This window comes from Danio rerio, chromosome 13 (genome assembly GCF_052040795.2).
Source record: "Danio rerio strain M-AB ecotype USA chromosome 13, GRCz13ab, whole genome shotgun sequence".
Taxonomy (NCBI): domain Eukaryota; kingdom Metazoa; phylum Chordata; class Actinopteri; order Cypriniformes; family Danionidae; genus Danio; species Danio rerio.
The window spans coordinates 21,917,405-21,989,493 of record NC_141033.1 but is presented as its reverse complement, the minus strand read 5'-3'; the positions used below and the strand labels follow the sequence as shown (position 1 = coordinate 21,989,493).

Sequence of the window (72,089 nt, the reverse complement as noted above, 5' to 3'; positions counted from 1 at the left end):
AGAGCAAATCCATCAATGCGCAGCTTCACAAGCCCTAAACCAAGCAAGCCAGTGGTGACAGTGGCGAGAAACAAACTTCACCAATTGACTAAAGCGAAGGAAAAAAAAAAACGCAAGAGAAACCAGGCTCAGTTGGGCTACCAGCAATGGGTGTGTTTCTTACTATGTTTCTTTTTAAATTTAGTAAGTTCCTAATTGCTATGTTTCCATCCACATATTTTATGCTCATTTTGAACTATTGCATTAAAGATGCTTCATGGAAATTTTAAAAATATGACACAAACTTTTGTGTAACAAAAAACTTATGTGCACAACTGAGTATGGATAAACTCTCAGATAAAGCAAAATGTACATAAACTATGATGGAAACATTTACTGAATAAAGCATGTGCATCAAATAAAGGGATTTTGTATTGAACAGATTATGTGATAACAAAAATGAACACAATAAGATGGCTTTAATGGATAAACTAGCAGACTGACCAGATTGTAAAACATCTGAAATGTTGTTTTGGTCATTCTAAAAGCACATAGCTAAAGTCTGTCATCAAAGTGGTTCAGTATTATTACCTCCAGAACTGGTTGAGCAGCTCCCAAAGAGTGGTCTCACACCTCCAAAACACTTCTTTGGACGGAAACATAGTTAATGTTTATTTGTACAGTTATTTGTTTAATTTATTCAACATTAATCATAAGGTAAACACAAAGCAACAGTTTCCATCTGGAGCTCTTTCACGTGACTCGACACTTAAAAACACTCGCTCCAACAGGTTTACGTGGCTTTTGGTCCCGCACATACTGGTCACAGTTAACAAGCCAACCAAATACAAAGCTTGCGCTACGTGTTGTTGTGTCATGTGTGTCAGCCACAACGAGAACTATGTGTCTTTGCGATGGCTGCACCAGACCATACATTTGCGCTTGACGCAGCAGTATAAATCAGCCTTTATCCCGCTAACACAGGCAGTTTTTATTTCAAATAAATCTCTATCATTTAATATATAATAACCCTTTAACAAACAGTATAATTCTTCTTCACAATAATAATAAGAACCAATACTTATGATTTAAACTATAAAATAACGTATAACTACCGATAAGAGGTGACAAGCACTGAGAACATAACTCTTCATTAAGCAATTGAAGAAGAAAGAAAGTGTGTGCCATGCTACTTTTTGACTTCAGTTTCCATGGTGACTCATGGTTTTGGTGTTCTGTTAAGAACGTCTTGTGAGTAATCAGCATTGGGTTAATCAACCCAGACTTCAGGGATTAGCAGATGGTAAGATTACATTGCTTTTGGAATACACACCTGAACTTGAATGTTGTTAGATTTATCCTGTCAGGATAATTCATTAACATACATGAACAGTTTAAACAAGTGACAGACTTTTTACCTTTTTTTTTTACAAAGATAAAAGAATGGCTGCATGAGATTTGCTTGTTTTGTTGTTTCTGGATTGTCAGAATAATGATTAAAGGCTCCACCTTTATTCTGAAAATGCACCAACTCATTTGTATTTAAAAAATGTATTTTTACAAAAAAAAAAGTAAGTTTTTGCTTACATCTAAATAACACTTCAGATACTTTAGAAATTGTGGACACCAGAGATTTATTTGACATCTTATGCAAAAAGGCATAAAATGTGATTTTTAAAGCTGCAGGGCATACGTTTGGCCTCTTTGTAGCCATATCTGTTTGAAACATGCAATTGCAGTTATTAAATAAGTTATTAAATAAGGGATAATGTATAACCAGCTGGTTGTTCTCGCGTAATAAAACACGACATGCTTATCAGCAGTCAACACAAAGCAGTGGGCTGTGGTAAAAGACCAAAAGGCTTTATACTGCAAGCAAATTTGTTTTTGGCAAATAGCTGGATGCAGCCTACTAGTGGTCAAGATGATTCCTAGAACCAGGATGACTGTGTGTTTTTAGCTTAAGCAGTTTTTATCTTTAGCAATAATATACTGTACCTTAGAATGTCGTGATTGACCAATTAAAATCAAGTATTCCACAGAGCCATGTAATAATTACAGTTAGCATTTAGGGTGACCCAAACTGTTTCAAGACATGCATGAGAGGGGTGCAGCTGCAAGCTGAACTGCATGTAATGCTTTTAATGTACATGCTTAGCTCCGCCCTTACCCTACCCCTGACAATGATGTCGTTAGCATGTTTAAGTCTGCATCCAGATACTATTGCTGAAAACACTGATATCATGAGCTTTCCATCAAATGAAATAATAAATTATATACTATTATAACTAGCTATTTTTTAATCATAAACTGCTTACTAACTGTCTTTGAAATGGCTTAAACCTAATTGAATTCTCAAGCACTGCTAAAAGTAAAAACGTTACAAGTAGCCATTTATTTAATTACAACGGGATAAGCAAGTTTAATTTTAATTTTTAATTTTAGCTTCTAAAATATAGTATTAATGCAAAAATTCCAGGATAAGAAGTGGACACAATCATTGTACTTCAACATTTGAAGGCTGCATTTCTCTTCTGTATTGTTTGATGACACCACATTACTGCTGTCTCTTCATCTTGGATTTCTTGATTCACCTCTTAAGGTCATAAACCTCAATATGTCAGTCAAACTCGTCTAAGGAGCATAATGTCATCTTGGTAACCTTTAGTGTTGAGATATGATTTTTAATATATATATATAATGCAATCACCTCTCTGATGAAAGATGCCCTTTGTTCAGCCAGCAAATATACCAATAATATTTGGCTAATGATACAAAGTATTTTTTCTCAATGTTTTTTTTTTTTTTTTTTTGCATTTATTGCTATTGCTTGAAATATTGTAATATTACAAAAATAAAAGGTTAATTGTTAAAAATTGTTGCTGCATTTGATTTTTTGAGCCAGTTCAGCTTATTTTTTTATTAAACTGATCATTAAGGTCTACATTAACATTAAGTTGAATCTCATATAAAAGTTTAGAAGTTGCCTCTTCCTCTCATTGTGTATGGCTTTAATCTATGTCTGGTCATTTCTGACATGGCTGCGTGAGATTTTCCAGTTTTGTTGATTCTGAATTGTCAGAATAGCATGTTACAGAGAGTAGCCTACAGAAAAATACTACAAATACAGTACATTTATATCTAAAGTCCAATTTTGAGCCTCAAGTTCGTTGTCTATTCTGTGACACCAAACAACTTCCCAAGCAAAAGATGTGTCCATCAGTTATACTCTTAACTTCACAAAATATTACATGAGCTTACTTAGTCATGTCTCATCAGCTCTTTTACTTCTTATTTATAAGTTTATGATAGTGCTCTGTGTATATGCTATCAGAATATTATGTGTAAATCAACCTAGTTTTTTCTAGATGAGATTTCTGTTTGTCATTCTGACAGCTTATAGTGGACAAATTCATCCACTGCTTCTTCTTCTTCTTTTAGGATTTATTGGTCTATGGCAAATAACATCTAGTGCTTTACCGCCATCATCTGGAAGGGAGTGTTGAACAGGATGTCTGATTTATTACCCAATTTAAAAATTCCTTAAGAATCAAGGCACTGGTAGCCGGTAATTGTGCTTATCAACCACAAGGGGAGCCCTTCATCTTTATTTCTATAGCACTTTTACAATGTAGATTGTGTCAAAGCAGTTTAAGTTCTAGTAAATTGAAGCTGTGTCAGTCCAGTTTTCAGAGAGGAAGTTCAGTTTAGTTCAGTTTAGTGTGTTTTTTTACTGCTAAAAGTCTAAACACTGAAGAGCAAATCCATCGATGTACAGCTCCACAAATAGCAAGCAAGTGGCAACAGTGACGAGAAACAAAACTTCAACAACTGATGAAAATGAAGGCAAAAAAGTTACATAGTGCTGCTCTAATAATTCTGCAAACATCAGAGCAAACGTCCATCTTTAGAATTATTTTGTGTAGTTACTTACAAAACACTCAAGCACCAAACGCAAGATAGCATGACAATGTTTGTTACTGTGTGTGTGTGTGTGTGTGTGTGTGTGTGTTCTCTTCAACTCTGAAGTGCAACTTTCTACAGTGGGAAAAAGACATGAAGTGGTGCCTCAGTTTTTTAGAAATTATAAGTTTTATTATTTATATGATGGTTAAGTTTATCAGGAAGCTTTATTTGCATACTATATGTTTTTGCATTTAATTAAATTTGATGCAAACTTAGCTTTGTTTGAAACATGCAAATGCAATTAATTTGCATAATTATCATTTTACATGGGTTATCAAATCAAGACTTTTCACCAGAAGATGTGGCCTGAACAAGTAACATCTACCACTGTTCTTACCCACTGAGAATTAATAGAAGAAATTCTAATAAAAATATTTAGATTAAATCTAACATTAGCTTAGCTAATGTCACTAACATGAAAATTATGATTGGAATTATACTTCATTTTCAAATTGTTATTGTAAAGAACATTGCATATTAACTTTCAATTTCTCTTAAGTCCAGTTGTCTTGCCTTTAAAATTAATGATATTATATGCAACTCCACTTTGATATATATAAAAAATATATTATATATTAAAAAGATGACTTGTAGGCTACGCTCAGGATAAGATTAAGAATGGTAAGTGCACAAAAAAACATCAAACATGCAGTTGAAAGCGCAACATCTGGAGAGTGCATTAGCGGTGTGGTGATATAGAAGTGATTTTTTGGTAAGGTCACTAACACGTCCTGCGGGATGAAGAGTGATGGTGACAGTAAAGCAGTGCTGCGACTCTCTGACCCGCCGGTGCCTGCACTCCTGGGACACCTGAGAACACTTTTAACAATAATCATTATATTAAAAACACGGAAAGATCTAGACACTTTCACTTCAGCTTACAGTGCGTTTAGTGTCTTAGTGAAGACTCATAAAATGCTCAGTATACAGAAACGCACAGTAGCAATAAAGTGACTACTTTTGTGAGACCTTTCTAATATTTGCATACATCATCACAATTTGATTAGATTTTTCATACATAAAATCTCTTTTCTTTTCTTTTTTTTCTTTTCTTTTCTTTTCTTTTCTTTTCTTTTCTGCTTTGGAATAAAACAATAATCGAAAGGTATTTGTTAGTTTTTAAACTCCCAATTCAGATACCTCACAATTGCAAGTTAGTATTTCAAGAGTAAATGCAATATGAAAATGTTTAGTTAAAACTTTTTTTTTCCCTGTTTCGGCGATGGAACAACAATAAAAAGTTTAATTGTAATGTTTTTTCCCAAATTGCATATGAGTTCTGGAATAGCAGAATGCAAACTTTTTTTTTTTTTTTTTTTTTGTGAAACAAAATGTAAACTCTGAGAAAAATGACAAAATTGCTAATCCTTTTTTTTTTTCACCCCTGCTTGAAAAAAAAAATGTAAAGGTAATTGCAAAAGGAAATTATAAGCCATGAAATGCTAATGCAGATTTACTATTATATAAAAAATGAAACTGTGAGGTACTGTGTTTTTATTTTAAAACTTTTATGCTGAAAAAAGTAAATCAAATGATAAGTTTTCCTTTTTAGGTAATTTATTTACAACTTAAAATATACATACCTAAAATACTGTGCATAAATTCAACAGTTCTGTTTAAATAAGTTCAGAGAAGCAGAGTAATTTTAAATATTTCTAATTTTTGTTATACACAAATAAACATAGTTCAATAAAAAAAAAAATCAAATAAAACAGAGACAAACGTTAACAAAACATTTGTTAGACAGTATTAGAAACAGGACAGGAAGTAAAACAACAATAACGGTAAATAAGACAAGGATCAAAACATGGCAGGACAAACAGAGAAAAATGCTTTGTAGTGTTTCACATGTGAATCATGCTTTCCTGTTTCTTTTTTTAATTGAGCTATGTTTGTTTGTTGTGATTATGTATTATTTCTTAGTATTTCCACAAGAATTTTTTTTGTTCACTCAACTTCAGACATTTTGGGACAGTGCAACAGATGTTTTCAAAAGTTGAGTACACGACATCACCAATAGTGTAGTGGTTAGTGTGTAGACACATGGTGCTCCGGTGATCTTTGTGACTCGAGTTCGATTCCCACCTTGAAGTATCATGTCGATCCTTCTCCTTCCTTTCACTACCCACGCTTTCCTGTCTATACTCTTTACCGTCCTATTAATTAAAGGTTGGGGAAAAAAAAGTTGAGAAAAGAAATAAGAATAATTTTTTTTGTTTTTTTCACTCAACTTCAGGCATTCTAGTTCTGCAGAAAAAAAATGTTCAATTGGCACAACAGTTTTGTTAAGAGAAGTTCACCTCTCCATAAAACTAATAATCTTATGTTAGCCCAACTAAATGTTTTTTGTATTGCTGTCAAATAATTTTAGCTCAGTGCAGCTGATGTTTTCTAAAGTTGAGTAAACAAGAGTGAAAGGAAAATAGGGAATCCTATTTTCCTTTTTCTGCATATTTGTATACACATAAATATGCAGAATAACTTTCAGACAAAATAATTGGAAAGTAATTTAAATATACATTTATTGATTATTTTCTGTTGCAGCTGGAAGGGCATCTGCTGCGTAAAACATATGCTGGATAAGTTGGCAGTTCATTCCACTGTGGCAACCCCCGATTGATAAAGGGACTAAGCCGAAAAGAAAATGAGTGATTATTTCTTGTATACAATTTGCATACAAAATAAGTACAAAATAAAAACACAATTTTAATGATGTAGTCACTTATTTAAAATAAATAAATAAATAAATAAATAAATAAATAAATAAATAAATATTTGTTTGATTCCACCAAATAATTTAAATAAATTATTTAATAAGCAAACAGTTTTCTTCAGAATTGCAAATCATAAACGACTGCATTCCAAAAATGTGGGATTAAAAATAAAAAAGTTTTTTAAATGCAGAGAAATAAATAGCCTTTTCTTTTCTCCTTAATTCTCTTTTCTTTTCTCTTCTTTTGTTTTCTTTTCCACGCACATGCACACACCAGATGGATCCGCAGAACCTGATTTATGAGTACATGGCTTTTGCAGGTACTTGCAACACCATTTGTGGTATTAAGCAACCATAAATAGCTGTGACTCCGCCAGAGGCTTTGTACAGTACTAGTCTTGTAACTGTATTGCGGACACCAGTCTACAAACATTTGAAGATGATTTCTAGACGAAAGCGTGTCGAGACCTCTAGATGACTTCATCACAGCTGCAGAGAGTGCATGTGTGTGTGTGTGTGTGTGTGTGTACAGTAGTTTAGTGCTGCGGTCTGGGATTAAATAAGTGTATGCTGGTTTAGCTGAAGGAGAACTAGTCAACAACACTGCTGTCTGCTCTCTTACTTCTGACTGAACAAGGTAACCATGAAAATATTAGATACACAAATGCATTTGTTTTGCTTATTGTTGTAATCGCATGTTATCTTGTGCTACAGGCTATAAGGGGAAAACTGTGGAATAATGATTTTAGATATTGAGAACAAAAATTGTGACATGCCTTTCTCAAAGCTGTGTGTTAGCCTGACTTTTATTGAATAACAATAATATATTAATAAACACAACATGAATTAATGTGTGTGTATGTCATGGTTTATTCATTGTTAGTTTTTGAGGCTTCTGATCATCTTTTTGTTGAAGTAGCATTAACATATAAAAAGACTATTCGTATATATATTAAGTAATTCTTATCTATGTAAATGATTAAAATGTATTTTAGAGTTATAAAATTTTGACAGCGTAAATTAAATGACTTGATAACTTAAAAAGTAAAATGTTGAAAGCGTATTTTCATATTAGATAAATCTGAAGCAAATTTCACAAATATATAATCTATTTGTACTTATGGAAAGAAATTATAGCCCAGACAAAATGTGTTTCTTTCTTTTTTCTTTTTCTTAAATTAAATTTTATTTAAATGTATTAAAGTTAAAATTTATATGTCAAGAGAATGATGCATAATTTAATATAGAAGTATGTTGTTTGTTTTTATTTGTAATAATTTTATACTTATATACAACATAATAAATGCAAGTAGTGTACGTATATGCAAGCATTCAGAATCAATTGTGCTATTGTTTACTGCACTGTTTACTTTTTTATAAATGCATGTTGAGAATATACACAAAAAATGTTGCAGCTAGTTCAAACAACTTATTATTATTTATTTATTTATTTATTTATGTATGTATGTATGTATGTATGTATGTATGTATGTATGTATGTATGTATGTATGTATGTATGTATGTATGTATGTATTTATTTATTTATTTATTTATTTATTTATTTATTTATTTTCTTTGACGTCTAAATTGTTTTATATTTAACCAAGATATATTTGAAGTTAACTTAATTGGTTTGTGTTAAGACAACATGAAGGAAATGTGTGGAACCCAGCATTTATTTTTTATTTTTTACAGTGTAATCATTATTAAAAATCACAAATCATTATAATTATACAAAATATCATATGTATAATATGCAAACAATTCGCAGTTGATATGAAAAATCTCAAAATGGAAACCTGCTTCAATTTGTCAAAGCTAAACAATAACAAAGCATAAATCATTTTGTTGTTTTAATAATGCAATTAAACACACCACAACTATATAAGCTATGTGTTACTGTGCTATAACACACAATACATCTATAATATAAGTATACTATGCATGATTGAAAACATCAGGCTGACAAATGGGTCATCATACTTTAAAAAGTAATACTTTAAAAAAAATAAATAAATAATACGTCATCAAACGATTCCTGCTTTAAATAATTTTGGTATATACTTTATAAACTATTGTTACCCCAAAGGATATTTCAATGTTATTTAATCACTGAAAAATTGTTATTTTTATCAATAAAATCATTTTTGTTCAGAAAAAAATTGTTATTTGACATTTTTACTATTTTAATGCTTAAAAATATTTATTCATGATTCAAACAGAGAGTGCTACTTTCCAAGATAGCTTTCTTTATACTTTTTATTGTTTGATCCACCCTTATATTTTTTTTATTTCTCATCATATTCTCTATAATAGTTGCTTTCAAAACACACAAATCTACAAGACTATAAAAGAGATGAAAACAGTACTGATTCAGTTGTGTGGTGGGGTGCATGAACACACCAGTCGTGGTGTATCGCTGATGTGCGGCGCAGGTCAACACAACCTTTATCGGCCGAACAGATCCTCTGGGAGAAAGAAGACCTTCGCCTCAGTCTTGACCTTTGGCACCTGTGCACACAAAGGACATCAATTTAGCTAAATGTTACCAATAAAGCCAGATGCATCTAGTTATCTCACATTCTTACAAAAGAGCACTGCAATGACATTAGCAGCTTAGATAATATTCAGCGGAAAGTTATCATTCAGTTTTACATGCACAGATCAACAAATGAAGGCTGTGTGTAAAAGGTTTTATATACTTTCACAGTTTTATGTGCTGGATAAACTATAATTATGTTTGTATGTTTATTTAAAGCACAAATTGCTGAAGGTTTTTTGCAATGAACATTTAATAATAATAATAATAATAATAATAATAATAATAATAATAATAATAATAATAGCAACAACATCAACAATAATATTAATAATAATAATAATAATAATAATAATAATAATAATAATAGCAACAACATCAACAATAATATTAATAATAATAATAATAATAATAATAATAATAACACCAACAATAATAATAGCAACAACAACAACAACAACAACAAGAATAATAATAGCAATAATAACAACAACAACAACAACAACAACAACAACAATAATAATAATAATTATAATAATAATAATAATAATAATAATAATAACATCAACAATAATAATAGCAACAACAACAACAACAATAATAATAGCAATAATAACAACAACAACAACAACAACAACAACAACAACAACAACAACAATAACAATAACAACAACATCATCAACAACAACAACAACAACAACAACAACAACAATAATAATAATAATAATAATAATAATAATAATAATAATAATAATAATAATAATAATTCATTAATTTCCTTTGGCTTAGTCCCTTTTGAGATTAATCCACTTCTCAGATTTACATATCAATTACATCAAGTTTGCACATTTTGCTTAATAATATTATATTATACAATAAGTTGAAGATGACTCAGATGACATTTTGAAATTATTATTTGTTTTCAGACTTTTTATATGTAAATTATGTGAAATTATAAATTTATAACATATATGTACACTGTAAAATGATTTGTTCACTCAACTTAAATTAGTTAAGTCATCTTGTTGCACGGACTCAGTAGAGTTGTCTTGACTTAATTCACTAAGTTTTCTCAACTTAAAATGTTTAGTTGACAGAGACAAATAATTGACCCAACATCATATTTCAAGTTAACTGGACTTGCAAAGTTTAGTTTTAATAGATAAACTTACATTATCAAATTAGCAGACCGTGCCAAGTTTAGTTTAAATACATTAACTTACATTTTCAAATTCACTGAATTTAATCTAGGAGATTTTCTCAATTAGAAACAGAACAAACCACAAAATACAATACACAATTTTATTAAAGATTTTTGCTCTTAATTTAGCAATCACACAAAGTATTTACACATTGTCTTTACAATGTATTTTTCTTATAAAGTATTTTTACAAATCAATTGTAAAGTGAAATTGATCTCAACAAGAGAAAAAAACAACTGGAAATCTCTAAAATATACAACTAACATAGACTCTTGGAAAGAAATGACACCATAACGTCACCAGAAATCGAAAAATCTTTTTTTTCAATGTAATTTTTAAGTGAGTGTTGTTGTGCACTGCAGATATCTGCTCCAGTATTCATCAACAGTTTCTGATTTCCAGGAGTCATCCCTCCTGTTCAGCTTCTTCAGAATCTGTGTGCTGTATAAAAAAAATGGCAAACAATAAAAAAATCTTTCAATTTCTTTCTTTACATTACGAAATCTAAAACACTAAATCTGAAAGACATAAACACATCATGTACACCAAATCTTATCTACCTACTAATCATTACTTGCATCTGCTTTTAGTGTCTAGTGACAACTGGCTGATTGGTTGTTGTGAAACTTGCAGCTCCACTTAATTTATCAACACCAAATGCCCCGCATTGCTTGGAGTCATTCTATGAAGAAAAGAAAAAAATAAAGCCAAAACAGATTTATTAATGTGCACAATCAAGACCCCAGTAATCACTAAATCTTTGAAATTTACTGAAATCTTTCAAAATGATTTGTTTACTGCTGATTAAATATTAGTTTACTGTATGCATATGGCAAGATATATTTGGTAAAATCTCAACTATAGTAAGTCTGACTTTCTCTGGGATTGTGCTGTAACTTTTAGAAGGAGAACATTTGGCATTTATGTGTTTTGTTTAAAAGTTAAAAGTTTGGAAACATTTGTAAAAACATTTTCTTAAATATTTCTCTACTGTAAACATACAAAAAGAGATGTTTAATAAAATGTCACCTGTTGTAAGTCATCATGGTCTCTGGGAATATGCTGCAACCTTTAGAATGAGAAAATCACATTTGGGTAAATTATTGTAAATGTTTGTTTTAAAATATTTGACAACTGTATGAATTAGGAATGGAAATACTGGTAAAAGTACATTTAAATGAATTACTTATTTTTTTTCTCAAAATGGCAACACGGTGGCACAGTAGGTCGTGCTGTCGCCTCACAGCAAGAAGTTTGCTGGTTTGAGTCTCGGCTGGGTCAGTTGGCGTTTCTGTGTGGAGTTTGCATGTTCTCCCCGTGTTTACGTGGGTTTCCTTCGGGTGCTTCCAAAAACATGCGGTACAGGTGAATTGGGTGGGCTAAATTATTTGTAGTGTATGAGTGTGAATGAGTGTGTATGGATGTTTCCCGGAGATGGGTTGCGACTGGAAGGGCATCCGCTTTGTAAAACATATGCTGGATAAGATTGCGGTTCATTCCGCTGTGGCGACCCCAGATTAATAAAGGAACTAAGCTGAAAAGAAAATGGATGAATGAATGATTTTTCAAAATATTGTATATAAATGGAAGATCTGTTAAAATCTATATGAAATACTTGTAGTATTTAAGTCAGGGAATTAGACATTTATACACATATTGAGATATTGCAAGTTCAAACCTAAGAAACTTTACTGAGCTTTATACATGTTGCCAAACTCCACATTTTAGCAATGGTCTAATCTGCTCTAGAAACATTTATACGGGGAACAATACATTGACAATCAGTTGTGTCATTTTACAAGTTATAACACTCATTTGAAAAAGCATTATTTACCAAATATGATGATTGAACAATAAAGAAATGTAAACAATATCCCATGTGTCTGACTTCTTCTTGTGTTTAACTGACAGTTGGCAAACTGACTTAATGGTGCATATTCCACCTGCTGGATTGGATGTATGAGGCACAACTTAAAGGTTGCTGGTTCAGCATGTTTTTAATTTGAGTCGGCACACTCTCTTACAGACAAGTTGATACAGTGAAAACTTCATGTTGAAAAAACTAAAATGTTGAATCGTTTTTTTTGTTTTTTTTGTTTACAGTGCTTACACTGTTATTTACCAACATTAACTTGCCATATTCAAAGCTTGGTGTCTAGAGGGCAAAATTTGCCAGTCAGTGTGTGGGTCCTGCATACATAAGTTATGTAGGTTTCCCAAATGTGACAATAAATAGAACATATCGGGGTACTTACTCATTATTTGCAGTTAACAAAGTCCATCTTTAGACTTTTCCTTGCTCCTGGAATGGTCAGCACCACATGCTACAACATGACGCATTCTGATAGAACTTATGTTTTGTTGTCATATAAACACGTTATTTTAGGTTTTCCATTTCCCTTCAAGTTTAGGTTACATTTCATACTGTTGAGTATTGAGGCACTGCAAGATGATAGGACATAATTTGACTTTTTCACCTGACTACAAATCCTTTTTTTAGATTGTACTCATTTCTCATTTGTATTATATTATTATTATGGTTATGATTATGATGATGATGATGATGATGATTATTATTATTATTATTATTATTATTATTATTATTATTATTATTATTATTATTATTATTATTATTATTATTATTATTATTGTTGTTTTCCCTGTACTGGGTTGCAGCTGAAAGGGCATCCACTGTGTAAAAAATGTGCTGGATAAGTTAGTGGTTCATTCTGCTGTGGCGACCCCTGATGACTAAAGAGACTAAGCCGAAGGTAAATAAATAAATGAATAATAATAATAATAATAATAATAATAATAATAATAATAATAATAATAATAATAATTGTGTGTATATTATTGTGTGTGTGTGTGTGTGTGTGTCTGTGTGTGTGTGTGTGTGTGTGTGTGTGTGTGTGTGTGTGTGTGTGTGTGTGTGTGTGTGTGTGTGTGTGTGTGTGTGTGTGTGTGCTTCTCCTTCTTATTGAATAATGTTATATTAATAAGCAAAATATGCAAACATAATGCAATTGATATGCAAATCTCAGAAGAAGGGATTATTATTAATCCTAAACAAAAATAAATCATACATGTTTCTGTATGTATTGATTTAAACACCACAATGTGCCCAAAACCTAGTGTATTGTTCAGTGAATTGATGTACAAATGCTTTCTCAATTACCATGTTTACTGATTACCGTAACTGCATTGTGTTTAATAGTTGTCTGAAATAAAATGGCTTTAATAGCACTATTGAAATAATCCTGTCCATGTGCATTCAGTAATAAATAACTGCAGACATTTCCACAAATATCTCCAGGAGTTTGATTGATTTGTTTAACCAGATTGAGAAAAGCCTGGTCTTGTGCTGCATTTTTTGCTTATTCGGCGAGGCTTTTCAATGTGGGTGTTTTTGCTTTGTGCGTGTGATTAACCGCATGGAGTTTGATTTATATATGTGCAATGTGTTTATTTAATTTATTCTAATATGCTGCTCAATATGAGCTATTTTCAAGCATCTTAAATAGATAAGGCTTTATCTGTGAGGGAAGACATGAAAACAGCACGCCGTTTAGTGCAGAGTTGAGCTTCCCAGTGACTGCTAATAGGCTTTTTTTTTTCTTTTTTTTTTTTTGAGCGCTTTAGCACTTTGAAGCCGGGGAGACTTAATGATCCCACCGACTGTATTTCCATGCAGGGTATAAAGCTGTTTCTCACACATTTTTTGAACTCATCATTACTTTAGATGTATAGCCTCTTTTCCCGTAACACTTCTCCTGCATGTAATACAGCTTAAATATGTCCCTGGTATGCAAATAACACAGGCTCTTATACTCCTACATGGAAAAATGCAATGCTGCAACGGCTTCTTTTCTCCATTTCTCCTACTTCAGGCTATATGGAGAAAAACTGTGGAATAATAATTTCAAATTCTGAGAGCGAAAAATGTTTGAATGCCTTCCTCAGCATTGGCAGCTGTGTGTTTTGCTCATCCTTTAACAAATTTTTTAAAAAAGGATGTGGGAAAATAAAGAAACAACTTGCAAATTGTCAGTTTCTCTGGATTTATGATTCATGGTTGTTTTTTGTTTTGTTTTGTTTTTTTTTGGTGAAAAGTCGTGTTTTATTGTTCTGCATACAATTGATGGAATTTCTTCTAAATTTAAAATATGTTCCTATTTAGAGCACTGATTGGCATTTGGTCAAAATAATAAAAGAGCCATGCTTCTTTATGTTCATTTTTAGACAACAAAATAACAATGTTTTAACCTTCAGAAGAGTTTAGAATGAACATTTTTGTGAAATAATATGCAATTTGACCAATTTATGCTATAAGAAATATCAGAGTTACAATATTTTAGTTTGAATAGAAAAGAAGCAGATATGTTAGGTAAATATGTTATCAGACTGTTTCATCGATAAATAAAAAAAATAGCATTTTACATTTAACCATGAGCATTTATTCAAATCCACTACAACCAGTTATTTTTTTCTAAATGCTGTATGTCTTCAGTACAGTGAGGATTTTGGGTGACGAAATGTAAACTTCTTAAAACATTAGCTTCATTTTAACATTAACATCTGGCATGACGTTTACAGTATATTAAAAACTAAACCTGAACTTACAGCATCTTGACAAATGATATAATATGTACATATCAATAATCATTTTCAAGTGTGAACTCAAAAAGCAGAGCAGCATTTACAGTTGCTTTGGTATATTTCTCAGATCAGAATTGAAATTTGTAAAGCAATAAGTGCATTTATCAAAACTAAATTTCAGGGTCAATAAATGTGTCAGTGCCATCAGAATGAGAAGTCTTTGTGTCATTGTGTGTGGATAAGACAGTCAAATTACTTAGTCATGTTGTCAACTGTACTCTGGAGGGGTGTTCTGATGTAAACTATGCTCTTACGGTAATTTGTTCACAGATCATGTCATTGCAGAAAGGAAATGACAGCACTGCATAGCACACAGAAAAAAAAAAAACTAGAAATGTAAACATAGGACAATCTCCTGTGACATACACCTTTATTAGAAAATGTCAAGATTCATCTGGGAGAAATGTACTAATTGTAGACAGATTTAGAACCAACAGTCTAATGGAAAAGTATGATAAATGCATTACTTATAAATAGGGGTGACGTAGTGGCACAATATGTAGTGCTGTCGCTTCACAGCGAGAGGGTCACTAGTTCAAGCCTCAGCTGGGTCAGTTGGCATTTCTGTGTAGAGTTTGCATGTTCTCCCCGCGTATGCTCCGATTTCCCCCACAAGTCCAAAAACATGTGGTATAGGTGAATTGGGTAAGCTAAAATTGTCCATAGTGTATGTATGTGAATGAGTGTGTATGGATGCTTCCCAGTGATGGATTGCAGCTGGAATGGTTTTCACTGCGTAAAACATATGCTGGATTTGTTGGCGGTTCATTCCGCTGTGGCGACCCTTAGATTAATAAAGGGACTTAGCCAAAAAGAAAATAAATGAATGAATGAACATATACAAATAGAGTAGGTATATACTGTTTCTGACCCTATAGACTACAAAAACAAGTCTTAAATTGCACAAATGATATTGGTCAAAATGATACATTTTACTTTTATTTCATGAAAAATCATGAACATAAAGTAAAACATTAAAACCAAATTTCTGCTTTAAAGATGATTTTCTCAATATTATTTATCTGCCCGATTGTATCAAATATTTTTTTTCTATGCTAACAAACCATGGAAAGCTTATTTATTCAGACTGAAAGACAAGTTTTCCGGAGTAACATATAATGTCAATTTTTTTAGTTCTGCTTAAGGTTCTTGAAAAAAAAATTATCAAAAAAATTATATTAAAAAAAATTATATTATATAAAAATATGTAAAAACTACATCAGGCCCACATACTGCATGGAATGATGGCACTTGGGCAGTCCGCTCGTGTTTGCCTGGCCTACACCTTGCACTTGTTGAGTGTGGCAAAGTACAAAAATCCCAGCATGCATCGCAGTTTGAATACATTCTATAACTATTGATGCTCCAGTTTCCAGTATTTGCTTTTGATTCTGCTGTTTATGTTGACGTTGTTGATTTTTTCACTTTTAATATCCTTTTTGTGATGTTTGTGCGTTTTGATCATTTTGTTAATTGTCATCGAAGTTGAGGTTGATACGCTGATTATTGATGTGTCTGTGAGTTGAACCATAGAATATTTTTAGCTTATAAACCTTTATAATTCTGTGGCATGTGCAAGCATGTTATTACGTTACTTTTAATAATGAATTAAACATTGGTTAACATCAGAAAATTATATTATTTAATCACAGGTTGTGCCTCACTTAATCTTATTTAGTTTTTTGTTTGTTTGTTTTGTTGTTTTTTTTTACTTGGCTTGTTTGCTGTAATGAATAAACTTTTCAAGCAAAGTGTTTTAAAAGTTACAGCAGCCCAAAATAAATGTTATATTAAGAGTTTCAGGGCTATGAGCCCAACTAAAGCAAACACTTTTCTCCATGATGGTGACTTTAGTCTATGTGGTCCACATATGTTTTAAGATAACTGGGCCACATTTGCCATATCTTCTCTTGGCCACTTTAGGCTTACAGCCACATTAACCAGAACTAACTGTGCTGAATATTTGCCAAAGGTGGCCCACATTTGTTTTAGGATAATTGGGCCACATTTGCCATATCTTCTTTGGGCCACTATAGGCTCACAGCCGCAATAGCCAGAGCTTGCTGTGCCAAATATTTGCCAAAAGTGGCCCACATATGTCTTAAGATAACTGGGCCACATTTGCACTTACATTTGTGGCCACTTTAGTTTTAGACCCAGATTACCCTTAAATGACTATGCCACATTTTTGCCAACTGTGACCCACATTTGTCCTCCATCATTTGGGCCAAATTTATCTTTACCTTAAATGGCCCATTAATGAATTCGAATTTTTGGCCCCCTTTTGGCTTTGTACAGGTGGGCCAGTTTAGGCTCACATTCCTTTTTTTCGGGCCGAAGGAAGACCACCAGTGCCGCATAACTGCCTAAAGTGGCCCACATTTGTATGCTGTCTGGGTATAGTTATAGCCCAATAAAAAAAAAACAAAAAACAAAAAAACTTGAATTAATATTTCACATCTCATTTAATCACCCAATTATTTTGTAATGTATTCAATAATATTCTATTGACAGTAAAAGAGAAAAAGTTGTAACAGAAAAGAGTTCAAATGCATAAATCTCTGAGTGCCTAAAATTTTCATCTAAATTTTCAGTTATTTCACTTTAAAGGCAATGAAAAGAATACATTTTTCCCATAAAAGTGAAATTACTAACCCTACACACAGGAGCCTGAGAAAAATGCTCAGTTTACAAGAAAATTTAAGATGGCACTTGGAGGTTTTTGCTTATCATGTGTATATTCAAAAAATATGAAAAACAACCACATGCTATCTTAAAATCTCCTACATTATGAAGGCAGAGATGATGCATTGTACAATTCCAGCAGAATTTATGGTTTGTGAAAACGTCTCAGTCAGTTTCTGTCTGATCTAAAGTTGCCCAGCATGTGTCATCAAATGTCTGAAATACTGACATCCTAAACAGCAACAGAGAGATTTTACAGGGAGATAAACTCACATCATTGCTCTTCTGTTGACGGAGATATCTTTGACATAGACCGAACATGTCTGCTATCATCAGTCGTGTTGATGGGTTTGAGGATTTTACAGTTACTTACTGTAATAACTTACTACAGATAGATAGATAGATAGATAGATAGATAGATAGATAGATAGATAGATAGATAGATAGATAGATAGATAGATAGATAGATAGATAGATAGATAGATAGATAGATAGATAGATAGATAGATAGATAGATAGATAGATAGATAGATAGATAGATAGATAGATAGCAGCATTACAACAGAACCCTAAAATGTATTTAGTATGATAAAACAGTGCTACTTCTTCCCCACATGACAAAGACTGTAAGAATCAGAAGCAGTCATAATAATAAAAGCTCTGTCTCTTTTGTGTCATTTCACATTTGTATCTCATCAGCAAGTGCTTAAGCACTCTCTCTTCGACAGCTTTCAGCCTTACTTTGCTTCATAATGTTTTAAATACTTTTGCTCACCCATGAACATGATTTCTGCAGTAGTCCCATAATGAAAACCACAAATGCCATGATACCACACTCATTCACAGTGTCATCAATCTCATCTTTGTTTGTTGTGAATACGCGCTCTCTAGTGACTAAAATTACATAATGTTCTTTTAATTTTATAAAGTAAATAAACAATATTTGATTATATTACTTTGGCCTTACTACTTCAAAGTTTTAAGTGTTAAATTCATTGTCACTTTCTTCTTCATTATCTGTACATTTACTAGCAAATTGTGAAAAATGTATAGCATAAATCCTACACTAGTTTCATTGAAAGCATGATAGATGATAAATATAATGTTCTTCAAATATGAATACTGCTAAACCACTCTTTACAAAGACAGATGCTTGTTATTTTAAAAATAGCTGTCAATATAACCTATAATTATATGGACATATCTCTATTTTTTGTTGTTACTTTCAGAAAGTCCCTGCATACTTCAACAGAACACCTTCAAAGCTTTTCTCCTTCATCTATTTCCCAACTTATTTGTAGAAGCGCATTAGCATGTGTCTGAACTATGGCACTGCATACCTCCCCATCACTCTAATATATACATACACAAGGGGGGAGAAGGAGCCGCGGGGCACACACATGTGGGTCTTTTCTCTCTCTCTCTCTCTCTCTCTCTCTCTTTCTCACCATTGGGGCACAGGGGACTTCTCTTAAACTCCAGCAGGAGGGACACCTGTTCTTTTGCCCCCTGAAGACATGAGCTCAGTATTGCTCTGTCAATCTCTCAGCATCCTGGCTGCTGAACACATGGCAGAGGTGAACCATTCACTTACTCATTTAGAATGGAAAGACTGGGGGGAAGAAACAGAGACGTTTAGACTTGATTTTACAATCGAAAACATACTGTAATCCCAGTAGTGGATGGAGGATGCTAATTAATATAAAAGAAGCACAGATATGCTGATAAAATATTACTCCTGTAATTAAGTAGTCATTTTCAATTTGAACATTTTCAAACTGAAGTGGAAGTATAAATATTAAGTATAAGTATAAAAGTGCTCATTCACTCTTTAATTTTCCTTCGGTTTATTCTTCACTGAAAAAAAAAAGATTCAAAGATGGTTTCTTGCCATTAAGTGGTTGTAAACAATTTATTTGGGCTGAATTTAAACAAAGTGGAACATTAATCAATGTATTATAATTGTTGAAATTCAACACTTATAAATAGTTTGCAACAATTTTGCAGACATCGCAAATTTTGCTGACGTTTGCCAGCAGCTAACTCTCTGCAACTCTCACATGGTTGCCCTCTGAAACTAAGCAGGGCTGTGCCCGATCAGCAGTGGTGTAAAGTAACCAATTACAAATACTCAAATTATAGTAATTAAATAGTTTTTCTCAGAAATTGTAATTTACTAAGTAGTTTTAAAAATGTGAACTTTTATTTTTCCTTGAGTACATGTTTAGTGCAGTATCGTTACTTTTACTCTACTACTTTTATTCCACCTGGAGTCACTACTTTATTTTTTCTTGTTTGTGGGAATTAGAAAAATCAGTCCTGTAATTCCTGTCCAATTAAATCACACATAGAAGGTAAATTGCATCATGGTGAACTACCTCAAGACATGTGCACTTTACATTGCAGCAAATTGTTTGGAAGCACTAAAAGTGTCCAAGAAGATGTTCAAAATCACACATTGACCCAGAGAATGTTTAGATCAGGGATGCCCAAACACAGTCCTGGATGGCCGATGTCCTGCAGATTTTAGCTCCAACTTGCCTCAACATGATTTTTCTAGAAAGCCTAGTATGAGATTGATTAGCTAGCCCAGGTTTGTCTAATTGGGATTGGATCTAAACTTTGCAGGACACCGGCCCTCCAGGACCGAGTATGGGCACCCCTGGTTTAGATGCATGTCACTGATGAGACAATGATGTATATTTACAGTATGATGACCGAAATGGCCTTAAACACAAGACGTCAACATGCCGTCAGATTGAAATTGTACCCTAACGTCGTGGAGACGCTGCATTTTGTTTGGAAATGAAAATCGGGTTCACATCAGAACTCAACGTCAGCCCGATGTCAATGTCCAACATCTAACCTAAAACCAACCAAATATCAACATCTAGTGATGTTAAAGCTTGACGTTGTGTTGATGTTACCACTATGACATCAATCAGACGTTTAATTTTGCTTCCCATACCTGATAAATAAATGTCAGTGACATCAGTAGGATGTTGGTTTAAGATGTTGGCTCGACATTGGATTTTAGTCACTTTCTAACTATTGAAAATCAACAAAATTTCAAAGTCATTTGATGTCATTATTGGATATCAAAATAATGTTGTCCTTAGATGCTGGATAGACATTGAATTTTGGTCACCTAACATCACAGCCTAAATCTAACCTAATATTAATCTTATGACATTGTGTGCCTGCTGGGCAATAACTAAGTGCACTATAGAATTTAACGTTTACACACATACATCCACAAATTACATGTAAATACATAAACTTTAAACACCATAATACTCACTACTCACTACTCATGAGTACTTTTGAAAGGGTTACTTTTTACTCCTACTTTGAGTTATATTTACAACAGGTACTTTTACTCTACTCACACTACATTTTTAGGCAAGTAATGGCACTTTTACTTAAGTTTGCTTTTTCAGTACTCTTTCCACCACAGCAGGTCAGTACCTGGATGCGAGACCACATGGGATAGCTAGGTCACTGCCAGAAATGGTGTTAGTGGGGCCAGCAGGGGGTGCTCAACATGCAGTCTGCATTGGTTCTAAAGCCCCAGTATAGTGAAGGGGACTTTATACTGCTCAGTGAGCGCCATCTTTTGAATGAGACGTTAAACCAATGTCAACACTCTCTGTGGTTGTTAAAAATCCCCAGGTGGCCATCAAAAAAGAGTAGGGGTTTAACCCCGGCATCCTGGCCAAATTTGTCCACTGGCCTTTGTCCATCAAGGCCTACTAACAATCTCCATATCATAATTGGTTTCATCACTCTGTCAACTCTCCACCAGTCAGCTGGTGTGTGGTGTGCGGTCTGGTGCAATATGGTTGCTGTTATGTCATCCAGGTGGATGATGTACACTGGTGGTGGATGAGGAGATTCTCCCTGAAGTGTAAAGCACTTTGAGTGTCCAGAAAAAAGTGTTATATAAATGTAAGGAATTATTATTATTATTATTTCATCATGTTTTGCAATGTATAAGGCCACAGTGGAATGAGCCGCCAATTTAACTGGCAATTGTTTTACACAGCAGGTGCCATTTCCTGTCTCAACTCAACATTCAAAGTGTACAGTGTGCTTTTAAAAAATGTTAATTATCAGTTTTCTGTATTTTGTGATTCATGATTTAATTTTTCCTTATTTATTTATGCTTTTGGGTTGCATTATGGGACCATGATCTTTCTGAAATGTTCAAAAAAGTGACATTTATTAACATTTTAAATTGCTTAAAGTGATATGTTGTCTGGGGCGATGCGGTGGCGGAGTGGGTAGCACATTCGCTTCACAGCAAAAAGATTGCTGGTTCGAGCCTCGGCTGGGTTAGTTGGAAATTCTGTGTGGAGTTTGCATGTTCTCCCTGCGTTCGCATGGGTTTCCTCCGGGTGCTCCAGTTTCCCCTACAATCCAAAGACATGCGGTACAGGTGAATTGGGTATGCTAAAATTGACCATAGTGTATGAGTGTGTGTGAACGTGTGTATGGATGTTTTCCAGTAATGGGTTGTGGCTGGAAGGGCATCAGCTGCGTAAAAAAAAATTAGTTGGTGGTTCATTCTGCAGTGGCGACCCCTGATTAATAAAGAGGCTAAGCCGAAAAGAAAATGAATGAAGCTTTATGTATTATTTCTTATACATTATACAATATCTCAAACTACTAAAATGTCAATAAAAGTCACTGTTAAACTAGAGTTTAGTTTTCAACATCAAAAGTCAACAGCAGAAATCAGTGTCACATAATGCAATTCACAACCATAAATAAATGTAAAAAACTTGTCACTAAATATAAAAACTGCCAATTAACAGAAATGTTTTCAGTGTTAAATATACTTGATTTATAAAATAAAAGTACTGATGGATAATTGTTTATTTTACTAAATGTTTTATTTCATTAATTACTATTAAAGGCACTTAAAACTGGTCAGACACTGATAACTACTAGTAATTAATGAAAACTCAAGTGTGCGAACAAGTGGTAGCAAAATATATTTTGGTATATAAAAGTTACTCAAAAAAAAAAAAAAATGACATCTGTAAACAGATGGAACCCAGGCCTACAATAAAATGTGTTTTTAGGAAATTTTAAAAATAAATGCTTGCAGTATGTTTAGTTTTTAAATAAACAAAATAAACAAAAAAAAAATCTAATCTAATCTAAATCTAAATTTGTGACATAATACATTAATATCAACATGTCAACATAACTTGAGAAATGACATATAAACATACAGTAGGTTGAATTACTTGGTTTTTACAAAAGTGTTTATTCACAAACAGCTGATAGTCATAACCGAAAGTAAATATCATTTTCAATAAAAAAAATATTTTGTCAGTATAACTTAATTTTGCACAGTTGTATCTTTCTTTGCTCATTCTCAGTCAGACTTGCTGATCATACAATGACTGAATCATTTGTATCAGTGAATAATTAAATGAAGACTCGATCTGACTAAATCATTTGATTCAATGAATTATATTTTATCATTTGAATAAATGAATCATTAAATAAAGACTCACTTTGATTTGGTCCTTTAAATAAATAAACTGTAAATTTGAGATTAATATATTTATTTAGTAAAAGTTTAAGTAAAAATGTAGCAATGCATTTAATCATTTAGTATTTAATAGTTTTATTTATTTAAGAAAAAATGATCAGAAAGACTTGGCAAATTAGTGATTATCCTTGAGGTAACCTGCAGGCTTTCACATTTCTCTTTTAGTTCTGTTGCATTTTTCATCCCATATTATTTGCTATTTTTGAATCTATTCCTATTTCCTTCTTACCCTCACTTGATCTTTAAAAAGGTAATAAATCAAATAAACCTATAAATCAAACTCCCAATAATTACAAAATCACTTCTCAGAAAGCCAAAATTAGCTTTGACAAAAGATAAGAACATCATAACAACTAATAACCAACCTTTCCAACGTGTTCTTTCTAAATTTCCCAACAATATTATGAAATGCAGTACATTTAAGGATTTCAAAATGAAGCACTCTGACTGCAAACGATTTGCTTTGGAGAGAAGAGCATTATGAAGACTTCATCTAAATTACAGCAGGACACAGGGGATTCTATTGCTAATTTAATGTAATATGAATTGCACAGCAGAAACAGGCCATTTAAATTAATGCAACATCTGAGTCGCGCAAAGTGGGTGTACCTCATTTGCTATAATTGCATGCATTTGCCTCCGTAATTCCCTGAATTGGTCATGCCATTTGTGGATCCAGCTGTTTTAATCACTCTCATTTGTTTAATTTGTTTGTCATATCCCTGGTTTGCACAACCTCTCATGCATACAGAACAGTGTTCAAAAGCAGCTCTCTATTCATGCGGTAGAATGCAGAGAGAATGCACTATAACTTGTTTATTTCATAGCATTTATCTCACAGCATACCAACAGTTTGTTTACCTTTGTGAATGACTTGCTTGCTAGTTGGCAATACTCAGTATTGAATGCTAAATGCTAAATTGCTCTTTTCTAAATAAGCACAACATTTAGATTTTATTATTTTGATGAGTTTTGGTAAAAATACACATTTATTCATGTGTTTTTGAAATGATTGTGATTGTACAAGCTCTTGCTGGTTGATATGTTCTATTATTATTAACAAGTTTTAGTTCAGGATGTCACTAATGTATTTTTTCCAGTTAAATGGATAGTTCACCTATTGAAAATAACTCACCATATAGCTCACCATTTTTTTCGGTATACAAAAGAAGATATTTTGAAGAAAGCCAAAAGCAGGCCCATAGCCAGGTGAAGTTCGGTTGGTTCGAAAGACTTACCCCTCACTAAGAAAGGTCCGAGATTTGTCCCATACATTCGCTCATTTGTTATATTTTGACTGCTATGCCATCGTTAATTGTGAAAACAACCCATCAAAAAAAGCTTTAAGACCAAGCCAAATCTTCTGTTGGCCGTCACATTGGTGTGACTTCAGCTAATCAGTTGTGATTAATGCAAACAATTATTTTTCATGATTTAAACATGCAGCTGTGCAAGAAAGTATACAAATCTGACGTAAGTAATCATCTTTCACTACTGACTAACTGTATTGTTTGCAAATAAAGAAAATGTTTTACAAGTAACTTTTATTTTAAATCTTAAACATTATTCCTGAAACAAAAGAGGGGTGAAGCAGCAAAAGTAGCCCACATTAAAACAAATTTAAACTCTAATTTGGGGAATGTTGCTATCCATGAATATTTACATGTATTTTTCTACATAAATACATATAAAGTGGCCGATTTCTGACTGAGGAAAGTTGAATGTGCTGGCCAGTTTGTTATTTGCCTAATAAATGACAAAAGGCTACAGCTGTTAAAACAAAATTCCTATTTTTCTAATGATGTAGTATAATGTAATATGATGTAATATATTTGTATGTTAAAAAAAAAAGTATTCTAAATACTTTAATAAGATTTAGAAATCTGTTCTAAATCTTTAGAAAGTGTTTTTGGTACATCAAAACATGTAGTTACAATGATCACCCGACAAGCTAACCCAACTAAAAATGGTGCTTAAAATGTCACTAGAATTTAAATCTCAAAATTTTAAAGAAAATGAGGTAAATAACCCCAAAAAGGTCCACTTTTGATAAATAAAGAACAACCCCTTTTACAGGGCTAGCTACGGGTCTGAAAAGCCAGTAACCACTGACTTCCATAGTCAAGATGACTGTAAGTTATAGAAAACCAAATACTAGCAGGCACCTTTTTGTTGAAACAACTTCAGAAAACACATACAAAAAAAAAAAAAACAGTCAAAAATGCTAATCAATTTAATGTTAATTGACTGCATTGATATCAAAATTACATCAACACACACACATAAACACAAAAAAAGTAAAAAATGCTAATCGATTTGATGTCAATTGATGCATTGATATCAAAATAACATCAAAACACACACAAAAAGTCAAAAATGCTAATCGATTTGATGTCAATTGACTGCCTTGATATCAAAATAACATCAAAACACACACACACACACACACACAAAGAAAAAATGCTAATCAATTTAGTGTCAGTCAACTGCCTTGATATCGAAACGACATCAAATTGACATGTAAAATTGCCATCAAGTGCTTCAAGAATCAATGTCATCAATTTGATGTCATTTTAACATTAAGGTAGTTTACATGCATTGTAGGGTTACAAAATCCAGTTTACTTTTTAATTGAAGCTTTCAGGTGAATGAAACTTTTGGTATAATATAAGACTTAAATGAACGTCAAGGTTTTGACATTTTTAATGTGTTTTTTGGGTCATTTTGGCATCAAGGTGCCTGTTGGAATGGAAATGAATGGTTACTGGTTTCTAGTTTTTTTCAAAATATCTTCTTTTGTTTTCAAAAGAAGAAAGTCAAACGGGTTTAAATGGTGAGTACAGTACATGATGACAAAAAACTTTTTGGTGAAATAGCCCAAAATCATTTTTCACTTCTCTAAACCCATGAAACATAGAAAAAAAATATGTTACTTAAAGTTTTTATTTGTTGTTTTACATACAGTCATTTGTTTGGAGTCATACAAATATACACTAACCTCAACATCCTCATCCCTCAGACAGAATATGAACATGCACAAAATACTTTCAGACAGTTGCATCATGAAGAGAATTTGTGCTGACACAAGATAAGATAAGATTAATGTGCTCTCATAAAATATCTTAATGTTACCTTTGACAACGTTAATCCATTTTTTTCAAACCCATCTTATTCATGATTCGGCCTCAGAGGTTTTCTCAGTGCTCAAAGTGCAACTTCCTAACTTAACGCGGCTATGAAAAGGGGTGAGAGGTGATAGCCTTTAGTGATACTCAAATAAACACTCTTGAAGTATTGTTCCACACAATGGACTTTTCGGCAGCTGCAAGCCCCAAAATACCGTCACAGGCTACATGCACATCTGCAGATCTATATATCAAGGGCGCATCGCACACCCTAACATTCCACAGAGCGAAGCGCCGGCAGTGATTTGTGCTCTTCTCTCCTGCTTTTTTTCATTCTTATTATTAAATTTTCATCTGTAATCTGAATGTCCTCTCTTAAAAGCAGAGCCTTTTAAATCAATCTCGCAACCCGAGCGTAAACCTGAAGCGCATTATGATGTTACAATGGCATCCCTTCACCTTCTGGTGCTCCCTTCGCATATATATTGTCGTGCGCTAACAGATGTGCAATCTTGCAGCCAGAGATGCTTAAAAGTGTTTAATAAATGTAAAACAACCTATATAGTGTTGAAGAAAGGGCTCTAAAGCAGAACCAGCTGTCTGACCGTGGCGAGAGACCTTACAGAGGATTCGGGCCCATAAAGATGATGCCTAATACAGGCCAACACGTGGGCCTTTGCTGATATGCAATACAGGGTCCTGTTGAATATTGGACAGTTTATGGGCTACAACATCATTCCTCTGGAAAAGTGGACTGAGGCCATACGTTACTCTGGGCTAATTTATGACTTGATGGATTTTTTTTCCTTTATATACTCTATCAGAGGAGAACAATAAAAGGAAGCAGGTGAGGTTGGAATGTAAGAGCCTTTCATGTTTTTATCCCACTCCAGAGGCGCACAGGCGTATTATGGTCTTAGAAGGTAATACATGAAAGTGTCTAACAAATTGTCAAATTAAGGATTGGTGTCATGACCCCTGGTGGTGTCTCTTTACAGCCGTGAGCCTCTTCCACCCCATGAGATTCTGTAAAAGTGAAGAGTGTAAAATTGAGAACTGAATTTATGGTACAGAGTTGAAAAAAAAAAAAAATCATCTTTTCTATCTGTCTATGCTTTGTCTGTTTTTGCTCCGCCAACAAAAATAGATTAAAAAAGCCACAGCAGAACTGTTGCAACACGTAATAGTGGTGTTTTTATACTAATATTATTCTCTCTTTTATTATAAAGAATTGTTACAAAGTGGATTGCAAAGATGATGTTTGGAGATTAAGTGAAGATAATGTAGGTTACATGTAAACACTCTGCACATTAATAATCCTACTTCCATACTTTTTTTTAAATGAACAGGTTGAGTGAATAATTCAGTAACTTATCTGAACATGTCTACTTTCATATTCAACCATTTATTCATTTTCTTTTTGGCTCAGCCCCTTTAATTGATCTGGGGTTGCCACAACGGAATAAATCGGTAACTCCAGCATATGTTTTATGCAGTGAACGCCCTCATTCACACTAATTCACTACAGACAATTTAGTTTACCCAATTCATCTATACCGCATGTCTTTGGACTGTGGGCAAACCGGAGCATCAGGAGGAAACCCATACGAACACAGGGAGAACATGCAAACTCCACACAGAAATACCAACTGACCCCAGCCGGGGCTCAGCGACATTCTTGCTGTGAGAAGATCATGCTACTCATACAATACACAATGTAAAAAAGAATATGACAAAAAGTCATGACAACAAATGAGTGTACGTTACTTTAAATTATTATTATTATTATTTTTTTTGTTACACATACAGTTCTAAATTTTTTTGTTTGTTTGATTCACGTTGAGATTGAGAGATGGCTAAAAAGTTAAGATGATTCGAAAAAAAACTAATTGTAGGCATTTTTAGTGTAAGAAAAAGCAAGTTGTGAGCTGAGTTTGAGTAAATGATTCAAATACTTTGTCACTTCTTGAACTTTAGAATGAACCTGCTTGTTTGAATGAATAGGTTAAAGGTGCAGTTGGTGATCTGTCTAAATGCTAACCGGTTAGCATAATATCTTTCAAATACATTCACCTGCCGTTCAAAGCAACACTTCTTAAAATCGCGAACGCGTACATTAAAGATGCCGGAGACTCACTAGATCATGTCATTTGCCAGTTAGCAAACTTTATAGTACTTTATAATACTACAGTTCTGAATGAAATACTGTATTATATCTAGCATGATTTCAGTTGTGTAGTTAGCAAGCAAAACTTGACATAATGTGCAATATTTTATGCACTTTCTCCTAAAGCGACTACTGTATGCTCAGTGGTTGGCCAGCAGGGTGCAGGAATTATACTTATAACGTTATTATTATTAATGAATCATACTTATAATCGAATATTCAAAGTAGTATGGTAAGCAATAAAGAGGCCGTGTCATCATTGTTCAAAAATGAACCGATGTGAATATAAAACCTCAGCTCAGTAAAGCAGGCTAGGTGGAATATCGCAATTTACTTACTTTTGTTGTGAAACTAAATAAAAAATGACATTATTGATGCTGTAAAAGTTTGCGTAAGAAATTGAAATTGAAGTTTTAAGTGGCTTAACATTTTCATCCTTCCTGCAGCGTGCAAAAGTAACTCCAATATTAATTCAGGATTTAAAAAAGTTTTAATTCAACATTTGTTTTTACCGCTTTCACTCGTGTCCACGGCGCATGAACACACATCGGCAGATTTGCATGAACGGGTGCGCAGTTGTACAAATCTACATTTGCTGACAGTTAGTTTAGGCTTCTTATCAGAATTATGGGAATTATCGGCCTGACAATTTTTAATTGGATGAACATTTTTTAGTCTTATGCCTTACCAAGAATATAAAAATACATATAAATAAATTTGGATCATTTAATTTAAACATTATTATTGGAATAACAAAAACAACATAATAATACATAACATAACAAAAAAATAAATAAAAAAATAACTGCACCTTTAAGTGGATAATTCCGTTACTTGCTTTAAAACACTCTGCAGTCCATTTGTATAGTTACTAGTATATCAGTATACTTAGTTACTATACATAGCCATGTTTGATTAAATTATTCAGTGAGTAATTCAGTTTTTTGCATTTCTTAATGAATTTCATGCAAACACACTCTGTATCTGAATAGGGCTAATTCCATACTAGTGTTAGCCTGAGCAGTGTGTCCAGATTTATGTGTGAAACCAAATGTACATATACAGTAGTAAACAACTTTTAAAAAAGCCACATGAATCTCTTCTTTAGTTCCTTGATGAATTAGCATTTCTCTTTTAAGGATTAATAAATAAAGAGTGACTGAAAACATCTCCACAGGAAATACACAGATATTCTCTCAGTGATGCATAAAATAATCAAATGAGTGATACAAACAAGAAACGGCTATACACATGGACAATAAACATGGCTCCTTTTGACTGTGAAAGCACCTTCAAGTATTGCATGCAAGACGAGACAATCTTCCGCTCTGATTCCTCAGCTGCTTCCTGGTGTTTGCAATGAGGCTTAACTGGAAATGGCACAGGCAAGGGCCTCTCCTCAGTTTAAGCTGTCTTAAATGCATTTTATATGACCTAATATTTCACCACACCAGGCCCATTTTCATCCTGAGATACACTGCAGATAAGAGTTATAATCTATGTGTGACGAATGTGCCAGACTCATGCCTCTGACTCTGGTATGTACACAACACTCTGCGGTTATGGCAGGATGATGGGGATAAGGAGACAGAAAATGAATAAAATGAAAGAGCAGGTGTGTTTGGTTAGGTTCTACCTGTCAAGTGGGTGACAGACACACACACACACACACACACGCACACACACACACACACACACACACACACACACACACACACACGTCTGTATTTAAATGTATCCCTTATCAGTACTTCAATGTCTCCACTCAAGAACATTGGCAGGCATTATGTTAACATGTTTGGTCTGTTTAGTTTTGTTAAGAGACCCCAACAGACATGTATTGACTTTACTGTCTACAAGAGTGGACATTGTATGAATCTCAGATAGGCTGAGGATGGGACAGAAAAAATATTCAGAGGTAATTCTTATCATTTGATTTTTTTTCTAATCTTTGATAATGCTAATAACTGGAAATCCGGTTTTCAAGCTTAATCAAATGCAACATAAATGTTCTCTGTAAGTTAGATAAAAAAATGATTATCTTTCGGTTTACAGACAGTGTTCACTACAACTTCATTTAGATTTACTTAAGAGTACATCAAAAAATCTTTTTAGGCATAAAATCATTTCATGACATTAAAAGAGTTATTTTAAGTCAGAGATGCCCAAAGTAGGGCCCGCAAGCCGAATATGGCGCATTGTAACTTTTGATTTGGCCCATCGTCCCATCTGAGAAGAGAGTGAGACTGATGAAGAGGTTTGGGGTGAATGCCTTTAAATGAGATGGTAATTTTTAATTTGACAGTACCATTTTCTTGTTTGTTTGTTTTATTTCTGAGCTACCAAAAATGTTTTGATTATTTGTTGTACATGTATTAGATTTTTTATTATGTAATTAATTTCACTTGATAAATAGAGGAATATGCAGAAGACATCGGTGAGCAAATCAAGGCAAAAACTAGTGTAACTCCATTCTGTTATACACAAGATTGATTTTGTTTTTACTTTAATAAGTTCATTATAAAATGTAAAACATGCGGTATTAGTTATAGTTAATAAAGAGCAAAGTTTTCTAGTTATTTTAAAATATTATAAAATAAATTAGGAAGTTACCTAAAGCAACTAATATTGACCTTTGGCCCACTATCCTCAATCAAGTTTGGCTTTTCATCCGTTTATAAGGAAAAAGTTTGAGCTCTCCCGTTTTAAGTAATTTTAACATTATGATGATGGAAAATTTCATCCATATTTTGCCATTTAGTTGTTACTAAAGTAATTTGGAAAATAATTAAAGTCTGCATTTATTTGATCAAAAACACAATAAATTAATTGTAATATTGTACTTTTTTTCTTTTTTTTCTTTCCTGGGGTGACACGGTGGCTCAGTGTTTAGCACTGTCACCTCATGACAAGAAGGTCGCTGGTTCGAGTCCCGGCTGTCCAGTTGTCAATTTTGTGTGGAGTTTGCATGTTCTCCCCATGTTCGTGTGAGATTCCTCCGGCTGCTCCAGTTTCCCCCACAGTCTAAAGCCACACGCTATAGGTGGATTGAATAAACTTAATTGGCTGTAGTGTATTAGTGTATCTGAGTGTGTATGGGTGTTTCTCAGTACTGGGTTGCAGCTGGAAGGGCATCCACTGTTTAAAACATATGATGGATAATTTAGCTGTTCATTTCGCTGTGGTGACCCCTGATGAATAAAGGGACCAAGCCGAAGGAAAATTATTGAATGAATAATTTTTTTTCTTCAATATAGATAAATTGTCATTTTAATTAATAAATGTCATTTAATTAATTCATGTGATTCAGAGCTGAATATCAACACCCCAATGTCACATTATTATAATTTCTCAAAATATTTGAATAATCAAGGGCACATTAAATAAATCAAAATTGCCAGTAAACATATATACTGTAATGTTTCAAAATACTGTATGTGAAATTATCACTGTTATTTTAAACATTGTATTTATAAAAGTACCATGAAAAACATAAAATGGAACATTTAAAAGAAAATGTTCTAACTTAATGATAGGCTACTTCAGTGTTTTCGTTTTGTTGTATTTTGGAGTAGCCTAAATGCAGACTTGGTGAGCAGAAGAGATTTAGCTCAAAACATAAAAAAAATATATTTTAATAAAAAGTACCATTTTAGTATTTTCAATTTTTCTACACATTTGACTGGCAATATTATACAATGTATTACAACATTTGTCCTTTTTTAAACTCTTGACCTGGTTGAAAGCAAAAGCAAAAGCGCACTGCTAAAAATAATGCTCCTCAGCCCGGTCACCGGAATCCCGGGAACAGCGCTGATCAAATCCATGGCAACAGAGGAGGAGTCTACACTTCGACCCATGACCGCATCGGCGGAAATGAGGAAGCAGGAAGTCGAGAGCAGGGCTGATGTGGAATACCACACATTTGTTTAAGATGAATTAGTGTCGATTAGAGTAAGTTATTAATTTACATTTACCGCAGATGTGGAGCACTGAAAGGGTTTCGCTGTAGCGCTCTTCACACGTGCTGTGGCGTCGCTCGCTGTGCTCGAGAAAGATGCTTCACAGGTAAATATCAGAGCATTGTGCTGAATGGGTGTTTGACAGCACCACTGAGACTGGGCAATGCAGCTAGCCGAGCATCACTGGTGCTTTTCTATCATATCCGATCAATTAAATAAGAGGAGACCGCATGGAGGGAACTATGAAGAAGAAGAAGATGATGATGATGATGATGATGATCATCATCATCATCATCATCATGTGGTGGTAAAAAAATCCTTAGTATAAAAGTGACATGAAAGTAAATAAATTATGTAGCTGTTATAATTTGCCAGTTCTTTAAATGTTATTTTACAGACACTAAAAAACTTGCACTACTAAGCTACATTACTAATAGTTGTTAAAAGATGGCTGTCACACATTTAGCGTTATTTTTCTGAAATTATGTATTTTTTACTTAATATTTTTACCATATACTATATATGTTTTACTAGTATATACTTCTGTATGTATACTGTATGTGGCAACATTATTTAAGTCTATTTGATTTTTACAAATTTATGTGCACTCTGTGGGGGAATAAATTTTATTTAATTTATTAATTGCTATATAGTCTCAGATTTACGTATGTTGTGTTGCCTATTATGTCTCACTTGTTTGTTAGAAGTACTCTGCTTTTTCTTATGTTATTCTTGTGTTTTATTTATTTGTTTACTTGTCAGAGGTTTTGTTAATTTGGAGGCCCTAAGCAATTTCAGCTAAGGGGCCCAACATTCCTAAAATGCATTAAATGACATAACATATTTTCGGCCACTGAAAATTCAATACATCTCTAACATGAGCACACTTTAGATTCTCGTTGTATAGGGCTGAGCGATATGTCAATATTGCAATCTCAAATATTTTTCATATTGACTAATAACGATATATATTTTGATATAAGTTGTTAATGCTTCCTGTTTTAAAAGAGTATCCCAACAATGACTGAAGCCACAAAGATTAGACGCTTCATTAAATAATATTTTAAAGTATTGTTAATTAACAAAAACAGTTGACACATTATGCAAATTTTTTTGGAGATTCCAATGTTGTATAATATACTTATGATATACAATGTGAAATATAATATTTTGAAGAACTGTCGTTGACATAGAGTACACAAACAAAGATACTTATTGCATTTTCTAAAAATGATCAATTACAGATTTTTTTTTATATAAATGTTTTACTTAATTGAAATTGTAAAAATATACATCATTAAATTAAGCAACAGTTTAAGAGCTAATACTGCTGGTGGGAAAATTAATCAAGCTCGATAAACAATACTGGGTGAGGTTGCATATCCCTAATATCAACACAATTACAGATTCCTGTTGTTGCATGTGTGCTGTAGGCATGAGCCGGTATAAGATTCTGATGGTCTGATAATCTTGGATATATCAGGGTATCATGGTGTTGTGCTCACTGCTCTAAAATTTATTCTTTTTAACTGTCTGGGTAAAAAAAAAAAAAAAAAAAAAAACTATAACTTTTTTCTCCTTTTGAACACAATATACTTTTGTTTTAAAAATGTTTTAGAGCAGTAAACATATCAGGGTGAATAATTAAAATGAATCATTGACTTCTGCTGTCTTCATTAGTTTCAAAAACACAGATTTCTTTACAATTTAAAACAGCAAAAGTTAATGGACATTTTTATCTTCTGGAGAAACTGTTGTCCTAAAAAACAAAACAAAAAAATGTAAAGTAAAAATCTTACACATGCCTAAGAATGGTAATACAAAAATGTTGCCAGTTTTAAAACCATGACTTTTTCAAACCGCAGTATACCTTTAAAATGATTATCATCCCATGCCTAGCTGTGTGACCGGCTCTTTGCATTGATCAATATTGAGTAAAAATTTCCAGAGCTTATTATTGTTATCGACATACATTTTATCATGATTAGATATAATATTGTTTATTGGCTGAGCTCTATTGTTGCACATTTCTGCTGTGTGATTGGCTCTTAGGTCGATATAGAGTAAAAAAAAAAAGCCCAGAGATTATCATTGTTATTGACATAAATTCTATCTTAATTCAATATAATATCATTGTACTTTTATTTATTTTCTGTTGATTTATTTTGGTGTTTTTTTGTCTCTCTCTTTCTGTTTTACCTTAATGCAATCTCTACATTGTAAATGGTTTACTTAACATGAATCCAATACTAATTGTACAATATAGTTGTAGAAATATAAATAAAGTAATATTTATTTTATCATGAATTAATATTTTATTGAAAAGTATAAGTCAAATGTACTATTGTTTTTTTCACACTATTTTCTTTCTTTTGTCTTTGTTTATAGGTGACCTAAGTTGAAGCGGGGTGAATGTGGAGTGTTTGCGGAGTGTAACAAAATCATTACCTGCTCCATTAATAGATGTGACTGTAATGCTAAATATGCTCTTCACTTGCCCTTGAACAACTTTCAGTTTGTATTACCTCTCAGTCGCTCATTTCTTGTTGATTGGAAGCTAAAGGAAAAATGGAAAGGCCAAACTAAAGTTCTACACTTCATCACTTCACACCAAAGTCCATAATTTTACACTTGAATTCATCATGTCATTGGGCGAACAGTCGCAAAAGTGGTTTCCAACCCATGTCCAAGCCACTGTTCTCCAAGCCACAGACCTGCAACCAAAGGGCAAGAATGGAACCAATGATGCCTACACAATCATCCAGCTGGGCAAAGAAAAATACTCCACATCGGTGGCAGAGAAGACCCTCAACCCAGCGTGGAGGGAAGAGGCTTCATTTGAGCTTCCAGGGCTGCTAATGGAGAGCAATCCAGAGGTTTATGAGCTCTGCCTCACGGTCATGCACAGGTCCTTGGTGGGACTGGACAAATTTCTGGGCCAAAAACTTATTAACCTAAATGAGATATTCGACAACAAGGAGCGGCGAAAAACTGAGTAAGTAGTTTAATTTTTTATTATATCCATTTCCTTTAATAGTCTACAGACAAAAGTCTTGTAGAAACACCCAACTGTAACATACCTTTAAATAAGCAGAAGTATAGCTTAAAAGAGGAATATGATACTCGATGTCTGTGTTGGTTTTTGGTACATTTCATGGTAACAGTGAAGTAAGTGATCTTTTTATGGTATTATAGGGCAGAGCGATTAATCCAAGGTCATTTTCATGCAAATTTAGATTTAAACCTCCAGCACATGCTTTTAGATGGAGCAGCATTTAATACAGAGCCATAGAACACTGACAGCGTATAATAACATTCGAAGCTAAAATTAATTTAAGTGGATGATAATGACACTGACATCACTATGATTGTTCTGTGAAAATGACGTCTGCTTTTGTGTTGTAAATACTAAAAATACCATAATAATTTATGTTTTTACTCCAAACCTGCTACATAACAGCGATCATCAGTCGAGTGTTTGAAATAAATCCTTCTGTGAGATGATTCCATAGTTGTGTGGTTTATAAGGCAGCATCAAAGACTAAAATCAGGATTAGGCTGATTCAAAGCAGTTTAGTTTTCTTTTTACAGTGCAATGCTATGTGGATTTCCTGGGTTTATAAGTTTTTTTTTTTACATTTGCTACTGATCACACAACCATGGACAAGATGTACACATAAGCTGTAAAAGATATGGACGTAGTATTCGTGACGTCAACCATAGGTTTTTGAAGAAAGCAAAAGAAGCTACAAGTAGGCGTGGCCAACCATTGCCATTTTGTTTGTGCGTCATCGCACCGACCAGGGGATACCAAACAATGGCAACGAGGCGGAGCATGAGCGGACCATCTTAAATAAAGCAAATACATTTATAGAGATGGTATACAAGTATATAATGGAGGCTTTGTGAGCACAATTTAGTGCACACAGCATGCCATATCATCTGATAATTGTAAGAAATAATTCCAAAATGCAAATGACTGTGTAAAGCTACATAAAACAAAACAAAACAAAAATATGATGTATATGACGAGTTCAGGTGCTAATCAGCCGGAATCAGCTAAGGTGACCAGCGAGACCTAGTTGTCACTCAAGTGGCCCCGCCCTTAATTTTGCAGACTTCACTTAATATAATTTAATATGAACAAAAAGAATGAGCTTTAAAAAAAATTACCCCCTCACAGTTGTCATGAAGGGTGATATTAGCTATATGAACCAAAATCTTTCTTTGTACCAGGCTGTAAACACCTTTTTTTCTGCTGTAAATTTGGCCATTTTAATATTGGGCTCAATAGAAATCTGCTCTATTGTGGCTCCACAATAGTGGAATAAACTAGCAGGATTTCGATGAATTGCAGTTTCTGTTACTTCCGTATTTGCTTCACGAGGGACAGGGGGAGGTTGCCACTTGAATGTACATGACAATCTAAATTGCATATGCAATTTCATTATGATTAATCAGCCAGCCCTGTGACAGCAGTTATTACTTTATCTACACAATTCATAAGATTGTTGTAAAATCACCGTTCTTACTGATAGTTTTGGATTGTCTGTATCTCTCATGTTAGATTTTGCTGATTACCTTTATGAGAACAGACCTCAAAGTCTCACTCTGACATCTACAGAGACCTTAGTAGGTAATGTGTGTCAGCACATTGAAGCCAGGTCAGTCAATAATACTCCAGTAATGGCAGAATAAATGGCTTTGAAGTGACTTTGCTATTTTTAGCTCTTGTAACACTCAGTGATGCAGTTTTCTTTTAACATTCAGAGAATGTTTTACCTAGTCCTCTGACGTAATCTCTGATCTTTGTTTTTGACTCTCATTGTTGTCATTGAGTTTTAAGTTATGAACATGCTATTGCTGTGCATTACTATAACCGCCTTATGCAGGTTGCTTTTATTCTTGTGTGAGATAAAGGCTCCATTTAACTTCAGTTTGAGTCACAGTCCCATGGTGGATGAACTGGTCTAGTGAGGATGACAATTATCATGCATGCTATTACTTTCCTCTTCGCTATTTAGGGCCTGATGACTAACTGTTGGGTTTTTTAATCCATGTGACTGACTTCCTTTTTTTGTTAGATGTGATATACAGTAGGCTGTCAAAATCTATGTATATAGGGTGTTTCATAAGTCTTAATATTTTTTATTTCTCTTTTTTGGCATGCATGTACAGACCAGCAGTGTTTTATTAGAGTATTAGGACAGAAACTTGTATGGCTGGTTGAAGTAGAAAGGGCAGTGCCGGTGTCTAACAGAACTCATCTTAGTGGAACAAAAGCATTAACTATGTGAGGTAGCATGAATGTAGTGAATGAGCCTCTAATACAAGTATTGTGAACAGAAAAAAAATCCTTGTATGAGTTTATTTAATATGATATATTCAAGTAAAATCATAAAAGCAAAAGAGGTGTTACACTGTATCGTCTGTGCACAAGCGCAATCACAATTTAGATTTAGATTTTTTTATACAGTAGTTTAAAGAACAATACATTAGGGCTGAGTGATTAATCGAAAATTCGGTTTCGATTTCGATTTTGGCTACTAACGATTATGAAAAACCAATAATGGAGATAAACGATTATTGCATTAAATACCGCCCTTTTCCATTTGTTGCTCTGCAAAGCTCAGTTTCACATAAAAAATGACTAAAATCATGTACTGTAATGTAATTTTGCAGCACGAGATGCGCAGTGTTCATTGATAAACATTGGAATTCATGTTTTTAAAAGCGCAAATGAGACTGCATGCTGCTGTGTGTGTGTACATGCTGTCAGCATTTGGTCTCATTCGCAAACTGTGCGCTTGGCGTCAGAGATGAGCAGAGCACACACATCTAAAGTCATCTTAATGTGCGCTTTAATGGTCAAATTTTAGTTTAGTTTATTTGTTTACAGGGTCAATGCACATTAATAAACATTACTGTAAAATGTGCCACAATTAGCCAAGAATGGCTATTTTTTTATCTGTAGACTCCTTACAGAATGTTAAAAAGTCACACCTAAAATAGAAGCACAGCATAATAGGTGTCAAAACACGGTCTTTAGTGATTTTTTTTTTGAACTTGAGAACCATTGGACTTGCGAAAACCTGAGGGACTACATAACAGACCTAATCCAGGTAGAAACACTGTTTTTTAAATGATCGTTATAAAAAAAATCCAAGATTTATTTGTTGTCTTAATTGCTCAGTTAATCATGTAAGTTCATGTAAATGTTCTTTTTTTATGATTATTTATTTATTGCAGAACAAAGCCAGCATACATAGCTAGCAACAACTATATACAAGCCAGGGTTTGTATTAAATGAAAATACATAAAGAAATTACAAATAATAATAAAAGTAAAATAAAGACAATAAAATAATAAATGAATAACAATACACAGAAAAAGAAAAGCTCTGGGGTGAGAATTAACTAGGTGACTAGTTAATTAACTAGAAATGTTCTCAATAAAATCAGACCATGCTTTGTTTGTATGGGGTTTAGCTCTGTTAATTCTTGCAGTGGAACGTTCTAACAGTGCAATATTTTTTAGTTTAATAAGCCACATTTTATCCACTGGGAATGAGGGTTCATGCCATATTTTAAATATAACTTTCTTGGCTGCAGTTAGTGCAGTATGAAATATCCTGCGTTGGGAAGTGTTTAGGTTTAGATCATAATCATCATTCAATAAACGGATATTAGGGTATTTGGGAACATGTAAATGTTAATGCAATTGTTCAATTACCTTTCTCATAATGCGCAATACATTGATCCATATCACTAATTAACATATTATAACAGACTTAACATTGTGGAGATACCAAAATAACATGTATTAAAATATCTGTATGTTCAAGTTTTTATTTAGTATTTGGTGTTGCAAGCTAAAGCAAAGATTTTATCATTGGCAGTTGAATAAGATGCAGCATCTTAGGTAATAAGTGAAAAATCATACTTGTGTAAAAAAATAGTTCTTTTACACAAATTTAACCAACAAAAACAATTGGTACCCCAAAACACATTATTGAAGTTATTGGGGTTGTGCTCTCTGTTTTTTTTCTGGCTCACCCAACTCACACATGGCTCTGTATGGCCATCTGTATGGATCACAGCAAACGTCGAGCTGGAAAAGATGGTGTGGATGAAGTGCAGTGAAGTTTTTCAATTTACTTCTGTTTCCAGCACATGTAACAGCCATTCAAATTGAATGTTTTCGGGAGAGAGTGAATAATAACCAGGGAAAAAAACACTAGATGTTTTTTGGTGCTATAATAAAACAACCTTGAGAAACAAAAAAGTGAAGATGCATTTGATGACCCCTTTACTGTAAAATTAATGCATCCTTACACCTCTCATTTCCTAATCATTGTCTATGTTTCACAATCAATGCATGGTATTATTTGGTCAGTAATCCTGTGATTTCACACCCTTGAGGGGAAGTTATGTGCTGTATGCTGACTTTGCTGTTGACACTCATCACACAAATCACTGTACCATGCTTCTTGCATCCTCTGCAAGGCCTCTCAGGGTTAGCAGTCCCTCTTGACTCTGTTCATGCAAGGGTTTCCTGCAACTGACGCAAGGGTACAAGAGTCCGTTTCGACATTGGAGTCGACAGGCCCTAATTATCGCACACCTGTGTTTGTTGATTGTACGCTGGTTCCCAGCGGCCCTCGCAGAGTGGGAGTATTGTGGTTCCAGGCAGTGGAAGATTTATCTTGGCCTTGACTCCCATGTGAAGAACAGGGTCTGGCTGGCTCTCCACATGCCCAGATCAGAGCTCCCTCACTGGGCCTGAGACCAGGTAAACCCTCTTGCCTCGGATCTACAAGCTCCCCAGTGTGTGGATGGTCTTGGAAAGAAACATAATCACCATTCACTAGCTGTGCCATGATGGAAGAAGAGCACTCAGCAAGATGGCAGCCTGTGAAGACCCCAGAGGGAACCGTGTACCGATACTGAAGCAGTGTTTACAGTAGTGTTTGCATGGAGGAACTGGGTTTCGGTCGGAAGTGTTGAGCTGCATTTCTGCATGGCTGGTTCATGAGCATACACAGTGTCTTTATAATCAGTGATGAGGTCAAGTAAAGACTCAGGAAATGTTTTTCATTTTTAAAAATGAATCAGGATTTATTGGAATGCACTATTAAAAACAAGCATTGTTTTTTTAGCACTAATGGTTCTGTGACATTTTTTAAAGAGGAAAAAGATTTTTAGACCATTCAAATAATCAGCAAATGAAGAACAAAATGTTTCTTTTAGGAACTGTTCACTAAAAGCTTCTTTAAGGAAACTAAAACAGTTCTTTTATGGCACCTTTATGTCTAAGAATCTAGTTTTAAGGATTTTAGTGCTGTGCTGCCAGTATTAAAATTCTACAATACATCAAAACAAACTCCACAAAATACTTAAAGAAATGAAACCCTACAAGTGTATTTAGACTTCACACCATTATAGAGTACAGGGTGGGAAAAAAATTATTAGCAGGGATGTGACAAAATCTCAAATGTCGAGATCTCGTGAGATTAAATCGGTGAAAAGTTGTCTCGTGAGTTGTGCTGATATGATGGAGCGTGAGGGTTAAATTAGCATTGAAGATTGGAAGCAGGATTGGATTTGAACCATAAATCAGGTTCTTTGGACACACCTGGCAACCCAGGCTGTCGTAACTGCTTTTGTCAACTGCCACGTCCAACAGAGGCTACAACTGCAGCCATACACATTAGGGTTCATATCCATGCAATGAAATAGCACTTCAGATATGCTTAAAGTCATGATCCTCGTAAACACAAATGGAAATAAGACGTATTAGTACAGAGTACAGATATTTAAACACCTGAATCAAACTATTAACACACACACACACACACACACACACACCCACACATTGCTGGAGAAACATGTTTATGCTGTTCGTTATGTTTTTTTTTTTGTCTTTTTCATTCGGCGTATGGTATCAAATACATAAAAACAACTCTTTGCTATCAGTCCTTACTTCAAATTACAGTTTTTTTTAAGTTCAATTTGTGGAAAGGAGTTCAATTTCTCATGTGAAACTGTACAGGAGATAAGCCATTCAGTAGAGTTTATAGCTAAACATTGTTTGCATGTCCTTTACAACATAGACATCCTTTAAAGAATGCAATTTAAAAAAACACCTGAATTGTTTTGCATTTTGTTTTTTTGTTTTTCAGTTGAATAAAAATTAGTTTCCATTCATATATTAGCAAATATTTAGCTAAAATTAGAAATTATATATTAAAGACTTTTTTTCCATTTACATAGACTAGTGTTTACATGTCCTTTTTGTATAGGATTCATTAAAATAGAAATAAAATAACATTTATAACAAGTTGATTTTAAAAAGCACCTAAATAGTTTTGCAATTTGTGATTTTTTTTTTCAGTTCAATAAAAGACTATTTTTCATTTATATGTTTCATCATTGAAGAGTTGTTAAAAATTAAGTAAAAATTTAATTTTGTCTCTTCTCGTAAAGCCAACATCGTGTCTCGTCTCGTGGAGTAAGCGTTTCATCACACCCCTAAATATTAGACTATAGTAGATGTTTTGTTTTTACATTTTGTTTTTCTTACATTGTTTATACTGTCCACAAATGCAATATAATATTTTTTATATGTATTGTGTATTTTTGTGTGGAGTCTGCATGTTCTCCCCATAATCACAAAGTTTCCTCCGGGTGCTCTAGTTTCCCCAAAAAACATGCACTATAGGTGAATTGGGTGCGCTAAAATTATCCGTAGTGTATGTGTGTATGTCCTGGTCCTTCAGGTTGGGGCTTGAACACTGGGCTTAGGACCCACCCCGTACGAATTAGATGAAACGCCAACAGGGTGCGGCTAAATATCAACTTCGATATAAACAGCCCTGGGAGTAAGTAAGTTTATTTGGTGTAGTTTTATATTATAATCAAATCTCGCATCAGGACTTTGTACACTCATTATTATTTAGCACTCCACATTATCTTCTTGTTGAAAATTATGTGTAATTTTTTTTATTATTATATATTTATATGCATTAGTTAGAAGCAAAAATCTTTAAAATATCGGATGCACTATTTCATTTCCTTTTATTTAATTTCTGGACTGTGCAAGATTAAATATGGCATCTGCTCATTGAAGATCCTGGCTCTCTATTGAGTTTAAGTCTCTGTCAAGTACTGTACCTATACCTTAACAGTTTGTGGTGATCATTATTAAATGAATGATCCTGCTCCGCGTGTCTTAAATCGCAGGAGCATCAATATTCAGCCACTCCAGAGATTCATGCGGCTGTGCTGAAATATTGTCCATTTCATAATCTCCAAATACCGGTATGAGCATCAATGAACAAAGGGCAGATTTGTGCAAATGCCACCTCCTTTTCACACAGTTACAGCATCAGTCACATTACTTCCAGCTGAAAAAAAGAGCAAGAGGTTAAATAAACAGGAGCCGGGGAAAGGCCTAGATGGAGGCGTATTACTTCACATTCTTTATGTGGCCCAAACCTTTGCAGTTACCAGGGAATTATGTTTATCCCTACTATAATATGCGTTCTCAGGAAGGGGGAATGCTTTCAAATGGACTAAATGGACTATGCTCTGGATTTGTGTGAAGTGAAATTGGGTTTCTGGCCAGACAAACACATTGCCCCCATGTCGTTTTTGTATGAATTATACATACAGAGCAAAGCCTGAAAGAGAGTCTTCCCACTAGGGGGGTTTCGCAGAAAAGGGGAATTGAAAGAGTGTGCGGTTTTCTTCTGTTTGTTTTTTATCAAGCTGTGAAAGTACACTGGAACATCTGCAAATTGCTGGTGCTTGCCTGGCTGTTTTTAATAACACCTAAGAGGCCAGGCGTGCTCGCCACACCACACCCCAAGATGAACCAGAGCGGCTGTGCTCTTGATTGAAGTACACTTTGATTTCCCAAACTTTTTCAAGAGGGTTTTACTCAAGTTATCAAAAAAAGGATAGATAGATAGACAGACAGGCAGGCAGGCAGGCAGGCAGGCAGGCAGGCAGGCAGGCAGGCAGGCAGGCAGACAGACAGACAGACAGACAGACAGACAGACAGACAGACAGACAGACAGACAGACAGACAGATAGATAGATAGATAGATAGATAGATAGATAGATAGATAGATAGATAGATAGATAGATAGATAGATAGATAGATAGATAGATAGATAGATAGATGTAACAGGTAGTTTGCATTAACTGGAAAATTGACTGAATTTTAAAAGCTGATAAATGCTTATTGTGCATATAAAGTATTTATATCAAATATATAATATAATAAAATAAAACAATTTTATTTTTCCAAAAGTAATAATGGTCTACTTTGAAGAAATTGTGAATAAAATGTCATAATGTATATTACATTTTGAAGAATTATCACACTTTTTAAATCTAAACCATATGCTTAAGACGTTATTATTTTTTATTATTATTATTATGAACATTAACATTATTATCATTATTGTTTTTATAATTTTTATTTGACAACATTTGAAAAAGTTGAAATTGATTTGAAATGAACATGATTTGAATATAAATTATTTATAAATTTTAACACCAACATTTTGATGGTAAATTTGTATCATTTTTGTGCTCTTAACAGTAAAATAGCCTCTAAATAGAATAAGCCAATAAAACATAGTGATTCAGATTTTGTCATAGTTTCCAACACTACTTTGTCATTTTGACATATGGATTATAACATATAATAACAATATAAATAGAATTTTAATAATTTAAATGTAAAATATTTAAATTCTATTAAAAAAGGTGAAGCATTATTTTATATACTCTGATCTGTACTAGGGTTGTCGTGAAACCATTAATTCATTTTACGATACCATACCAGCTGAAGTATCGTGATACTAAGTAGTATTGCGATACTGTAATTCATAACTCAAATTAGAAAATTGTCAGTATATATATTTAGTTATAACAGGCTCACTTTAAATTGAATTAATGATTTCCTTATTATTGAACAAGTATGTGCATGTCACTTCACCTAAAATGTATTCGTTCTTTTAGTGTATTTTGTAGATAACTGACCAAACCTACTAAACAATACATTAAAATAAACATACAAATTATACCAAATCAATTTTGTTACAAAAAGAACATTTTTCCAACCAAATTATGCTTTATGAAGTGGTAATTTTTTTATGTTTCCTGTATTTATTTTTTTGTTTTTGTTTTTTCAGTCTTATCAGGTAAGAATTTAAAGTAATTAAAAATTTCACTTTGTGAGTCGCTCTTTTTAAGAGATTGTGGCACAGACTATTAAAAACATGGTCTATTGTTGGACAAATGTGTGAGCATTTTAGTAACATTTCCACATGCAACATTATGTATTGTAGATAGACCGTTTATGGCGATACTATTATTTACAAACTACAGTGGCACCGACAGTATTTTGGAGCCGTAGTATCACGATACTACCATAGTACCGGTAAACTGTGCAACCTTGATCTATACCATTCTTTTATTTTTTTTTCACATGTTAAATCATATTCTTCTGTCCCTTTCTCATCAGCTGGTACACTCTAGACTCACGGCCTGGTAAGAAGAGAAAAGACAGAGGGAAGATTCAAGTTAGCATCCAGTTCATGCGGAACAACATGACCGCCAGCATGTTTGATTTGTCTATGCGAGACAAGCCCCGATCGCCGTTCTCCAAGCTGAAGGAGAAGATGAAGGGTCGCAAACACGACGGTGCCTTTTCAGACACATCTTCCGCCATCCTTCCACGCTCAGGGCAGAGTGAGACTGATTCTCTGGCAGACCAGCACCCGCATTCGCACCCACAGGCCCCCACTGAACCCAAGCCAAAACGCTCGCTGCTCACGGGCACGCAGAAACTCTCTGCTGCTCACTCCATGTCTGATCTGATAGGAACTCACTTCAGGAACAAACTCGACTCCATGAACTCCATTGAGGAGAAAGGTGAGGACGTGAAATTATGTTAGAACAGTGTGCAGTTTTTATATTTATTTTATTTTATTTTATTTTATTTTTTCATGATTATTTATCACTTATTTGATTAATTTTGATTTTATATATATATATATATATATATATATATATATATATATATATATATATATATATATATATATATATATATATATGTGTGTGTGTGTGTGTGTGTGTGTGTGCGTGTGCGCGTGTGCGCGTGTGCGTGTGCGTGTGTGTGTGCACGTTTTTCTTAGCAACAAACCTGCATAAAACTGCCTACACGTCGTTGTCCGTAGTCACTAAATCAAAAAGTTATGAATTGCCGTGAGATTGCGTTGCACTCTCAGCTCACATCATTCAAAAGAAAAGGTCCACATTGTCCCCCAATAATGTCAACAAACTGGACTGTTTTAGCAACTGGCTGAATGTAAAAAAGGACTAAGTAAAATTGTTTCTACTTATTAATTAATGTTCTCAACTTACAGCAGTACACTTTTGCAATGAGTACAATTGTTTGTATTCAATTCTTTATTTTTATAAAAAATTTTCCATATTTGCAATGCCTGTATTTTGGCATTTTTTTGCAGTCCACTTAGAATCCAACTTGGAAATATTTTTTTTCTTTATTGGTATTAAATGTTTTGAAATTCAAATAACACTAACATGCCTGTGTTTTTATTTCTGTAATAAATATGGCTGTCAAGCCAGGATCTTGATGGTTTATTGTGGGTATGTTGTTTACATGAAGAAATCTGTGTTACAAGGAAAACAAAAATTCTAATAAACAATTATATTTTGAATTTAAATGGTTTTTGTCTTCCGTTTAATTTTACATTTGAATAGCCAAAATTACAAGTTCCTGTCTTTTAAATGTGATTAATCGCGATAAAAAAAAAAAATGTGATTAGTTAGTTAATTTTTTTTATCGATTGACAGCACTTATATATAATAACAGTTGATGTCAGAATTATTAGCCCTCATGTTTATATTTTCCCCCATTTTCTGTTTAACAGAGAGAAGATTTTTTTTCAACACATTTCTAAACATAATAGTTTTAATAACCTGTCTCTAATAATATATTTATTTTCTCTTTACCATGGTAACAGTAAATAATATTTTACTAGATATTTTTCAAGACACTTCTATCCAGCTTAAAGTGACATTTAAAGGGTTAACTAGCTTAATTAGGTTAACTAGGCAGGTTAGGGGAATTAGCCAAGTTATTGTGATGGTTTGTTCTGTCGAAAAAAATATATAGCTTAAAGGGGCTAATAATATTGTCCTTGAATGAGTTAAAAAAAAAATAAAAACTGCTTTTGTTCTAGCCGAAATAAAACAAATAAGACTTTCTCCAGAAGAAAAAAATATTATCAGACATACTGTGAAAATGTCCTTGCTCTGTTAAACACTGTTTGGGAAATATAAAAAATAATTCGAAGGGGGGCAAATAATTCTGACTTCAACTGCATAAATATATTTGATCTATTAAACATAGTAGATTATGTATGAGTAAAATGTACTTGTAGATATGAGTAATATGAGTTTGTGTTAACCACAGACTTGATTTCCAGCATAAAACCAAGAATCCCAACCCAAGTTGTTTTTGGGTTTTGTGCTACAAAAATATGCCAACCCTATTTAAATATATCTAAAAATGACGTGTCTTTGTCATCTTTAGGGGGTGCTTCATCTCACCGTCACTCTCAGAGTGATGGATATGGGTGCCCAGCCAGCGACGTTCAATGCGACCCCTTTTCCGACATCGGAGACAACATGCCCCAGAAATTCGCCACTCTTCCACGTAACCGCAATCCCTTTGAGGGAGATCAGGGGACGCTGTGGGGTGCAGACAAGAAAGAGAAGAAGGAGAAGGTCGGTCTTTTGGGCAGAGTGACTGGGAAGAAAGACGGAAAGAAAACTGGAGCACGAATAGGAAGCTCTGGAGACCTGCGTTCGCCAAACCCCTTTACCAGTGAATCCACTAGCGAAACCAACCCCTTCCTCTCACACTACAGATCCAGGTTTTTCTTTTATTATTTTGATCTGCTTTTATCCATTTTAAGTTTGTTTTTAGCTGGTTTAATTAGGCTTTTACTACACTTGATTGAGGTCAAATTAGTCTTATATAACAGGGCCACAGAGTAAAAGAGAGAGAACTACAGCTTTCATTTTTTTCATAGCTGGGTTCTGATGTGCTTCCCTGTCAGCAAAAGACTGTCCAGCAAACTCACAAGCAGTGGATTGTGCACAGTTATCTGCTTTTTATGTAGTTGGAGCATTTTAATTACTTGCGGTCTTCTCCCTCAAGATAATAAGCTACCACCATATAATGCTTATGTGATTAAACACGTCAGTACATAATAACTTATGTTATGATTATTATCACGTCTTCGTCGTTGTGCATTGAAAAACAATTAATTTTGACTCTAACCCTAATATTCCCAGGTATTAAAGGGCACATAGGTTACCCCTTTTTTCATATTAATTAAAAGTCTTTTGTGTCCCCAGAATGTGTCTGTGAAGTTTCAGCTCAAAGCACCCATCAGAGTATTTATTATAGCTGTTTGAAGTGTCTGTATTATAGCTGGGAAAAGGTTGTTGCTTTTTTTTTGCACTGGGCCTTTAAGGCAAGTCATCCCCGCCCTCCGTTCCCACGTGCCTGTCAGCAACATGCCTCAACATGCCCTCAGCTGCCTCAGAAAGCAGATCTCATGTAACGTTTGTGAGAAATACTACAGTAAGAACTTTACCAATTTACCAATTTTCCAAGTATTTGATGCATTTTTTGTGGAGTTGCAACAATGAGTTCACGCACACACAGCGAAGACACACACACACACAAATAGCACAGACACTTAGCAAGACACACACGCACATACATAGCGTAGACACGCAGCCAGACACACACACACACAGACAAGTAGCGCAGACACACACACACACATACATAGCGTAGACACACACACACATACATAGCGCAAACACACACACACACACAGACAGTGAGAGAGACACGAGGCTGTGCTGATGAAGTGAATTGCTGTACTTCATTACACACATGCACACGTTTTAAACATGTTAAACTTGTAAAACTCACTTTTGATCACGTCTGATGATGATTGATGATCCTAGCAAACTGAACAGACCTTTTTTTCCCGGTTGCTTTGCGCTCGTCCTGTCTTGTCGATATGATTTTATGCATTACTACGGAGACATGTTAATGCGCGCAGCTGTCAATCAATAATGGTGTGCGGGGGGACTGCACTCCTGCGTAAAGTTGCAGTCGATCTGAAAACCGCTCCAATTGGTCCACCGTTTTTATGTTGTTAAATTTGATTTTGACTGAGTGTGTTAATTTCACCCCAATATGACAGGATATACACTATACTTACACACATGTAAATCCAAACAGCTTAAAAAGTAGATTTTTACCATAGGTGCCCTTTACACCTGGCTCATACGCGCATATATTTCACAAATTAATAATAATAGTAAGTAGATCAGTGAAGCAATTTGTTTAGAACTATATTTCTTTCTACAAGTTTTGTGTCTGCTTGTTAAGCAGGAAAACATTTCTTGCGTAATAAAGCCCTTAAAACTAATACAACCTTAACATTATACAACATTACATCTGCTGGGCCTTATTCTGTGAGAAGAACTGTCTGGATATACATTATCCCTTACATATCATATATAAATAATATTCTAATAAAATAATTGCTCAGAACTGCGTCTTGAGTTACAGTACATCTGCTGCTTGTCATTCCCAACCGCTGCTCTGTCCTAGGTGAGGACAGTTAAGAGCTTAAAGTTTATCAGAGAAAGTCTGTCATTAGGAAGACCTTATCGATGTCATTAGGCCCAATCCAGGCTACAGGGGCCTGACCAAGTCACAGTAATGAGATCTGAATGAGTGATAGACCGTTCAATTAACAATTTATCTGCCCGGAGCCTATCTGGCCGCTCTTCCTCTCCGATTACTTTCTCATCTTAGATCAAAGGTCTTGTAGGGGTCACAGGTTAGCTAAAAAGACATTTAACATACCAGTTTAATGTTGTCTGTTTGTTTCATAGACTCACTTTTGACAACTAGCGTCCTTAATAGGTTTCATCCATCCAGTTTATCATTAAATGATCAGACCACTCATAACAGTACATCCATGTAAGCATGTTTTCCTGTCGCAGTGGCAGTGCTGTTTGATGGTTGTGGTATGGGTGGAAGAAATGTGTCAGGCAGTTGAATTTCCTAATTTCCTGTTATGATTAAAAAAAAAAAAAATGCAGATTATGGTCTAATCTGTAAAGTGTTGCAGACAGGTATTTTCCATGTGGATGGCACTGTTCAGTTCAGTGCTTGTTAACATTACTATAGTAAAATGACTATTATAATGTTTCATATTTTAAAAAAATGCATGTAATATGCTTAAATTAAATGTTTATTAAAGTTCTAATTTTATTTTAAATTAAATAGGATTTAATGCAGTTTATTATTCATCAGAGAATCTTATAAACAAATGTATTCCCGTTTAAAAAAATATTAAGCTTTAACAATGTTTTTAACTGATAATAAGAAATTATTCTTGAGCAAAGACTTGAGTAATTATGCAGAAAATTTTGCTTTGAATCGCATTAATAAATTACATTAAATTTTAATTAAATAAATATTAATTTTAAATTGTAATAAAATTTCATGTTTTGGATAAAATAAATCAGACCTGGTGAGAGACGTTTTCTTAAGAATTAAAAAAATATTCATAGCAACCACATGCTTTTAAATGTATATATCAAAAAAGATATATCCATACATGCATGTATACACAGTGTTGTTGTGGTTTAAAATTGCTCATAATGCGATTTGAGATTTTGGTCATACCGCCCACCCCTACTGAGAACCCGTAACTGGCTGTAATGTCTTTGTTGTGGTCAGTGACCAACTGTTAGGAAATAAAGAGTCGACTTGCTCTTTGCATGCAAGGAGGCGTCAAACCATTTCCTGACCCTCTGTTTTTCACATCACTAAAGGTCAACACCAAATATTACATTGAACTGTTGCGTACAAGCAGCAGTTCCTGTGAAGGTTCTGTCACTTTACATGTAAAATAAAAGGGTATTTGATGTCTTTATTAAAGGCAACCTTTTTGACAGTTTTGTCTTTTCTTTCTCTCTCTTTCTCTAGCAGTGACAACATGAAAAACCCCACCAGTAATGAGGACCTTACACAGAGATTCAAAGCCTCTCCTGAAAAGAAACAGGTCATGAAAAATGCAAGAGAACATGTAAGTTCAATCAAAACATATTGTGCAAAGGTTTAGAATCTATGTTGCATACCATATTCATGCTCAGTTTACTCCTGGTTTGAAGATTTGAGATTTGTTGAAGCGATGATAACGTTAATAAAACTTAAAGTCTAAAACAGTTTGAGCTTTTTCACTTTCAAACATTTTCAGAATTAGTCAAAAACACTTTTGGAACTGTTACTTTCATTTAATTTGACCAAAACACATCCAGGTGTAAACCAGACCTATGGTACGTACATCAGGGCTATTCGATTAGCTTGTGATGGGGGCCAGTTCATAAAAAGCATCCCAAATAAAGGGGGCTGGAGAGATATAACTTGCAATATGAGGGATGACACAACAGAATATAAGAGTCCATATGTTGTATTTTTGCTCCTTAAGACACCAAAGTTGGATTTGTCTACATTAAAATGTTAATATATTGTATTTTGAAACTACACAATATCAGTGCATTGTAAAATAGTTTTTTATTATTATTATTATTATTATATATATTTTTTATACAAACCTTTAAATGTTGTATTTCAAAGCTCAACAAAAGCAGTGTATTGTCCGAATGTAGAAGAAGCCAAATTAAGCTCATTCATATGTTATGTTTTGAATTGCATAACAATAGATTTTGGTTGTATGATTGTATAGTCTGAAGAATAATCATGGTTTCAGGGTTATCACGTCTACTGTAAATTTAAGCTTTATATTAGGTATTTAAATGAACTGTTGTTATCATCTGCCTTCATACATACATAATCATTTTAATAATTAGTAATAATTCATCTATATCTTTTGTTTACATTGCACTGAAAGCCCCGCACAACTCTTGCTGCTACAACATGAGACGTTTTTTTACTGGGTGTGCCTGTATATTGGCATATATTCTTACATTGGAAATAACAAACTTGCGTGCAGAAAAGGCACGATATGTAAATGTAAAAGCTGGTACAGTTAATCAAGTGTGCATGTGTATTGTGCAGTTTCGTTCTGTGCAACAGAAACACTGCGTTGAGAAGCCTTTACGGTTAAGTATCCAAACGTTTTCGCCTGCTCGTGCCACTTGCTTAATATCAGGTGACTCCCGCGCTGTGCAGCCTTCAACTGCAGCTTGTGCTGTATTGAACGGACGCACGTCACTTCATTACTATAGCGGCTGATTTTCCACTGAACTAAATTTGTTTTTGATGGTCACACTATTTGGAGGACCGGAACAAATTGCGTCCAATTTTGGCTTGCAGGCGGCCAATTGAATAGCCGTGGTGTACATTTACCTTTGCAATATGTGTTTAGTTTTCTAAAAAAAAATAAAAGCAAAACACATGACTATTATTCTTCAGCCATGATAGTCACTGCATACACTAACCATAATTAATTTTTTTTGTAATAAAAATTGTTGTCAGTGCACCTACAATGATTATCCACACTAACCTTGATTTAATTTATTTAACTTTTAATTAAAATCATGTTTTAGATTTTGATATTAAAATGAAATGAGGCTATAACATTTAAGTAAGACAAAGAATTAGGTGTGAGATATATTAATGATGAGGCAATATACGAGGATTAGTTTCTTTACACCAATTATTAGAATGGGAAACTTAGCAATGATGATAATTACCAAAATTATATTTACAATACTGTTAAACAAACAAAAAAAAGTAACATGTTGACCAAACCTAAAGAAATTTACAAACCAAAACAATTCTTAAATCCTACTCCTAAATGGCAAAATAAAATTGAGATTTTCATTCTATACAACACTCGAACCAAACTAATTATACTAAAAAAAATAATAATCTAGAGGAGTCAAAATACTCAAAAGCTTAATCTAACAAAACAGAAACTACAGTATGCTAATAGAAAAAAAAAAAAACAAGAAACCAACAGAAAATCTTTGTACAATTTAGTGTCACTCAGCAGCCAAAGAACAAATCTTACTCAGAATCACAGTTCAACAAGTAAACATAAGTTACACCAGACACACAAAGTAATTTACAAACAACCAAAGACTATGTGGAGCATAATGTACGACGAGGCAGATCACACACCGTACAATGAATTTGAAGGCCATTCAATCTATTAGGCATGGGACAGGCAGAGCTTATGGTGTCATAACTGTGGTTGATGGGGAGTTCAACCAATAAACACAAATTAGACTGATTTATACTTGTCAACCACATGCGTATGGTCCGGAGCAGCCTTTGCGCGGTCACATAGCCCTCGCCGTGGCACCTCTCTAAAAATGTAAATACACCTCGCAACAACGCGTAGTGCAAGTTGCAAGTTCTGTGATTGGTTTGTTTAGTAGCTGTGACGAGTGTGGGCGATGCTAAGAGCCACGAGCCGAGTGTTTACAAGTGTCGAGTCCATTGATCAGTGGAGTTCTGTGAAGGAGCTCCAGATGAGAACTGTTGTTTTGAGTTTACCTTTATGACGAAAGTTGTTGCACATCCGCCAGTTCCCACCTCTGAATGAGCAAATTTTAGCTACTTGTACACGAAGGGAGCATTCAGACAAAAAAAAAAAACACTTGCGAAGAAACTCGATTGAGAGGAACATAACTTAAACTACTGGCAGCTTGCGTTTTGAAAGTGTTATTACAGAGCAACAGAAACAGAACACAGAATTATCAATGCATATGTACAAGGCGAGCACCATGTGTCACATCGATCACTCGACACAGAAGTATAAACCAGCCTTATGTGTGGGTTACAAAGGGATACAAAGATATGAGAGTGAGGAAACAAATGCATATACACAAAACACAGGTGGAAGGTAACACCATGGTTCATTTGAGTGGAAAAGGACTGGTTTTAGCATACATTTTCAAAAGTTCTTTTGTAAATTTGTGAAATAATCCTTTTTTTTGTATCATCGAGACCAAGATCATCATATTGTCACACACTGTACAACATGCGACCACATAAAAACAAGCACATTAGTTTCCATTTTTAATTATTGCTAAACAAGGGTGCATTTTCACATTGTCATCGTCCAGTCTGTCCAGATGCAGTTTGACCACATTTCTCATAAGTTTTCCAAACTTGGCCGAAGTTTTAATTGGTCATTTACTGCAGCCCTATTACACATGCAAGAGGATGATGCTGATCTCTGACTGCGTATCACTGGTGGTCGCTCTGCATGGAGGGCCATTTATCTAATTAACAGCTGAAATGGGTGGTCATCGTCTTTGATCTGCATGTAATTTGAAGCAGTGTGATGCTATTAGTGCGCTTCCATTTCGTTAGCGAGCCATCTCGGACGGCATGTTCTCTCTCACTCAATAATTGGAAATCTAATCATTAATAATCCTCAGTTTGTCACTGGTCTAATTTTACAGCGTAGGTCAAAGCGCGGTCAGCATTAAATGTGGAAAGCTGCCCTCTCTCGCTTTGTCATAATTATGCTGATTGCGATCGTCATCGCGTCCGGTAACGTAACGTTTGCTTGCCTGCCGTGTGAGAAGTGATGTTGAAACTGGAGACGCACTGCTGAAAATGGCTTTCCTCACCCATTTTTGAGGTTATGTTAACACCACATCCGTGAAATAGTGTCTCTGGCACTCTGAGGCCTTAATTAAAGGATGGGGGGCGGCGGGGAGAGCCAGCCGGCCGAGGCATTTCAAAGGACTTGGAGTTTCAGATTTTCAACGCAAAGGCCCTCATTAGTGCCCATAATGAGACAACTGAAGAATGCCAAGTGGAAGTCTTATCTCTCCCACACTCCTGATTGCCTAAATCTGCTCATCAGCTGCTTGCCAGTTCATGGTCATTTCCTGGGCTCTTTTCCTGCCCCCGCTTGCTTGTGCCCTGGTGGGTTTTCGCAATTCATGCAGCATCTCTTTCTCTAAACCTTCCTTTGATTCGCCGCTCACTGCTCTGCGTTTGCCAGAGAGTGTTGTTTGGCTTGCATTGTCTATTGACACTTAGCTCGACACCTAAAAATACGAATTTTATTGCATGCAAGTGGCGTCAGCAAACAAATTATGAAGCTGTTATGAAATGATGAGGATTTTTAGTGGATTTATGAAGTCAGTTGACTAGATTATTGCATTAGGAAAGTATTCCACCATCATAAAGCATCCGTTTTTGGCATTAATTTTGAACACTATTTCTTTTTCGTAACAATAGAGTCAATCGGCGAATGTTTTTCTTGAAAAGCGTAACTTTTTCTTGCAAATAAATTCTGCTTTCTATTTTGCTATCTAATGCGATGACGTTCGCATATTTTAAATGTGATTTATGCGTCTAAATACTTCTCAGGGCCACCGTATTTTCACTTTAGCTCCTAGAATGACAGTTTTATGGAGTCAAATTTGCTCTGCTGTTTCCTCGGGGAAAAAGAGAAGGAATGTTTTGTTTTCATTACCGTAATCTAAGGAGGATAATCATAATCAAAGTGTCACATGTATAAACAGCTGTCCGATATGGTGGATCAAGTTCAAACCCAGAAGCAGTTCAGACGCTGAGGCTGCAGGTTAAAAGTGTTTGGGCTTGTTTCTGCAAAGGATTATTACCCAACATGTGCAGGTTATTATTAATCTTTCATTTATTGTTATACATATAAACAGAGATCATTTGTATGGCTTTTATATTTGATGAATCACATAGGACTTACAAATATTCAGATGTCATAAATTTAAGGCTGTAAAATGTCTTGATAGCAGAGGTTGAAAAATGTGGGAATTTACATATATTTTTAGTTTTTTTAAAAGTGTTTATAAATAACCAAATGTTGTGAAAAAAAATCTTACAATAATTATTTGACCACCAAAAACATTTAGCGAGCACTCCTAAAATGCTAACAAGCAACAAGTAATGAATAACGACTATATATGTTTAAATCATTATTAATAAATGTATACTGAATCTCTATTAAAACAGATATTAAAATATCTCTAGTATTTAAACAGAATTACGATTTATATGTAATAACATCAGTGTTTTTTAAGTTTAAATATCCTTTTTAAAAGCTGAACATCATTTTTTAATTTAATCATGCAACTTTTTAAATGTAATTAATTTTATACAGTTTTATTAAAATTATAGATAGCTTTCAAGATAGATTTTCCGCGGATTATTTTCTTGAGTTGTCCAATAATGAGATGAAATCCAGGTCTGTGTTCTGTTGTGTTGATGTTGATTTTAGGTGGCGGTTTTCTTGTAATTAACTTACTGTCTGTAATTAGACTTGACTGAAAGACAATGATTAATATTTTCCACAAATGAAGTGGAGAAGCTCTTCAAGAGATTTTATCTGCTGACCGCATTTAGTGCATGTTTTCACCTTGACAGCAGAAAGTGTGAATTTGTCAAACACTTGTTGGCAGATGAGCAAATGTTTCTAAATTGCTGTTCCCTCAATATCATGCTGAAGTCAGACACATACACTTCTTGTGTCAACACATTATTGAGCTGCTTAATAGAAGCGAAGCTTGAACGTTTAGAGCAGCACCGTTAATAAAAGCTCGTTTTTGCAATAAGCTCTCTATTGATGGAAACATTTCATAACATGTTTATTTTATGTGTCTACATTAATCCGAATATATCTGAAAATGGCATGTTTATTTCATAACTGTTTCTTTCTAAAGTTGCTCATGCACACTGAAACTTAAAATAATATTATCTAATTATCATACTGCTGATGCATTAGACATCATTTTTATGCAGCTCTCATGAACACTTGATTCTGATTGGTCAATCACACTATTCTAATGTATGCTATTTCCAGAAAACAGTCACTGAAACTAGTATGGGTACTTTGAATAATCTTGATCTGTTACACCACTGTTTTTAATACATTTTCTGACATTTTTGCAGAGATGTGATATCAAAACTGTGCAAAGTAACTTTTATATAGTCTAGTTTTATTGTGTAGACAGTATAGTAAATCGCAAACACTGTTTCATCCAAAAATCGAAATTATTTTAATAAAATCATCCTATGAATGTTTTTTTTCTGTAGACTGTAAACAAACCTGAAACCAAAAGCTATCCCAATTAGCCAGTTAACTAGGAAAAGGAAAACAATATGAAAAGCCAACTACATTTACAAAAATCTATACCAAAAAAATCAATACTATATATATATATATATATATATATATATATATATATATATATATATATATATATATATATATATATATATATATATATATATATATATATATATATATATATATATATATATAAATGTAAACAGACTCAATGCTCACAAAACTATCACACACCGTAATAACCAATTATAGGTTCTATATTATATTATATTATATTATATTATATTATATTATATTATATTATATTATATTATATTATATTATATTATATTATATTATATTATGTTATGTTATGTTATATAACTTTTTATCGTGAGGAAAGTTTTTATGGTATATTGCAAACAATAAAATTTCCTGGAAGTGAATCTGGTCAAAAAGTCAATATATTTTAGATCGTCTTTGCTGTCCTAGATCAGTTCAGCTACTGCTTGTGTCCACTTACAATCTAACACAAAGCCTTCAGATGAACTTATTGGCAAGTTGAAGTTTGGACATAAAATGTTGAATGCCAAAAGAAGCATGTGATTAATTGGAATAGAAGTTTAATTTCCCAGCATGCTACAAGCGATTAAATAGTGGTTTTAGGAGTTTTTTTATGCAATAACAATGTAATGCCATGTGTTTTTCTTCATAAATAGGACCTTGAACATCTGCAGACGAGTGTAGCGGCCTACAGCAATCTCTCCTTTGAGGAAGTTGTGCAAGAGCTCATTAAGCAGAAGGATGTTGTAAAGAAGAAAGATGCTCATATTCGGGAGTTGGAGGACTACATTGATAACCTGCTGGTCAGGGTAATGGAAGAGACGCCCAGCATCCTGAGAACACCCTATGAGCCCAAGAGAAAAGCTGGAAAGATCTCGAAAAAGTAAAGAATCACTGAAGAATATTGTAGCTTAAGATTTCTGGCAAAATATATATATTGCTTGATAAAGGACCCTGGAGTGTCACCTGGGATTGAACACAGGTCTATTTGTTCACACATAGACAAATTTCATGTGATAAAGTTACTCTAGGTTTGCAAGAACATTGTGACAGAAGCCAGGCACTAAATGTGGAGATGCCAAACCCCCCTATTTAGATTTTTTCCATGACTTTATTTAGATTTCTGTTTTTAAGATTCCTTTGAGCTGTCAATTAATACAGGTGAGTGAATATTTTTTTTAATATTCACGAGCAGTCATTCCTAGCTAAGAGCAGCGTTCTTGTGTTTTTACCGAAAATAACTGTGTTTAAGTTGACTTTTACTTTGAATTCAGTCAGTATAACAGAATTCAGCACTTAAAAGTCTTGGTACTACTGTGTTTTACATTTATCACTGGGGTGGACTATCTATATGAGGCCTTGAATTTGCTGTGACTGAACTCACGCTGCAAAAGCTGCTCCCGATCAGTTGAGGTACACATTTGTCATATGCAAAAATGGAAACATAAATTAGTGGCACCACCGGACATAGAAACGCATGTTTACTGGATGTTTTAGCAGCGGGGGTGTTGATTTACTGGAAGACCACTCTTGGGTTTGACAGGGTAATTCTAATAATAAGTGTAAACAAGTGATGGAGACTTGTGTTTGGTGCCATATTGATTGGTTGGTTACAGGATGCTGGTACTGAAAGCTTATGGTACTCGTATATATCTAACAAATAATAATACGCTGATACGGAATACACTACTAAATATTTATTTTGAGCTTAATTGCAGTGAGCATATGGCATATATGAATGACACGGTTCACTTTTAAGTCCCAGAAACAAAAGAAACGTGTCGCAGAAGTGTAGAAATGAGCATCCAGTTTCCAAAGACTTTAATCTGAATGTTGAATTGGAAAGTTCTGCTTATGAATATATTCCGTTTATCACAGAACAGTCAAAGATTGTAGACTGATTGTTTTGACTGGGGAAATTTTGATTACTGATATCCGATATCACTATGTTTGGAAGCCGATAAGTGATATATAAATAGGCCAATAAAAATAATCTGTCTGATTACAGAAACAAATGGCAGACAGTGGGCAAACATATTTTATTTTAAACCTTATCTACAGCAAATAAGGAAACTGCAAGGAAATGTGTTAAAAACACACACACAATGGAAAACTACCACACTGTGACATCATACTAACGGGCCAATAACAGTAACATTACAAATAAGCATTTATTTACAGATACTGATATGGCATCCATATATTTCCCTAGTTTTGAACATTTTATTAAAATGTAGCTATTTAATCAATATGCCAAACACAGAAGTATTGCAAATCTACTTTCAGCAACTTATGAAACTCAATTTCTTATTTTAACGGAGCCAGTAAATTTAAAATGAAAGTGAATACGTTAATTTAATTGGTCTTTGTAGTCATTTAGTTCAAAACGTTTATAGAAACGTTCAGACAGTCGGATTTATTACTATGTTTATCATGTTTACTACACCAGAATCACATAGAAAAAACAATGATTGTTTACAGTTTGCGTTATAGTTTATACCTGCCAAAATTGACCAACGCTTCTATGACTTTGTTTAATGAACAGTGAACTTGTTTTTTGCTGGAAAACCAGAATGAATCTCTTAGAAATTCCAAAAGAAATTCTTTTATTTTGTTTACAACAAATTTATTAACCATTCCTGTTACAAACTTGGGAAGATGTTTGTATTTTAAAATGCAAGTTTTAAACCAACCAAGTCAATCAAAGATACTTAAAACCTTTTTCATCAGCTGCACAAAAAGATTTATTAAAACAAATAATTCACAGCATCAGTTTACATACAGTGTATATATATATATTCATATATACTGTATGTTTTGCAATTGTGCTAAACTATTATGTGTTTTCAGGCATTTTTAGAATAAAAAAAGAAGATTTTTTTTGACTCAATTAATTAATTTTAGATTTCAAGCCAGTACTCTTGAATATTTATACACTTCTTACAGGGATTACTGGGATTTGTCTCATTTCCTGTTACCTACGGTACATATCTTTTCAGAAAAGTACATTGGCTATCATTTATGGTAATCTGAGCATTTATTTTTCATCGTAACCGTTTTTTTTTCAATGTTTATTTTTCGAACATAACAATGTTACACTGGAGTGTGTGTGTTTTTTGAACAACATCGGTGCATATGCACACCAGACACTGAAAAAATGTGCATTTGAGAAAACTAGAATGATTGTAATGGAGATGTAGTTTATACTTTAAAGGGTATAATATGTTAGCTCTTAATGAAACTTTATACCAGGCAGTTCTTTAGACAGTAATTACCCATAATTTTTTTTTTTTTTATAAAACAACATAATGTATAATTTGAGTGTATATACTGTAGATCAGCTGAAATCTTTCCAAGTGTAGTTTTTCCTGAATGACATGGTAAAAAGAAACACTGTGCTGGTTAGTTTACAGGAAAGGAAGTCACGTCTTCTCTAATATTGGGTCACAATGAGAAAGTGTTGTGTTCTAATCTAGATGTAAATTATTCATGTTTTGTTTGTTTAAAGGTTTATTTACCTACCTTTTAGTATGTATTTTGAGAGGTTTACATGTGTGCAATTGACAACTCACATCAAAATCATTCAGTGCCACGAGCAGTGTTACACAGTCGTTAGGGCTCTTATTTCATGTCAGTCTTTGAAATGAGACCTTTACTTGGTTTTGTGCAAGTTGGAATGTTACGTTTTTCCATATAGTGCTGTTTACTTGCTAAATTTTGTACCATTTTAATACAGGCATATGTGTTAAATGATTTATTTACTGTAAAAATCTTACAAACATGTACAATTGACTTACACATGATATTAAATAATGTTCTGCATTATATGTAGCTGGCCAAAAAGAATCAGTTCAGAGTAACATTAACTGTAGTGCAGTTTACTCTTACCATTTGAGTATGTTTTATTTCTCTGTTCATTGTTTCATATCTGCACTGCTATGCATTCATTACATGCCCCCCCCCCCCCCCCCACACACACACAAAAGAGCTTTTGATCAAATATTATTTAAAACTACTAACTGTAAGTATGTATTGCTGTGTTTTTATCGTACTCAGCCAAGCACTTTCTTCCTTTCTGTTTTGTCTCATTGAACTGGAACTGCTATGCATCTCCCTAGAGAGCAATTCTGTGTGGTACTTTGAATGTATTTTGACCAATCAGTAATGTCTGTAATCACAAACACAGTGTTGAGCACCCTGTGTAGATCTTATCGAGCACTAATTATATCACAGAATACACAGCTGACGCGATATTTTCTTTTCATTTATATGAACAATGGTCAGCACGTTGTTTATGGTTTCGTCGTGGTTATTCATCAAGAAGCCAAATAATCATCTGATGTTTTTAATGAATATGATTTAGCTTTTATGTGTATTTTTGTAATATCCATTGGTTTAATAGTTTACTGTAAATGTTTAGCCTACCTTTTTCCTTTTCTATTTTTTTCTGCTTCTTTCCTCTCGTGGCTGTTCATTTTTTTTGTTGTTGTTTAGCTATGTTTATAGTTCTTCAATGCGTAATGTGTTACAGTAATTCATATGCTGCTATTTTCTTAGCATTTTCTAACAGATGGTTTAGATGAATTTACATACTTTCATTGAACCATGAAAAAAGATCTGAATAATAAAAATAAAAATAATGGATTAGATTTTCTGAATAAAGCATATTAGCTGGACAATAGAGAAGTTAAAACGCATGGAAGCAACAGTATCAGCATTTATTTTCTTTTTGATTTTGTATACATTAATCTTAGTGCTGTAATCATATTGAACATAAAATACGTTTGGACCATTGAATCACTGTACAAAATGCTGGGTTCCACGTAATTCCTTCATGTTTTGCTAACACAAAACAATTGTTAACTTCATCGTTTTTACAAACTTGAACATGAAACAGTTAAGTTTTTAATTGTGCTGTTTCAACTCATTTTAAATAAGTAGTTTGAACAAGCAGCAAAAGTAATTTTTTTTTAATGAAAATTTATTTTCTGTTTAGTTTTGTATACATTAATCTTAGTGCTTTCAGTATTTTGTATCATGCATTCCTTCCTTTTAAAGTAATAATTTTCCTCTAAAAATGAACTTGAATTTCTAATGGTGTGTAAATAACACTACTTAGAATATAGAATTTTACCCTTGGAATTTGCTTACGGTGTTTTAAGGATCATTGTTAAGATGAGGACTTTTCTCAGTGAGACACGTTTCTGTAGGGTGGTTACACATTTTTGCGTAGATGTAGTTATTGATGAATCATCCAGAAGCAACACGTCTGTCTTTGCATTCTTGGCATGCAGCATGAATGAGTGTAGAAGCGAGAGCTGAGTGTATTGTCTATGTGACTACCATATAAAAGGGTGAAAATGACGGTACCACCCATTTCAATAAATCTCCTGTACTTCATGGCGTGTTTCCTTTATTGCTTTGTTATATTATTTGGCTGCTGAATAAGCTTGATTCTGATTGGCTAATAAACACTGGGGTAATAGTAGTTTTAGTAGGGTGTTGATTGCATACAAACACTGAAATGCATGTAAACATTGCCCTGCCCTGTCACTTTGTTTTGTAGCTTAAAATCTTGAAGTTGTTAAACTTACCGTTTTGCTATTAGTGACTTCTGTCAAACACTGTTGAGAAAGACAGACTTGAGCTATTCACACAAAACTTTATACATAAGGTTTTGAAACTGAAAATCTCTGATATTTCTCAGTAGCAAAGCTCTTGAAGCAGTTAAAACATACAGTTTTGCTATTAGTGACTATCGGACACTTTTAAGAGAGTAACTTGAGCTTCCGTTGGTATCCCTATTTTTTATTAATTAATTATGGTATTTTGTCAAAAATGTGTAATCAATTTGAATCTAATACAAGTTTTAGGAATAACAAATAATATGTTGACTTAGTTGATCATTTGGTATCAGAAGTGGCTTATATGAAAGGCAATCGCCTCTAGATTTCGCCTATTTTACCAAACTGAAATATGATCATGGCTTGATTTTTAATTATTTCATTTGGACAGTAAGGTCTGATCTGATTTTTCTCAGACAAAAGTTGTCACGTAACAGAAATAATGTCCAGTATAGAATATAAAGTTAATTTAATGTATATTGTGTATGATTCCCATGAGCTTAGAGGACTGCATCCATACATCTCTGCAATGACTCAAATAACTTATTAATGAAGTCATCTGGAATGGCAAAGAAAGCATTCTTACAGGACTCCCAGAGTTCATCAAGATTCTTTGGATTCATCTTTAATGCCTCCTTCATCTTACTTCAGACATGCTCAATATAGTTTATGTCTGGTGACTGGGCTGGCCAAGCCATAAGCAACACTTCAGAAACTTTGATGTGGAGGCTGAAGTATGAGAAGGAGCACTATCCTGCTAAAGAATTCACCTTTTCCTGTGGTTTTTAAAGTAATGGACACCACAAATGTCTTGATACCTCAGGCTGTTGATGTTGCTATCCACTCTGCAGATCTCTCGCACACCCTCATATTGAATGTAACCCCAAATCATGATTTTTCCTTCACCGAACTTGATTGATTTATGTCAGAATCTTGAGCCCATGCGTGTTCCAATAGGTCTTCTGCAGTATTTGTGATGATTGCCATGCACTTCAACAGATGATTCATCGGAAAAATCTACTTTCTGCCACTTTTTCAAATGATCAACTAGAAGTCAAGTTATTATTTGTTGCTCTTACAGCTGGAATTGATGACAAAACGTTTGTCAAGTAGTGTACATTTAAATGAATATTTTTATGCAATACATGTGCATAATGTTTTTTTTTTACATTAATTTGAAAAATACCTGCATGTTATTAATTACTAATACAGTCGACCTGTTTAAACAACCATCAAACCAACCTAAACCTGTCCTTAAACTGAACCAGCCCATACCATAAAACCATTTTAATCTTGTCTCAAGTAGCCTGACTTAAGACAAATGGCTCAATGTCTAGGAACTCTGGCATCTTTAAATGTTCATCGACTGCTCAGGATGACTGACAAGTTAACTAAACAAATATGTTGGAATTTGTGCTGTGTGATGGTTAGGCGTAGGGCTGCACGATATTGGAAAATCTGCCATTGCTATGTCTTATTTTGCTGTTTTATATATTGCAAAATGAATACAATTACAGCAGATGACTTGAATAGATCAACTTGGAGTGCAATCTCTAATTTAGGATTGGGATAATTTTATAGTGGAGTAAATGCAAGCATAAATAAACGAGTCAAAGATATTCAGGGACAGTTATCAAATAATCAAATGTAATGTAAAATAACACTACAGCCTTCATTGCTGATCAGTTATAACCCAAACTTTACCACTAAACCTGTCTTAAACCTGAACCAGCACATATACTGTACCACTTAATCTGTACACTAACACAATTATACTATTTTACCTGACCCTAACCTGGATCGACTCATATAATTAAAGGGTTAGTTCAACCAAAAATTTAAATTCAGTTAATTTCTCATGGCCGTGTTGTTTCAAACCGAGTTAAGCTTTTGAACTGCTGAGCTGTTGAGCTGATGTAATAAAGGTATGCCCTGCTGCCATTTAAACATGCTCTATGACAACCTAGGAGAGAATATATAGAGATTTATATATTTACATTTTTTTTGTTGGTGCGTTAAAGTGATCTTGGAGCTTCGCACATTAAGATTAGTGTTGAACCACTGAAGTCTCGTGAAATGTTTCGGGACCGTTTCAGGACCGTTGCTATCTATGGAGGATGAGGGAGCTCTTACATTTCATCTAAAATATCTTTGTGTTTCTGAGATGAATGATGTCTTGGGGGTTTAAAACAACATGAGGGCGAGTAATTAATAACCAAACTTTAATTTTTGGATGAACTAGTCCTTTCAGCTTGTCCCTAACCTAAACTAACCAATAACTCTAAACCTACCTCTTACCTTAACCAACCCATGCTACTAATGTTGAAGACACTTATATAAAATGTACGGAAATCGGTACTGCACACAAGAATGTTTAAAAAAATAAAACCTCATGAATGTCTTAAGATTTGCTAACTTTGTTATTCATGCTGTGAACATATAACCACCTTTTTTTTTCATTGTTATTCAATGACCTGTCATGTATGACTTACATATAAATAGAAAAGCATAAAACATATTTTCACAAAACAGTACAAGCTGATAAACCCAACTATTATTTAATATACTGCTCTTTGCCACAAAAGGATTTAGTGTGTACCTTTATTTCAATACACTACACTACAGTGAGTTGTTTGTATGCACATCAGTTAGGTATTTAAAGGTTCCGTGAAAATTAATTAATATATAGATATAGATGCTAGTTTCAGTCTGTTAGGTTTAAGGATGTTTATTAGCTAGTGTGCACCAAAATAGTGCTCACATGGACATCTGTACTTGATTTATTTACCTTAATTTGAATAAGACAGTTATATGACTGAGGTGTTTGCATGAGTTGCCTTTTGAATGATCCTTTTATGATCCTGTTTTACATGTTATAGCACATTATTCGGTTAATGACATTGCATCACCGCTCTATCCACATTTCCTCCGGAGTTTCAAGTAATTAAAGAAGTTTCATTTTGAATCTGTTGACTTTTCACTGCAGTTTGGCACTTTCACTTTCATTCAGGAACCTTTCATGCATGCCGAAGTGACAATCAAGATATTGGATGTGAGTATGAACTGCTGGAAGTGTGTTGTTTTAATGCAATTTCATATCGCACACCATATGGTTTAAAAAACCTTCCTCATTTTGCAATGCAGGTGTCTGTGGTCCTTCACTGACTTGGTAGGTGCAGAGAATAGTGTCAAACAGCCATGTTTGTACAGACTGTCCAGTCGCAAAATGTGGCGAAAATCCTACACGAAGGTAATAGTTTAATTTCAGTGTTAACATGTTTGTGCTGCATTTCAACCATGCGACTAAAATCTACATACTCCACATGTCTTAATCCGATTTCTGTTTCTATTTCTCAATTATGACCTTAATCGTAATCAGGTAATCAAAAAGTGCTGTTTACATGGTAGACTCTTAATCAGAGTATTGTTTTATTCCTATTAAAATCGAATTATTGTACATACAGTACGAATATAAATGTAAACAAAGTCATTGACAAAATCCGCATTTAAAAGATATAAAACAAATATACTGTAGACATGTTAACCTTGCAGTTTGTCACTTCCGCCTAAATCAATCAACATTTTTTTCATCACCTCATATTACATTTTCTCATCAAATCTTGACCAATTAAATACTCTCTAGCATCTGACATGTCCCGTCCCGTCACGGGACCTAAATTAAAATTCATTAGATCTATAGCAATTACCTCTCCATATTAGATTTGTATTTGCATTACACTGCAAACCACACAGACGCCGCTGCTTTCAGGGCCAGTAATGAGAAGGAAATTCTCATGCCACCCAAACAAATAAACGGCCTCTTTAGCTGCAAGGTAGCTTGTTAAACTTCTCACCTCATTTGTTTTTGAGTAGCAGGAGTGTGTGTGTGCATGTGTGCGTCTGTGAAAAACACTGCATTTACAAGTGCCACTCAAGCTGTTTACCATCTCCTCCTGAAGAACAGTATCTTTGCTCTTCATTCACAAGATCAGCCCAGAATCCTTCACACAGATATGCAACATTTGTATCAAAATAGAGCTTTTTGCAAACGCAATGAGATGTAGATTAACTAGATTTCCTATTGAAACATGGGACACTTCTCATAGCAAGGATTTCCAGTAGTTTCTTCAATAAGACACTGCCTGTTTTAGGAAGCTGGAGACAATGGGCTGTAGACAATTGCTGTCTGTACTTCAGTATTTATAGAGGGTGGTTAAAACGAAGAGGGTTATTTGGTTTATTCTTTTGTAACATTTTGTTTGTATGATTTAGAGATGTATGGGAGACCATTAAGTGAGACTCTGTAGGCAAAACACTCCAGAATTTGGAGATTTTAGCTTTTCAGTTTCTTCAGTCTGATATTATGTCATACCAAAACATGACACAAGATTCGGATGCGGCATGACAGAAATGTTTAAATATGTCACAGCCATTGCACCCCCAATGAAATGTTAAAGGTATTTAATCTAATTACTACATATAAAACCTATAATGACAAATAATGACTCTTCTCAGTTCAAAGCTCAGACATCTCCAGCTTGTTTTGTAATTGTATGCAGCTAGAGCACCTGAAGAACAGTTGCAGCTTGTTGTGTTGTATTTATTTATTTAAACTATATTCAATTGAATTACAACCTGTATTTTACCATTCGTTTTGACTTTAACAGTTTATATCAAAGAACATTTAACTGAGCTCTGTGAAAAGTTTTGTATGTAGGCCTACAGTCAAAAATGTAATATTAGAGCCATGGCTGTGGCAAGTCGACAAATGTGTCTAAAATGAAACTATTTCTCTTATCAGAAAACAATAAACACAATTATCCCAGATGCTCCATTGTATTAGATTTTAGCAAATATGAACAAAACATAAAGCCACCTCCACCTTCCACCTACTACATGCGGTACAGGTGAATTGGGTTGGCTAAAGCAGCTGAAAGGGCATCTGCTGTGTAAAACATATGCTGAATAAGTTGGCAGGTCATTCTGCTGTGGTGTCCCCAGATTAATAAAAGGACTAAGCTGAAAAGAAAGTGAATGAATATATGAAAAAGCAGCATTTTGCTAATATAATAGTCCTTTATATGCCTTATATTTTAATATGCTGTGTTTTCATATTCGTTTTTTATTGAACTTGTTGCTAATGCATTCATTACTTATTGTTTGAATACTTAAAACAAATAACAGTCATCATTTAAATGGTTAAATTTTACCATCAAAATGTAGTATATTTATATCATCATCCACTTCTGATATAAAAACGCTATGTGTGATTTAATTGATTGTTTAAAAGGAAATCATTTAAGTGCTATATTTTTTATTGGTGAAAGTGGCCGCTCACTTTTGACAAGGCCTGTCCAAAATATATATTTCTGCCATGCCACTAATGCAGATAAACTATTATTGTTGCATAATCATTGTTCATTTTTCTGTTATGTGTGGGCATTTAAAAGATATTTATTTCTTTCCCCTCCAATCAATTTCAATCATCACGTTACCTTTTGGTCATTTTTTTCTCCAAATAAAATTCCTCCAGAGCCGTGTAACATATGACCTCTTAATGAAAACGGGTACTGTGACTTTAATTTATGTTAGCACCCCTATACAAGAGATAACAGTGTTTAGTCACGCTGTTGCTTTCTCTTTAACACGTGAATATGAAAAAAATAGTTTCTGCTTTTATTTAAATTTAAATGAACAAAGGGAGCCATTCACATTGTGTTACCAGTGTGAGGCAACTACTGATGCATTTTGTGTAACGTTCCAAAGAGCTCAGTTGCAGCAGCTCAGCTACTGATTGACAGATTTTATTGGTTTCACTGAGTCAGTTCTGACTTTTAATTTCAAAACCGTCTGCTACTTACTGTATTTTATTTATTAAGAAAGTAATCCACTGCTGCTTTGAGTAGTATGGCACTAAATACTAAATAGTATTGAATCTCACATTGGTAACACTGAATAGAGCCATTATTTGTACCTGAGGAGATTATTGTCTTATTAGTACATGCTGTTGTTTGAGCATCGCTGTCACAGATGGTTAGGGCAAAAGCTTCTTTTAACATGGAAAAGATAGCTTTCATTGTGTAATGGTGCCTGTAGTTAGGATACGGTGTGACTTAAATAAAACATCTAAAAATCATTTATTTCTTTTGTTGCATGTAATCGATTAGTGTCTGGAGGTTTCAGTTACAGTACATTTTTCATTAATCTCCACTTCAGAAGCTCTTACATAAACCAAACTTTCTAGTTTTATTCATTCATTGACCTGGCTGTTCACAGTAATTTCTGAATTATAAAGTTATTAAGTAAATACCCAATAATCCCCTTATTTAGATTAATTTGGGCTAGAAATGAATGCAAAGCAGCATGTTTAATGAAATAACCTCTCATTTGTACATTTGAATTTAACATTTAACAAAGTGATTCAACAATGTTTGCAGTTCTTAATGTAATCAATCAAATAATGAAGAATGGTTCACTTTTAAAAAAATGCAGGGTTCCACACAATTCATTCATGTTGTCCCAACACAAATCGATTAAGTTAACTTAACACTTCTAACAAATTTATTTTATATGATCATAAAAAAATATGTCCCAATGAAATCTCAAGAATTGTGTTGTTTCAGCTCATTTTAAATAAGTAGTTTGAACAAGTAAAAAATATTTTTTGAGAGTATAGTTATTGGAGTGTCCTGGTTTAAAAAACACAGTCCATTACCATAAAATAAAATAAACAAATACCATTTTAATTTGTAAAATGTTGCTGAGTTTTAAAATAGGTTAAGGAAAGGTTAAGTCTTGTCTAGATAAAGTATAACATGCAGCACCTGTAAATGTGTAGCTGTGAACAACAGCTATAGTGATGGAAAGTCAGTCATTTGTGGGTCTTGCTTTATAAGTGAGATCTGTTTCCATTTTTGCTTAATGATTCCACATGCTGACCTTTGCTTTGGGTGAAATCTGTTATGGTACATTAAAGTTCATCAGAGCCTGAACTGTCAGTAAAAAGTTAGATTTTCACACCAATTATTAATTTTATCATCATCATCAAAAAAAAAAAATGCTAAACTTGTAAGTTATATCATAATTTGTTAAGCCATTCATCGTTATTTCTACATTTGATTTCTAAAGGAAAATATTTTACATAGAAGCATTATTTTTGTTTCCACAGGCAGAAAATTAAGAAATAAAAATCTATTAAAAAATACTTCTCATTGTCTTTTCTAACTACTAATTAGTTTGGTTATGGAAATAAAGCTATGGAAACAAATAAGAGTTTATTAAAAGTTAAAAGATGAATTTATGATAGTATCCTTGAGTAAAATGTTATTTTGTTATATATTAGAGAATTATTCACATAAAATAAGCCAAAAAGGTGCCATGTTTTCCAAAATATTTACATTTATTTTTAGACCATAAAATTCAAAACACACACACTTTTTTTACCGTGATATTTTTTTCCAGAACTAAATAATAAAATAAGTTAAATATATATAATTTACAGTTTGTTTACAAGTGACATCTTGTCAAAATAAGGTGCCAAAACGGTGCCATGTTTTCCCCAAATATTTATATTTGTTATTTTATTATTAATATTTTATATTCATTTATATTTATTATTACAATAAGATACAAAATGCACACACCTTTTTACTGTATTTTTCCAGAAGTAAAATAAAATGAGTTAAATACATTATATATGATTTACAGTTTTATTTTTATTTTATTATTTAATTCAGTGACATCCTGACATGTTTAAGTGTGAAATGAAGTGTCCAAACGCTTTCTGTAGGGTCACTGTGAATGTTCCACCTCAAACCACTGATGTTAATGATTACGCAGCATTAGACACACAGAGAGGAAGGTGTAATGTTTAATGAGCTGCGCGGTGGATCATTTTAGACTGGTAATACATTAATTACCCTTTTTGAAGGACATCTAAAAGCCAGTAGTTACATTCATTACCGCATAATGTTTTGCCCCTTTGAATCAGAAATGTGATCCGCTTTTGGCCAAAGCCAGAGCATACTGTATTCTCTTATCAGCCCACAATATGTGGCATAATCCTAAAAAATAAATGAGGAACACCTTTATTTGCTTACTTTACATGAATTAGCAATGACCATCGCTGTAAATGTTCTGGCATAGGTTTACATCTCTTTTTCATCTGCTCTAATCGGAACAATAACATGTTTATTGCTGGATACTGTTTCATTTCTACCTTCGTTTTTTGTTATTTTTATTGCTAAGGAGTCTAATTATTAAAAATAAAGCAAATTTTGTTGTAAAGCAAATGTAAAACCTAAAAAAAACAATAAACAAATACAAAATATGAATTAAAGTATTTTTTGTTTGTATAATTAGGTTTGGAGTACTTTAAGGATAAATTAGTTTAGATGTATTGCTGGACTTCATAAAAATGAATAAAAAAATTATTAGAAATGAATAAAGGATTTTGATGAGTGAATTTTCAAGGCAATATTAAATTGTAAATTTTGAGACAATTTATATATATATATATATATATATATATATATATATTTTTTTTTTTTTTTTTTTTTTTTTTTTACAAATATTTATTATGTATTTATCTAATAAGTAATTAAGTACTAAATAAGATTAAAGGAAAATCTGAAAGTATGCTGCAGTTTAAGAAATTGGCAAAATTGAGCCCACAAAAAAAAAAAAAAATACAGTGAGGCCAAAAGTCCTAAATATAAGTTTCATTAGGGGCATCACAAAAGGGGATGCTTGTGTTTGTATTTAAGGTAAAAACATCCTAATTATTGAAGTATCTAAGTTTTAAAGTATAAAGTATTTCAGAAGCATTGTCCGCACTTGTTTATTTATTTATTTATTTATTTATTTATTTTTTTCAAATTAAAATGATTAACAAACTTCTCCCAATATGCAACAGTATATATATGTATGGAGTTTATACAAGTTCTTTTAATTCATTCATTCATTCATTCATGCATTTATTTATTTATTCATTCATTTATTTAAGAAAGCAAAGTCTAAATGTTTTCTGTCTGTTTCAGTTATTTCCTGGTTTATGATAAAAAGAGGTTCTTAAAATTTCAAATTAAAATTTAAATTAATAGACCACAAATTTTGAACCTGACTTTTTCCAATGTTCAGATCTGTAAACTAAAACTGAAATAATGCCTCATCTGCACATTTAAACAACAATTTAGAAAACTTTTAATACAAAAAAACTAAGTTTATTCTTAATCCTTTAGCATGCATTGTAACCACCTTGTCGACTATTTATCAGAGTTGCATCACAATATTATTCAATGCACGTGGGCCAAAGTGCAACTTAAAGGGTTAATGAAATCAATCAACTAGAAAAGGTGATAACTATTAATTTTTAAACTTTTTTATTTTTATTAACATGCAGTGTCTTTCCAAAAAAGTTTCACAAAAACATAATAATTAAATAAAATTAAGGGTAATTTGTTCGATGTTGTAACCTTTGCAGAGCATTTAAACATGTTTAAAAGAGGTTTTAAAATCTCACAGCTAAAGTATAACACAGCACCTGTAAATAAGTGAATGTTGCAGCAATAGTGATGTCAAGTCAGTCATTTGTGGCTCTTGCTTCATAAGTGAGAT

The 72,089-nt window shown here is 33.6% G+C and overlaps 1 protein-coding gene across 3 annotated transcripts; it reads left to right on the top strand.

Annotated features, from left to right (window-relative positions):
* Positions 1 to 32,474: 32,474 nt before the first annotated feature.
* On the top strand, positions 32,475 to 62,250 carry rab11fip2 (RAB11 family interacting protein 2 (class I)). Of its 3 annotated transcripts, XR_015505860.1 has the most exons (7): positions 32,475 to 32,670; positions 34,953 to 35,559; positions 45,102 to 45,511; positions 47,202 to 47,544; positions 50,700 to 50,799; positions 57,507 to 58,935; positions 59,955 to 62,250. XR_015505860.1 is itself a non-coding variant. In XM_087279178.1 (6 exons), exons 2-6 carry the CDS (start codon positions 35,207 to 35,209, stop codon positions 57,735 to 57,737), a joined length of 1,434 nt encoding a protein of 477 aa, XP_087135304.1. In that variant the 5' UTR covers positions 32,475 to 32,670; positions 34,953 to 35,206; the 3' UTR covers positions 57,738 to 62,250. The 3 variants fall into 3 exon arrangements, 2 of the variants coding, with proteins under 2 accessions (XP_087135304.1, XP_087135303.1); XM_087279178.1 differs by having other exon boundaries at positions 50,703 to 50,799; positions 57,507 to 62,250; XM_087279177.1 differs by having other exon boundaries at positions 57,507 to 62,250.
* The last annotated feature ends 9,839 nt before the right edge of the window (positions 62,251 to 72,089 follow it).

Excerpts from the sequence above, each read along its gene's own strand:
- rab11fip2 (XM_087279177.1), top strand. The coding sequence starts at position 35,207 with ATGTCATTGGGCGAACAGTCGCAAAAGTGGTTTCCAACCCATGTCCAA. Across the intron at positions 45,512-47,201 it reads GAACTCCATTGAGGAGAAAG|GGGGTGCTTCATCTCACCGT; the intron begins GTGAGGACGTGA and ends TGTCATCTTTAG. Across the intron at positions 50,800-57,506 it reads TGAAAAATGCAAGAGAACAT|GACCTTGAACATCTGCAGAC; the intron begins GTAAGTTCAATC and ends CTTCATAAATAG.